Source organism: Arachis hypogaea, chromosome 18, assembly GCF_003086295.3.
Source record: "Arachis hypogaea cultivar Tifrunner chromosome 18, arahy.Tifrunner.gnm2.J5K5, whole genome shotgun sequence".
NCBI lineage: Eukaryota > Viridiplantae > Streptophyta > Magnoliopsida > Fabales > Fabaceae > Arachis > Arachis hypogaea.
The window spans coordinates 82,031,257-82,103,345 of NC_092053.1; the positions used below are offsets into that span (position 1 = coordinate 82,031,257).

The following is a 72,089-nucleotide window of genomic DNA, read 5'->3' on the forward strand; positions in this document are numbered from 1 at the left end:
CTTATCTCATAACAAATTTCCTTCGGCAAGTGTACCGAATTTGTCGTCAAGTAAAAACTCACAATAGAGTGAGGTTGAATCCCACAGTAATTGATTGATCAAGCAACTTTAATTAGAGGAATGTTCTAGTTGAGCGAATCAGAATTTGAGTTGAGAATTTGCAGAAAATTAAATGGCGGGAAAGTAAATAACAGAAAAGTAAATGCTAGAAATAAGAGCTGAATGTAGATGACGGAAATTAAATTGCAGAATCTTAAATGGGAATGGGGAAATTGCTCATAAAAGTAAATGACAGAAAGTAAAGAGAATGGGTAAGATCAGAAATGGGGAGTTCATTGGGCTTAGGAGATGTTGTATTCTCCGGATCAATTTCATTTTCATCTCTTCCTCAATCAATGCACTCATTGATCTCCTTGGCAATCTTAAGTGATTGAATTATAATTTTCTGTAATTCAATCTCTCAAATCTTGATCAATAGCCAATTCCTTGGTCAATTGCTCAGGAGAAGAGATGAAGTATGGTCACTGATTATACCACATGCATTTCCGAAATCAAGTGTTGAGAGGATTATAGTCACATATCCATCCAAACCCAATTTGGTCCAGCATGAGAAAGCATTTCTAGCATGATCTCTTCATTCCTCTTTCAAGGTTCAGAAGAGATCCAAGTATGAATAGCTTCTTTTCCAAGATAACTACCCAATTGGATGAAGATCGAAAGCTTTCAAGTAAAATCAAGATAAAAGATAGAAGAAGAATAATGAAAACTAGTATTGATCCATCAAATTACAACAGAGCTCCCTAACCCAATGAAAGGGGTTTAGTTGTTCATAGCTCTAGAAAATGAAAACAAAGATGGCGAATACATGATGAAACTAGAAGTGCAGAGAAAGTAAAATACAGAGAGTAGTTCTATGCCAAGAGGCTCACTATAATTTCCAACTCTCCAAAATAATTCAAAGCTACTCCTATATATACTACTCTTCTACTCTTCTAGTTGGTTCTTCAAGTCTTGGGTCTGGGCCTTTGGATCTTGAGTTTGAAGTAGTTATCTTCTTCATTGGGCTTGGCTTTACTTGCAGAGAGAAAGTGTGAAGTGGGCAGAGACTTTAGCTCAGGACGTTAGCGGTGTTAACGTTCAGTGAAAATATGGGTTCGAGAAAGTTAGTGACATTCAACTTTTTCACTAACGTTCCTCACCCAAGTAAGAGCCACGTTAACCTCAACGTTAGTGGCACAAACGTTGCCGCTAACGTTGCCTCTTTGTCCTTCGCGCACGTTATTGGGACTCAACTTTCCCAATAACGTTGAGAAGCCTCCCCCTTCCCTACGTTAGAGTCTACGTTAACTTAGTTAACGTGGCTCTTTTAACGTAGGCTTGCCAACTTTCGAGAACGTTAGTGACACTTAACATTGTCACAAACGTTCCAATGTGATACGGGGAAAACTTGTCTCTCAACAAATCTCCCTTCGGCAAGTATACCGAATTGTCATCAAGTAAAACTCACAATAGAGTGAGGTTAAATCCCACAGAGATTAACGGATAAAGCAATCAATGGTTAATTGATTATCCTAGTTAGACGAATCATAATGGAGTGATAAGTAACAAGGAAATGTAAATGGCAGAAAAGTAAAGAAAGCAATAGAGTGTAGAGAAGTAAAATGACAAGAAAAGTAAATGTAAGAACTAAAAATAAAATGAACATTGGGATCAAGAGATATTGCAATCCTCCGGATCAAGTTCATTTTCATCTCTTCCTCAATCAATGCACTCGTTGATCTCCTTGGCAATCTTGATTGAATTACAATTTCTTGCAATTCAATCTCTCAAATCTTGATCAATAGCCAATTCCTTGGTTAATTGCTCATGAGAAGAGATGAAGTGTGGTCACTGATTATACCACATGCATTTCCCAAACCAGGTATTGAGAGGATTATAGTCACATATCCATACAGGCAGATACCATGTTCATCATTGCACTTTCGGGGCAGGTTTTCTCCCTCAAATTTAGTGTCAACCATGTAGTGCCATATATGCTTGGAAAGCTCTGGAATCCTACTTTCCAATGCCACTGGAATCACCTCATTTGGAGTTTTGTGGCTCAAGTTATTCTTGTTTGAAGAAGGCATGGTCAAGCTGCCAGGTGGGACTTTTGCCCACGTTAACTACCACATTAACTAAGTTAACGTGGGAGTTAATGTGGCTCTTTGTGGCTTGTGTTGGCAACGTTAGTGACAATGTTTGGTGTCACTAACGTTGTCGACAACTTCCTCTTCTTCACGTTAACTTCCACGTTAACTAGGTTAACGTGGGAGTTAACGTGGCTTCTTGGGGATATGTGGTTGCTTCCAACGTTAGTGACAATGTTGGGTGACACTAACGTTGTCGACCACTCTTGCCTATTCACGTTAGCTTCCACGTTAACCAAGTTAACGTGGGAGTTAACGTGGCATTGTGCACTTAGGCCAACGTTAGTGACAATGTTGAATGTCACTAACGTTTGCTTCCTTTCCCCCTTTTAACGTTAGAGGCCACATTAACTAAGTTAACGTGGACTCTAACGTGGCCACTTGTGAGCATTGGCCAACGTTAGTGATAATGTTAAGTGTCACTAACATTGGCTCAAATTCCCTTTCTTTAAAGTTAATGCCACTATCTTTTCTCACTAACGTTGGGGCTTTCCTTCCTTCCACGTTAGTGTCCACATTAGTGTAACTAACGTAGCCACTAACGTGGCTTCTTCTCTTATTCTTTTGGCCTGAAATCAATCAAAAAAAGTACATCAAAGTCTTGCTCTTAATCATGGGATCATGCATCATCCAATTTATTATATAATTCATGCAAAATTCTCATGAAATCATGTAAAGTGCACAATGTTTGCTTGAATCAAGATGTAGGTGAATATCTACCCAAAACTACCTTATTTCCTAAGAAAGTGCATGAAACTACCTTAAAAACAGTAAAGAAAAGGTCAGTGAAACTGGCCAAAATGCCCTGGCATCACAACACCAAACTTAAAGCTTGCTTGTCCCTAAGCAAGTACTGGAACAAGAGAATGATGAATGGAATGCCAAGAGAAATGAGTCATTCTTGTGGAAGTCCTGTCCCTGGTTTTATGCTGGTTTCATGCATAGCAACTTAGGTTCATTCCTGGCTTTCAGACCTTTATCATGTCCTAGAATACTCACTGTGATTGCATCCCATGAGACTTTTATTCATTGATCCTTTTGTTGTCATTTCAGGGCTTATTTTTGTTCTTAAGCTAAGTGCTCTGTAAGGGGGCAACTCTTTAAAATAAGCTTTCAGCCAACACTCCCGAACCAGTTGGTTCAAGGTGCTAGGTGTTGAAGCACCCCTAAGGACTTACTTGCTCAAGTCTCTCCCCCATACATACACACCACAGGCATATGGTTTATTTATTTTCTTTTCATGAGACCTTGGTGTCCAGCACCTTTTTGGGTTACTAAATGCTCTGTAGTGAGGGTTACTCTTAATAGTGGACTTTCAGCTGATAATCCCGGGTTAGTTAACCCAAGTTACCAAGTGATAAAGCACCACAAAGAGCTTATTCATCCAAGTAGATCCCTCACACAGGAGCACCACAGACACATGCTTCAAGATTAAAACCATTGGTGCCTAACCTTATTGCTTACTTTTTTTTCTTTTATTCTTCCACTTTCATTATTCTTTCCCTCTTTCTTATAAGGATCTTCTTATTTAGCTAGTCTCATGGGGTGTGTCTCAAGAATAGTATTCATGACAGATAGTTGTCTTCCCACCCTTGTGGTTGAACCAACTTAGCTAACTTATGACCACACCACAAACTCATGAACTCATTCCATAGTATGAACTCTACTCTGGTCTTTTAAAAACACTCATTCTCCTTTCATTTGATTCAAAAGGGACAAGCATACAAATAAGCAAAGTAAGGATGCAATAATGATATTCAGACTAGAAAACACAGCCTTAATCAATAAAAAGTTTAAAAGACAGAATTGACTTGCTTATTTACATGGAACAAGCACACATACATACAAAGAACATAGAAGACAATCATGCAAATTAAAGTGCTGGAAATAAGTAAGAGGAGAAAGGAGCTTTACCACCTTGTATTTTATCTTCATTGTTGTTGCCTTTTCCTCCTATTCTTCCCCTTCCCACACCAGATATAGAATGATTGCTTATACTCAAGCAACAATTAAAACAGTGGTGATGGGGTCCATGATGGATCATGAATGTCTTAGAATGAAGTGTGAGTATGCATGTGTTTCAGCAAGCAAGATTATGGATCACAACAAAAGCACAAGAAGTAAAACAGAGACAATGTGATTGCATTAATAAGTGGTGTTGGCATGGTACTTTGCATGAAAGTTAAGTGGCAACACCAAACTTAGTGTGCCACTGTCAATTTAGAGTGCAATCATATGCCAAATTATTGAAAGTAAACTAAGCAAAGCAAGAAAATGTTACCTACGGTTGGGTTGCCTCCCAACAAGTGCTCTTTTAATGTCATTATCTTGACATGTTGTTCACGACTTTCTTTCTCTTCTTCCAGTTTGTTAAGAGGAATGACCTCAAGAGGAAAGAGGGGCCAGTTAATGCCCCTTGTTTTGAGTGCCTCTCCCCAGCAAGCCTTCTTCTGTTGTTAGCTTGAGTAAACTTGCTTGTTGGGGTAGGGGTGGGATGGCTTTTGGTTGACCTTTTCTTCTTCATGAATATTGTCCTTCTTTTCTTGGTCACCATCCTTTTGTTAGTGTTCATGTTGACTGCCTTTACCACCTTGATTTCAGGACTTGGGTATTGTATGATGGTTGGAGCATCCTCTTCATCAAGAACTTCTTGAATTGGTGGTTCAATGAACTCACCCTCTATGCAACTCTCTGTTTCATTGGAGTGTGGGCTCCCTTGATTGACTTCCTCATTTGTTTTTGACCTTTGAATGAACTCCTCTGTTTCTGGAGAGAGTGAAGTGGTCTCTCTTTGTGCTCTCAGCTCTTCAATAAATTGTTCTTCAGAATAGAGTTGTGCATTCTGTCTCAATTTTTCTTCATGGTCCCTTCTTGCTATTTTCTCCTCTTCATTTGTCTTTATTATTTCTTTAAGGAGGAGCTCTATCCTAACGAGTCTCTCTTCTGCTCTACTTTTTTTGAGCCCTTCCATGAAGAGTTCCATCCTAGCAAGTCTATCCAAAGGTGGTTGGGTAGGTTGTAATGGTTGGGCGGGGTTGGTTTGTGAATGGAATTGGTTATTTTGTGGTTGTGTGTTCTGAAAGTGGTATGATTCTTGTGGGTAGTGGATTGAGTTTTATGGATGGTGAAATGAATTGTATGGATTTTGGATAGACTTTTGGGCTGAAGCATACTCAAATGATGAAGGATTTAGGCATGTGAAACTTGGAGGTGAGGTTGTATAGTTGAGAGGTGATGGCTCTTGATGAATGGGGTATGAATGAGTGAAATCTCTTTGACTTTGCTCTTCCCAGCCACAACTTGAGTAGTAATCAAAGTCATCAAAATATGGACCATTTTGTGACCCTGGGAAGCACCCTATTTCATGTTCTTGATACTTCCACCCACCATGAGCATAGTAAAGTGAATCATTCTGTGGTGGTGGAGAGTTTCCCATGAAATTTGATTGACTAGAATATGATGGATGCTCCTTTCTTTCCTGCAGAAAGCTCTGTCTCAAACAATAATCACCAAAAGAAGTTGGAATCTCCATTGTCACATATGAGGAAATTTCCACTGAGGCAATATCATAAACAGTTAGTTAGCAAAAGAAAATAAAGAAATAAAAGAAAACAAAGACAAAAGAAAAGTGTCTAATCTAGTAAATCAATAAACCGGTAGTTTGTTAATCACAATTAATCCCCGGTAACGGCGCCATAAACTTGATGCGGGGAAAACTTGTCTCTCAACAAATCTCCCTTCGGCAAGTATACCGAATTGTCGTAAAGTAAAACTCACAATAGAGTGAGGTCGAATCCCACAGAGATTAACGGATTAAGCAATCAATGGTTAATTGATTATCCTAGTTAGACGAATCATAATGGAGTGATAAGTAACAAGGAAATGTAAATGGCAGAAAAGTAAAGAAAGCAATAGAGTGCAGAGAAGTAAAATGACAAGAAAAGTAAATGTAAGAACTAAAAATAAAATGAACATTGGGATCAAGAGATATTACAATCCTCCGGATCAAGTTCATTTTCATCTCTTCCTCAATCAATGCACTCATTGATCTCCTTGGCAATCTTAATTGATTGAATTACAATTTCTTGCAATTCAATCTCTCAAATCTTGATCAATAGCCAACTCCTTGGTCAATTGCTCATGAGAAGAGATGAAGTGTGGTCACTGATTATACCACATGCATTTCCCAAACCAGGTATTGAGAGGATTATAGTCACATATCCATCCAAACCCAATTTGGTCCAGCATGAGAAAGCATTTCTAGCTTGATCTCTTCATTCTTCTTTCAAGGTTCAAAAGAGATCCAAGTCCGAATAGCTCCTTTTCCAAGATAACTATCCAATTGGATGAAGATCGAAAGCTTTCAAGTAAAATCAAGAGAAAAGAAAGAAGAAGAAGAATAAGAACTACACTTAATCCATTGAATCACAATAGAGCTCTCTAACCCAATGTAAAGAGTTAGTTGATCATTGCTCTACAAAAATAGAAAAGAAAGAAAGTGCAGAAGAGTAAAGATGAAGATAAAAACTGAAAATAAAACTTCAAATTCATAAATGAAAAGTACAAAGAAAGAAATGGAAAAGTGTGTGAGGGGAGGGAGTCCGAAGACCCCTCTTCAATCCCCCATTCCAGGATTCCCCCTCGTCTAGCCAAAGATGATTTCAATGTAAAAACTAAGGCCTTTATATAGGCTCTCCTAAATTACAAAATGAAAGCAAATTACAATTAAATGAAAATTCCTATTCTAGATGCTTCTTGTGGCCTTGATTGGTTGACAATTGTGGGCTTGTTTGCTTGAGCTTTGAAGTGGGCTTGAGAGAGAAGTTAGTCAAGTTGAGGTCTAAGTGCTAAAGTTAGTGCCAAAGTTAGCCAAACTAACGCTACAAGTGTGGCGTTAGTGTTAAAGTTATTGTGGCTAACGTTGCACTTGCTGCCCAGTTGGTGTTTTTGGGGCTTAAAAGATGCCTCTTGTTTGTGCTCCAATTTCATGCCCACTATGGAGTATTATATATCGTTGGAAAGTTCTGAATATCAGCTTTCTAACGCAACTGGAATCACCTCAACTGGACCTCTGTAACTCAAGTTATGCTCCTTTGAAGTGGACATAGTCGCTGGCATATATGCCAACGTTACTGGAAATGTTGATTGCCAATAACGCCAGCGATTTTCATGTTTCTGAAGCTCAAACTTAGTTTCCAACCCATACTATTATATATTGTTGGAAAGCCCTAGATATCTACTTTCCAATGCCGTTGGAAGTGCATCATTTAGAGCTCTACAACTCAAGTTATACTTCTTGGAAGGTGAAGAGGTCAGTTGGCCAAAATACAGGCTGATACCATGTTCATCATTGCACTTTCGGGGCAGGTTTTCTCCCTCAAATTTAGTGTCAACCATGTAGTGCTATATATGCTTGGAAAGCTCTGGAATCCTACTTTCCAATGCCACTGGAATCACCTCATTTGGAGTTTTGTGGCTCAAGTTATTCTTGTTTGAAGAAGGCATGGTCAAGCTGCCAGGTGGGACTTTTGCCCACGTTAACTACCTCGTTAACTAAGTTAACGTGGGAGTTAACGTGGCTCTTTGTGGCTTGTGTTGGCAACGTTAGTGACAATGTTTGGTGTCACTAACGTTGTCGACAACTTCTTCTTCTTCACGTTAACTAGGTTAACGTGGGAGTTAACGTGGCTTCTTGGGGATATGTGGTTGCTTCCAACGTTAGTGACAATGTTGGGTGTCACTAACGTTGTCGACCACTCTTGCCTCTTCACGTTAGCTTCCACGTTAACCAAGTTAACATGGGAGTTAACGTGGCATTGTGCACTTAGACCAACGTTAGTGACAATGTTGAATGTCACTAACGTTTGCTTCCTTTCCCCCTTTTAACGTTAGAGGCCACGTTAACTAAGTTAACGTGGACTCTAACGTGGCCACTTGTGAGCATTGGCCAACGTTAGTGAAAAATGTTAAGTGTCACTAACGTTGGCTCAAATTCCCTTTCTTCACAGTTAATGCCACTATCTTTTCTCACTAACGTTGGGGCTTTCCTTCCTTCCACGTTAGTGCCCACATTAGTGTAACTAACGTAGCCACTAACGTGGCTTCTTCTCTTATTCTTTTGGCCTGAAATCAATCAAACAAAGTACATCAAAGTCTTGCTCTTAATCATGGGATCATGCATCATCCAATTTATTATATAATTCATGCAAAATTCTCATGAAATCATGTAAAGTGCACAATGTTTGCTTGAATCAAGATTTAAGTGAATATCTACCCAAAACTACCTTATTTCCTAAGAAAGTGCATGAAACTACCTTAAAAACAGTAAAGAAAAGGTCAGTGAAACTGGCCAAAATGCCCTGGCATCACAATGTGCCCCTTAGCTCCCATGTTAGAGTCCACGTTAACTTGGTTAACGTGGCTTCTAACGTGGCTATGCTAGCCATCTCCAACGTTAGTGACAAAGTTGAATGTCACTAATGTTGGCTCATCATCCCTCTCCTCACGTTAGCTTCCACGTTAACTAAGTTAACGTGGGAGTTAACGTGGCTCATTGTGGCTTGTGTTGGCTCCTTCCAACGTTAGTGACAATGTTTGGTGTCACTAACGTTGTCGACAACCTTTCTTCTTCACGTTAACTTCCACGTTAATTAGGTTAAGTGGGAGTTAACGTGGCCTTTGGGGAGAGTGTGTGTTCATCCCAACGTTAGTGACAATGTTTGGTGTCACTAACGTTGTCGATCACCTAGTTTCTTCACGTTATCTTCCACGTTAACTAGGTTAACGTGTGAGTTAACATGGCTTCTTATGACTTGGCCAACGTTAGTGAGAATGTTGAATGACACTAACGTTGGCGTCCCCCTTTTCTTCTTAACGTTAGAGGTAAGTTAACGTGGCAACTAACGTGGCCACTTTTGAGCTTGGTCCAACATTAGTGATAATGTTAAGTGTCACTAATGTTGGCTCCATTTCCTTTCTTCCACGTTAGAGTTCACGTTAGCTTAGTTAACGTGACTCTTAACGTGGGCAATGATGGCTTCGAGAGCGTTATTGGCAATGACTTTTCTCATTAACCTTGCAAGTTACTCCCATTCCACGTTAGTGTTAACGTTAGTGTAACTAACGTAGCTACTAATGTGGTTCTTCTTTGCTTCCTTTGTCCTGAAATCAAGCAATAAAGTGCATCAAAGTTCTAGTCCAAGTCATGGGAGATGCAACATCCAATTTGTCATTAAATTCATGCAAAATCCTCATGAAATCGTGTAAAGTGCACAATGTATGCCTGAATCAAGATGTAAATGAATATCTACCCAAAACTAGCTTATTTCCTAAGGAAATGCATGAAACTACCCTAAAAACAGTAAAGAAAAGGTCAGTGAAACTGGCCAAAATGCCCTGGCATCACAACAACAAACTTAAAGCTTGCTTGTCCCTAAGCAAGTACTGGAACAAGAGAATGATGAATGGAATGCCAAGAGACATGAGTCATTCTTGTGGAAGTCATGTCCCTGGTTTTATGGTGGTTTCATGCATAGCAACTTAGGTTCATTCCTGGCTTTCAGACCTTTATCATGTCCTAGAATACTCACTGTGGTTGCATCCCATGAGACTTTTATTCATTGATCCTTTTGTTGTTATTTCAGGACTTATTTTTGTTCTTAAGCTAAGTGCTCTGTAAGGGGGCAACTCTTTAAAAACAAGCTTTCAGTCAACACTCCCGAACCAGTTGGTTCAAGGTGCTAGGTGTTGAAGCACCCCTAAGGACTTACTTGCTCAAGTCTCTCCCCCATACATACACACCACATGCACATAGTTTATTTATTTTCTTTTCATGAGACCTTGGTGTCCAGCACCTCTTTGGGTTACTAAATGCTCTGTATTGAGGGTTACTCTTGATAGTGGACTTTCAGCTGATAATCCCGAGTTAGTTAACCCAAGTTACCAAGTGATAAGGCACCCCTAAGAGCTTATTCATCCAAGTAGATCCCTCACATAGGAGCACCACAGACACATGCCTCAAGATTAAAACCATAGGTGCCTAGCCTTATTGCTTACTCTTTTTCTTTTATTTTTCAACCTTTATTGTTCTTTCCTTTTTCTTATTAGGATCTTCGTATTTAGCTAGTCTCATGAGGTGTGTCTCAAGCATAGTATTCATGACAGATAGTTGTCCTCCCACCTTATGGTTGAACAACTTAGCTAACTTATGACTATACCATAAACTCATGAACTTATTCTATAGTATGAACTCTACTCTGGTCTCTTAAAAACACTCATTCTCTTTTCATTTGATTCAAAGGGACAGGCATACAAGTAAGTAAGGAGATGATGTAGTAACATAAAGACTAGCAAACATAGACCTATTCAGAAAGAAAACTTTAAAGACAGAATTTAAAAAGTTCAACTAACATGGAAGCATGTTCTATTTCATACAAGATCTTCCTTATTTAAAGCATAGAAAAAGATGGACCAGAGAAGGAACTCCACCACCTTTTACTCTTGTGGATGTCCATGCTCTCCTTCTTGCTTGTCCTCTTGGTGTTTTTCTTGATTGCTTGTGCTCCCACTTCCCTTGCCTTTTCCAAGCAGCTTCTTCCAGAAACCACCATCTTCCATCTTCTTCTTGAGTGTTTCCTTCTGCTGTTTCACCTTCCTCTCTTCTTGTTCTAAAAAATCTTTTTGGACCTCATCATATGTAGGGATGGCATAGTGTAAATGATGCATATTACTAGACATGTAGTTCAACTTGGCTTGAGTGTTTACGTTGAACTCCTCCCTATGTAGTTGCCGTCCTTCATTAAGTACAGTGAACTCATTGAATGCTTATCTTGACGTTCTTGCCTCTCAGTAACTTGGTGGATGACTTGAGTGAGCTGGGAGTATTGTTCCTGTTGCTGCTCCATTTGTTGTTTCTGCCACTCTTTTGCCTCTTGGAGCTTGATGCTGCCATGAATGAAGTTAATGCAAAAAGGGTGTAGTGAAGGGAAGAAATGCAGGATTTAGAGAGTAGGAAGTTGAAGAACTAGTTGCTGGAAAGTGAAGTGCAAGGGATAGGAATTTCGAATGTGGAGATGGTGCGGATTGGATCCACTTATATAGAGAAGTGATGAGTGGATGAAGGGTGTGGATTAATGGAATGGTTTCTTGATGGACGGTTGGGGTTGTGCATGGATAAAGGACAAGGATCACCACTTTATGATGGAGATTGCTCAGTCTTCAAGGGTCTCATTCTTTTCAATATTGCATGTCAACATTTTCCAATGCATTCCCTTTTTAGAACAAGTGTGTAGTCCCTCCTTTGGTGGTGTCCGAGCACTCTTCATTTAGTTGTCCAATCAATCCCCTTCAATGCTCCTCTCCCTTTCCCTATAAAGATAGAATAAGAGAGGTAAGAAATATCATAAAAAAATCAATTTAAATTTTAAGGCTAGAATAATAAAGAGAAGAAAATATTTTGTTTATTCATGAAATCCAACTAACTAACTAACTGTGTATCCTTATATGCACATTGGTGGCACCATGGGGTGACACCAAACTTAGTTTGGAGCACTGTGATGAAAAGTTCTGTTCAAAGCTCCAAGACTAGCATGCTCTCAGTTGCATTCATGCTTTCTTGGCATGCTTTGAACACCAAACTTGTTCTTCACTATATACTGCAATATAAGGATTTCACCAAGTGTTTGTCAAGTTTAGGTTGGAATTTATGAATATTGACTTATTCACTAGTAAAAGCTCATAAAACATGGGTTGCCTCCTATGTAGCGCTTCTTTAGCATCACTAGCTTGACGTTTCTCCTTCATCAGGGACGTTGATAATGCTTCAAGTCCTCCCCTCTTGCCTTGGACTTATATCCATTGGTTGCATCAATGATCTCTACATGTTCCAAGGAGAGAACTCTGTTGATAGTGAAGACCTTAGGTAACTGAGATGGTACAGTGGGGAGATCAGGGGGGATATCTGGGAAGTAAGATGAGATCACTTTATTCCCTAGAGAGAAGTCCTCTGTAGGGATCTTCTTGTTCCTCCACCCTCTTAGTACCTTCTTCTTTGTCCCTTTTGATGTTGCGTTGCTCTTGGTGACTTCTTCTTCTAAGGGAATTTTGTTGTTGTCTTCACATGTCTCTGGTGGTTTAGGTTCCTCCAGCTTTTCCTTGATTTGTGACAACTGCTTATTTCCTTGTTCATCAACCAAGGGCTTTCCCAGATGGGTTGGTTGTGTTTCAGTGCTTGCTTCCTCTGTCAGTATCTCATTATGATCTTTGCTTGATTCTTTGTTTTCTTGGTCTGCTTCTTGTGAGAGTTTGAAGACATTAAAGCTGAGTCGTTCATCATGGATCCTTAATATTAGCTCCCCTTGCTCCACATCTATGACTGCTCTGGCTGTAGCTAGGAATGGTCTTCCCAATATGATTTGGTGAGTGTGACTCTCTTCCATGTCCAAGATGACAAAGTCTGTGGGAAGAAAGTATTTCCCAACCTTTAACAACATATTTTCCACCACCCCTATTGCTTGTTTTTGAGTTTTGTCAGCCAGCCTGATGACAACATCTGTGGGCAATATCTCATTGATCTGCAGCCTCTTTACCAGGGATAAGGGCATTAAGTTGATGCTTGCTCCCAAATTGTAGAGTGCCCTATCAAACATTGTTTCCCCTATGGCACAGGGGACATGAAAACTCCTTGGATCTTTTCTTTTCATAGGCAACTGTGGTTGAATGAGGGCACTGCACTCCTTGTTCATCACTATAGTTTGGCCTCCCTTGAGTGAGCTTTTCCTGGGAAGCAGCACCTTCATATACTTGATGTATGTGGGCATTTGTTGAATAGTCTTGATAAATGGTATGTTGACATGCAGAGATGCAAATAAATCTAGAAACCTTGAGTATATTCTCTTCTCCACAGCACCATTGAGCAGTTGGGGAAAAGGTGCATAGAGTCTCAGCAGCTCCTGTTGTGAGATTTCTGGTTCTTGATGAACTTTTTCCTTCTTCTCTACTGAGGTATCTTCAGGTTGTTCTGACAGCTTGCTTGGCTTGTCCTCAGTCTCCTTATCACTTATAGTGACCATCTTGCAATCTTCCCATCTTACCTTTTTTATTTCACCTCTCGGATTCTTCTCTGTGTCACTTGGGAATCCATCTGTGGGTTTGGGAATTTGCTAGAGAGATACCCCACTTGAGATTCCAACCTCTTGATTGTGTCTCCGTGGTTCTTGAAACGGCTCGCACTTCCTCCTTGAACACCTTGTTGTCTTGAATCTCCTTTCCTATGCCTTCAATAGATTCTCAATCCTTGAGAGTCTGTCATCAAATGATTGTAGATCGTGATTAGAGGTGGAAGGACGAGGTAAGTTATTTTGGTTTTGATGTGGATGTGAAGAGGTGTTGTTATTGGGGTGTTGATATGGTCTAGATGTGAAATGTTGGTGGCTTGCATTGTTGGGATTTGGGCGTCTTTGATCAAGGCTTTGGTCTTGTTGATTTTCCCACCAAAGTTTGGATGATTCCTCCATCCAGGGTTGTAGGTCTTGGAGTATGGATCATGGTTTTGCCTAGGTGAATTTCCAATGTAGTTGACTTGCTCCTGACTTCCCTCTGCTTCTTCATTCACTCCTTCTTGGGTTGTTGATGAAGTGGAGATTGCTGCTACTTGGTTCCTCTCCATCTTCTTGGTGAGGTCAGCCAGCTGCTGGGTAATGAGCTTGTTTTGGGCCAGCGAGCATCTACATTGTTTAGCTTCATCACTCCTCTCGTGTTCCCTCTTTCGGAAGCATAGAAATAGTCATTCTCTGCTATAGTTTCAATGACATCTATGGCCTCCTCAATGGTCTTCTTCTTGTTCAAAGATCCTTCGAATGAATGGTCTACGGCCTTCTTTGACTCATAAGAGAGCCCTTCATAGAAAATGTGCAGCTGCACCCATTCGTTGAACATATCTGGTGGGCACCTCCTTGTTAGGTCCTTAAACCTCTCCCATGCTTCATATAGAGTCTCACCATCTTGTTGCCTGAAAGTTTGGACCTCAGCTCTAGCCTATTGATTTGTTGAGGGGGTAAAATCTTGCTAAGAATTTGTTCACCACATCTTCCCAAGTTGTCAAGCTCTCCTTTGGGAAAGACTCCAGCCACTGGCTGCCTTATCCTTGAGTGAGAATGGAAATAAGAGTAGTCTATAGGCGTCAGGATGAACACCATTAGACTTACTGTGTCACATATTCTCAGGAATGTGGTTAAATGTTGATTGGGGTCCTCTTGGACACACCCTCCGAACGAACAGTTGTTCTGAACAAGGGTGATGAGTTGTGGCTTCAGTTCAAAATTGTTGGCATGGATGGTTGGCTTTTGAATGCTACTTCCACAGTTTCCTGGGTTTGGATTGATGTAAGAGCCTAAAACTCTTCTATCCTCCCCAGCATGATTTGCTCGTCCTCTTCCGCCATGGTTGTGAGCTTCTTCTTCATGATGGTTTTCCATGTTTTCTTCCATGTTTGGTTCAAAGTATTCTCAAAGTGTTCCTCCTCTTCTTCAGCACCAACTACATATTTTTCTCTTGCCTCCCTCCTTAGTCTAAGGAAGGTTCTCTCAGTTCAGAATCAAAGGAAGTTGATGCCCCGCTTCTTCTCCCTGTCATACAACCAACAAGTACAAGCAAAGAGAATAGGTGCAGAAAGTATATCTGTCAGAATTACTGTTAGTGTGAGTGATGCAATATATCAAACAGTTAGTGGGTTAGTGAAATGAATGGTAATAAAAAGAAAGAGTAGGGGAAGGGACGAAATTAACTAAAACAGAAAGTAAATGACTCAAACAGAAAATTAAATCAAACAAAACAAAAATGCTCAATCTAGTTATCTTCCAATTTAATCATTGTTGATGCACAATCAATCCCCGGCAACGGGCCATAAACTTGATGCACGGAAAACTTGTCTCATAACAAATTTCCTTCGGCAAGTGTACCGAATTTGTCGTCAAGTAAAAACTCACAATAGAGTGAGGTCGAATCCCACAGGGATTGATTGATCAAGCAACTTTAATTAGAGAATGTTCTAGTTGAGCGAATCAGAATTTGAGTTGAGAATTTGCAGAAAATTAAATGGCGGGAAAGTAAATAATAGAAAAGTAAATGCTAGAAATAAGAGCTGAATGTAGATGACGGAAATTAAATTGCAGAATCTTAAATGGGAATGGGGAAATTGCTCATAAAAGTAAATGACAGAAAGTAAAGAGAATGGGTAAGATCAGAAATGGGGAGTTCATTGGGCTTAGGAGATGTTGCATTCTCCGGATCAATTTCATTTTATCTCTTCCTCAATCAATGCACTCATTGATCTCCTTGGCAATCTTAAGTGATTGAATTATAATTTCTTGTAATTCAATCTCTCAAATCTTGATCAATAGCCAATTCCTTGGTCAATTGCTCATGAGAAGAGATGAAGTATGGTCACTGATTATACCACATGCATTTCCGAAATCAAGTGTTGAGAGGATTATAGTCACATATCCATCCAAACCCAATTTGGTCCAGCATGAGAAAGCATTTCTAGCATGATCTCTTCATTCCTCTTTCAAGGTTCAGAAGAGATCCAAGTATGAATAGCTTCTTTTCCAAGATAACTACCCAATTGGATGAAGATCGAAACTTTCAAGTAAAATCAAGAGAAAAGATAGAAGAAGAATAATGAAAACTAGTATTGATCCATAAAATTACAACAGAGCTCCCTAACCCAATGAAAGGGGTTTAGTTGTTCATAGCTCTGGAAAATGAAAACAAAGATGGAGAATACATGATGAAACTAGAAGTGCAGAGAAAGTAAAATACAGAGAGTAGTTCTATGCCAAGAGGCTCCCTATAATTTCCAACTCTCCAAAATAATTCAAAGCTACTCCTATATATACTACTCTTCTACTCTTCTAGTTGGTTCTTCAAGTCTTGGGTCTGGGCCTTTGGATCTTGAGTTTGAAGCAGTTATCTTCTTCATTGGGCTTGGCTTTACTGGCAGAGAGAAAGTGTGAAGTGGGCAGAAACTTTAGCTCAAGACGTTAGTGGTGTTAACGTTCAGTGAAAATATGGGTTTGAGAACGTTAGTGACATTCAACTTTTTCACTAACATTCCTCACCCAAGTAAGAGCCACATTAACCTCAACGTTAGTGGCACAAACGTTGCCGCTAACGTTGCCTCTTTGTCCTTCGCGCACGTTATTGGGACTCAACTTTCCCAATAACGTTGAGAAGCCTCCCCTTCCCTACGTTAGAGTCCACGTTAACTTAGTTAACGTGGCTCTTTTAACGTAGGCTTGCCAACCTTCGAGAACGTTAGTGACATTTAACATTGTCACTAACGTTCCAATGTGCCCCTTAGCTCCCACGTTAGAGTCCACGTTAACTAGGTTAACGTGGCTTCTAACGTGGCTGTGCTAGCCATCTCCAACGTTAGTGATAAAGTTGAATGTCACTAACGTTGGCTCATCATCCCTCTCCTCACGTTAGCTTCCACGTTAACTTAGTTAACGTGGCTTATTGTGGCTTGTGTTGTCTCCTTCCAACGTTAGTGACAATGTTTGGTGTCACTAATGTTGTCGACAACCTTTCTTCTTCACGTTAACTTCCACGTTAACTAGGGTGGGAGTTAACGTGCCCTCTTGGGGATAGTGTGTGTTCATCCCAATGTTAGTGACAATGTTTGGTGCCGCTAACATTGTCAATCAGCTAGTTTCTTCACGTTAGCTTCCACGTTAACTAGTTAACGTGGGAGTTAACGTGGCTTCTTGTGACTTGGCCAACGTTAGTGAGAATGTTGAATGACACTAACGTTGGCGTCCCCCTTTTCTTCTTAACGTTAGAGGCCACATTAACTAAGTTAACGGGGCAACTAACGTGGCCACTTATGAGCTTCGTTCAACGTTAGTGATAATGTTAAGTGTCACTAACGTTGGCTCCATTTCCTTTCTTCCACGTTAGAGTTCACGTTAGCTTAGTTAACGTGACTCTTAACATGGGCAATGATGGCTTCGAGAGCGTTATTGGCAATGACTTTTCTCATTAACTTTGCAAGTTACTGCCATTCCACGTTAGTGTTAACGTCAGTGTAACTAACGTAGCTACTAATGTGGTTCTTCTTTGCTTCCTTTGTCCTGAAATCAAGCAATAAAGTGCATCAAAGTTCTAGTCCAAGTCATGGGAGATGCAACATCCAATTTGTCATTAAATTCATACAAAATCCTCATGAAATCATGTAAAGTGCACAATGTATGCTTGAATCGAGATGTAAATGAATATCTACCCAAAACTAGCTTATTTCCTAAGGAAATGCATGAAACTACCCTAAAAACAGTAAATAAAAGGTCAGTAAAACTGGCCAAAATGCCCTGGCATCAGATTCAGAATTCAACAAGAGATTGTAAAGAAAAATTAATCAGAGTAGTAAAAGATGAAATAAGTTGCAGAAAATTAAAACAGAAAGGTAAAATTGCTTGAAGAACAAAACAGAAAGTAAACTTAGCTCAATTGTGAAATCTAAAAGAGAAATTGAAGATCTCAGGAGATCAATGAGACTAGTAAGTAGATCTAGATCTCAATTCCTTCCTTGATCAAATATAAAATAAATTGCATAAGAAATGAAGATGAAAGCAGTAGATGAAAGTTGGATCAAATTCTTCAAATCTCAGAATTATGCAGAAGAAGAACAAAAATGAATTTCATATCAAGAATTGAAAAATAATTTCTTCAATCTCAATCCAAAATTTAAAAACAAAAGAATGAAGTTGTAGAAGCAAAAAAAAAGAAAAACAAAGAGAAAGAGAACTCAGATATCAGTCCCACTTCCCAAATTCAAAATGAATACTCTCATGAAAACTAAAATTGAGCTAAGAGTCTAAAAGAAAGTAAAAAAGAAGGTCCTCCACAAATCAAACTAACTCCTATTTATACACTTTCTATTTTTTTTATCTTCAGACTTTGGAGTGGACTTTTCAATTTGGTGAAGAATTGGATCCAAATTGACTTTTGATTGAAAATGTGAACCAAGGCCACCTCCAGTGGAGCGCTCTGTTAAGTGAGCAAACGTAGCGCTCACTGGCCTTGTCCCAGGCTTCGAACCAGGCTTCAATTGTAGTGCTCCGTTGGTGATTTGAACGCAGCGCTCAATGGCTATGTGTGCCTTCCAATTTTTGTCTCGTGCCAAGCCCATTTCCTTGTGCATGGTAGCGCTCAGTGAGGTAAGGAAACGGAGCACCCCTTGCTTGGATTTGAGGCTCCCACTTTCGAGCCCTGCTGGCTCCATTTGTGCCAACAATTCCTTAGGCACTAGCGCTCAGTTAAAATGAACAACGCAGTGCCCTTTTGCCTTTGAGCATGGTTTCCAAATTTGAATCCTGGCTCTCCCATTTGGAACTAATTTCCTTGTGCCAAGCTTCAATTGTATAGCGCTCAGTTGGTGAAAGTAACGTAGCACTACTTGTTGCTTCCCTTGTGTGCATGGTTCGATTCTTGGTGAATCCATTTTGGCCAACTTCCTTGCCAGGCCTTGTAGCGCGCTTTTCTTTTCTTCATGGGGCGCTCCTTTGTGGACATGGGTTCGAACCATGGCTGCCCCATTTGTGGAAGTCGCACCTTGATTTTCTTTGTGCCAAGCCACGATAAAGTTAAAAGAGTTAACTGAGTGCTCTTGCTGATGCCTTGTTGATGAGTGGATAATTTATACCCTTTTTGGCATTGTTTTTACATAGTTTTTAGTATGTTTTAGTTACTTTTTTATTATATTTTTATTAGTTTTTATGCAAAAATCACATTTCTGGACTTTACTATGAGTTTGTGTATTTTTCTGTAATTGCAGGTATTTTCTGGCTGAAATTGAGGGACCTGAGCAAAAATCTAATTCAGAGGCTGAAAAAGGACTGTAGATGTTGTTGGATTCTGACCCTCCTGCACTCAAAGTGGATTTTCTGGAGCTACAGAAGCCCAATTGGCACGCTCTCAATTGCGTTGGAAAGTATACATCTTGGGTTTTCCAGAAGTAGATAATAGTTCATACTTTGCCTGAGATTTGATGGCCCAAACTGGCATCTAAACGCCCACCTGAGGCCCTTTTTTTGGAGTAAAATGCCAGAACTGGCACCAGAACTGGAGTTAAACGCCCAAACTGGCACCCAAGCTGGCGTTTAACTCCAAGGATGGCCTATGCACGTGTAAAGCTCAATGTTCAGCCCAAGCACACACCAAGTGGGCCCCTGAAGTGGATTTCTGCACTATCTGCACTTAGTTACTTATTTTATGTAATCCCTAGTAACTAGTTTAGTATGAATATCCTTTTTAATATTGTATTCGTATGGTTGGAACCCTCTTTTCACTTTGATGTTACGTTTTAGAGGCCTCTTTTCACTTATGTATTTTCTATGGTGGAGTTTCTATACCCCAAAGATTAAGGTGTGGAGCTCTGCTGTTCTTCATTAATTAATGCAAGTACTATTGTTTCTCTTTCAATTCATGCCTACTTCTTCTCCAAGATATACTCTCGTACTTAATTTAGTTTAGTCAGAATGAAGGGGTGACCCGTGAAAATCACCCAATCTTTGTTACTCGCTTAGCCAATATCCGCGTGCCTGACAACCACAAAGCAGTCTACATGATGTTCAACGTAGTCATTGGACAACAGCCAGAGTATATTCTCTTGGGTATCTAATACACGGACGGAGTCCGTGAGATTAGTATCTTCGTGGTATAGGATAGAACCATTGGCAACCATTCCTGAGATTCGGAAAGTCTAAACCTTGTCTGTGGTATTCCGAGTAGGATCTGGGAAGGGATGACTGAGATGAGCTTCAAACATGCGAATGTTAGGCGCAGTGACAGTGTGCAAAAGGACAAGGTTGATTGATAAATCATTCAAAAACCAATTAATTCTAGCTTAAATATTATGATTTTGTGTCAAATAAATGATGGTTGATTGAATTGACATAACCATGCAAATTCACTCCAAATCACTTACTTATAATGCAAGAAATTGCATAAAACCTAAGGAAACAAGTGAAAAATGCTTGAAAAGCAAGCATAAGATGACTTGTCATCACAACACTAAACTCAAACCTTGCTTGTCCCCAAGCAAGCACTAAACATAAGAAGAAATGAAATGAAACAGAGAAGCATACATATCCTTATTTAGCAGATAATTGAACATGGTTCATGGGGTTTTATGCAGACAAATGTAGCTCAATTATTCATAGCTATCTGATATGACATGTTTCCTTAAAGGTTCTTTAGAATTACTGCTATGCTGCCTTGCTTTTTGATTGATCCCTTGCTTGCTTTTTCTTTCTTTTTTTTGCTTTGGAAAGCTTATTTATTAATGAAAGCTTGGTGGCAAGTGTTGCAGCATCCCTTTTGGCTCAATTTTTGCCCAACACTTCTTCACCACAGACACATGGCTCACAATTTCTTGCTAGGAACATTGATGCCCAGCATCTCTTTGGATTACTAAATGCTTTGTAACTAGATTGCTCTTGATAATGGACTTTCGGTTGGCAATCCCAGATTAGTTAATCCAAGTGGCCAAGTTTTAAAATACTCCTCAGAACCTAATTGTCCAAGCATATCCTAGTACAAAAGCACCACAGGCATATGTCCTAAGGTCCAAGCTATTGGTGTCTAGTCTTATTGTTTGTTTCTTTGCCAATTCTTGGCTTTTCTTTTTCTCTTTCTTCTTATTTTGCTTCATTCTCAAGGGATATTCATTGATGAAAGGCTTTATGGTAGCAACCTAATTCACACTTCAAGGAACATCTTATTATGTAGCTTTTATTATTGAGCTATTCATTAAATCAAACAAGTACCACCATTGAATTCTCATTCTAATTTCTACAACATTGGACAATCACTTTCTTGTTTCAAACATTTTTCTTTTATTTATGCAGAAGGGAAACAAAACAAAATTTCAAGCTAATGAGTTATGACAAGCATAATGCAGGCTAGCATTTTTGGTAAACATGTCCACTTACACCTAATTGAACACTTAAGCAAGACATATAGGAATCTCCAAATTAAAATACTCTAAAGCAACAAGGATTAAGTGTCAATACAACCTGTTGGGAATGTCTCTCAGCTTTTCCTTCTGTCATCATTATTTCTCTCTGTTGTTCCTCCTTTGGTGATGATGCAGACCCCTTTCACAGATTGAATATTTTCCTACATAATCCTTGAAAGTTACTTGTTTCTTAAGCCCTTAGGCAACTGGTTAGTATGCAAGATTTGCTTAGTTCCTTACCAATGTTTCTTATGCAGCCAGCCAACCATATATGAAACCTTGTGCCTTTGCTGAAGGTCACAAAACTAAAACTAGAAAACAAACAATGGCTAAGTAATTTCTCTGATTGCTTGGAGCTAGCAACTGATTATGCAGAAGGTGAAAATTTGTTTTCAATTGAGATTTTGGTGGAACACCAAACTTAGCATTCTTCATTCTCACTTGAATTATTTTTGTGTGCAACACCAAACTTAGCTCCTTGCAATACAGATAAGACTAATCAACCTTTCTATTGAAATAACTATGAAAAGAGATTACCTCAGGTTGGGTTACCTCCCAACAAGCGCGCTTTTATTTTCACTAGCTTGACATCCTTCATTCTTGCTCAGCTCAGGTTCTGAACTTCCTTTTCTTTGTCCCATTGGCCTCCCAAGAATTGCTTTGCCCTGTGACTATTTGCTGTGAAATGGCTCTTTATTGCTTCATCTAGCAATTCAAGACTTCCATAAGGAAAAACCATTGTCACCAAGTAAGGACCAGTCTATTTGGATTTGAGCTTGCCAGGGAAGACTTTGAGCCTGGAGTTATATAAGAGTACTTGCTGTCCTGGTTTGAACTCCTTCCTTGAAATCTTCTTGTCATGCCAACTCTTAGCCTTTTCCTTATATATCTTAGCATTTTCATAAGCTTCTAGCCTAAACTCATCAAACTCATTTAGTTGCAGTAGCCTCTTCTCCCCTGCTACTTGAGAATCAAGGTTGAGGAGTTTAGTGGCCCAGAAAGCTTTATGTTCAAGCTCTACAGGGAGGTGACAAGATTTGCCATATAACAGCTGAAAATGAGACTTTCCAATAGGAGTTTTGAATGCTGTCCTGTATGCCCAGAGTGTGTCTTCTAGCTTTCTAGCCCAATCTTTTCTAGTGACTCCCACAGTCTTCTCTAAAATCCTCTTCAAATCCCTATTTACAAGTTCTACTTGGCCATTGGTCTGTGGGTGATAAGGTGTGGCTACTTTATGCATCACCGCATATTTGTGAAGTAATTTCTCCATCTGTTTATTGCAGAAATGACTGCCACCATCACTGACAAGTCCCTTAGGCACCCCATATCTAGTGAAAATGTGCTTCTTCAGGAATTGAAGGACAATTTGTGCATCACATGTGGTTGTGGCTATTGCTTCCACCCACTTTCAGACATACTCCTCTACTACCAAAATATATTTGAAAGAGTAAGAGAGCGGAAATAGGCCTATGAAATTAATGCCCCAAAGATCAAATAGTTCCACTTCTAGGATGTATTTCTAAGGCATCTCATTCCTTCTTGTCAATCCTCAAGCTCTTTGGCATTCATTACATTGGTGAACAAACTCTCTGGCATCCTTGAAGATGGTTGGCCAATAAAATCTGCTTTGCAGTACTTTGGCAGCTGTTCTCTCCGATCCAAAGTGTCCACCATAGGCTGAACCATGACAGTGCCACAATATATCTCTCATCTCAGTTTCAGGGACACACCTCCTAATCATTCTATCCAGACATCTTTTGAACAAAAATGGTTCATCCTACAAGAACTTCCTAGCTTCATTGAGTAGCTTTTTCACTTTTTGCTTGGAGAGTTCTTGAGGGATCTTTCTTCCCGCCTTGTAATTTGCTATGTCAGCAAACCAAGGTGCTTGTTGAACTTGGAAAATATGTTCATCAGGAAATTTCTCTTTCACTTGCTGTGGTACGTCTTGATTGGTCTTTTGTGGCACTCTTGACAGATGATCTGCCACCTGATTCTCGCTCCCCTTTCTATCTCTTACTTCAATGTCAAATTCTTATAGCAGTAGCACCCATCTGATGAGTCTAGGATTTGCATCCTGTTTAGACATAAGATACTTGAGAGTAGCATGATCAGTATACACTATAACTTTTGAACCAATCAAGTATTGTCTAAACTTATCAAATGCATATACAATGGCTAGTAGCTCTTTCTCAGTGGTGGTATAATTTTTCTATGCTTCATTCAACACCTTGCTAACATAATATATAACATGATGCAATTTGTCTTTCTTTTGCCCCAATACAGCACCAATTGCAAAGTCACTTGCATCACACATAAGTTCAAAAGGTAGTCCTAATCAGGAGGTGTGATGATTAGTGCTGTGCTGAGTTTTCTCTTTAAAGTTTCAAAGGCATGCTTGCAATTGTCATCAAAGATGAAAGGACTATCAATCATTAGCAAATTGCTCAATGGTTTTGCTATTTTTGAAAAATCTTTGATGAATCTCCTGTAAAAACCAGTATGTCCAAGAAAACTCATTACTGCTTTCACATTAACAGGTATAGGAAGCTTTTCAATGATTTCTATTTTAGCTTTATCAACTTCTATACCTTTGCTTGAAACCTTATACCCAAGAACTATCCCTTCAGGAACTATGAAATGGCATATCTCCAAATTCAATACCAGGTTAGTTTCTTGGTATCTTTTCAAAACAAGAGTTAAATGTTGCAAGAAAGTGTTGAATGAATTGCCAAAGACCGAAAAATCATCCATGAAGACTTCTAAAATTTTTTCCACCATGTCAGAGAATATAGAAAGCATACACCTTTGAAAAGTTGCAGGGGCATTGCACAGACCAAAGGGCATCCTTCTGTAAGCAAAAACTCCAAATGGACAGGTGAAGGAAGTCTTTTCTTGATCCTTGCGATCCACCACTATTTGATTGTACCCAGAGTACCCATCCAAGAAGCAATAATAGGCATGGCCAGCCAATCTTTCCAGCATCTGGTCAATGAATGGGAGAGGAAAGTAATCTTTCCTTGTAGCATCATTCAATCTTCTATAATCTATGCACATCCTCCACCCAGTCACTATCCTGGTGGGGATCAACTCATTCTTCTCATTGGTGATGCCTGTCATTCCTCCCTTCTTTGGTACAACTTGAACTAGACTCACCCATGAGCTGTCAGAAATTGGAAAGATTATCCCAGCATTCCATAGCTTCATGACTTCTTTTTGAACCACATCCTTCATGGCTGGGTTGAGTCTTCATTGGGGTTGAACTACAGGCCTTGAATCTTCCTCCAATATAATTTTGTACATACAGATGGTAGGGCTTATGCCCTTGATATCATCAATGGTCCACCCCAAGGCTGTCTTGTGAGCTTTCAACACTTCGATGAGCTTTGTTTCTTCTTCTATGTTCAGAGAGGAATTTATGATTACTGGTAAAGCATCTGTTTTCCCAAGGAATACATACTTGAGATAAGGGGGGAGAGGCTTTAATTCTTGTTTTGGCACCTCCTCTGTCTTGTCTTGTTCCACCTCTTTCTCAATGGAAATTTCAGCTACTTGTTCTTCCATTATCTCTTGATCTCCTTCCCCTTCTTCTTCTTGTTGCTCGTGATAATTGGCTTCCAACATTTCTTCCACCAAACCTTCTATCATATCTACTCTCATGTAGTTCTCTTGCTCAGGGGGATGTTGCATTGATTTGAGAACATTGATGACCATTTGCTCATTGTGCACCCTGAAGGTAATTTCTCCCTTTTCTACATCAATAATAGCTCTTGTTGTGGCTAGAAATGGTCTTCCCAGGATAATTGAGTTGTTTTCTTCCTCTTCTGTGTCCAAAATCACAATGTCTGCAGGGAAGATAAACTCTCCAACCTTCACCAATAGATTTTCCACAACTCCATTGGGTGTCTTGATTGATCTATCGGCCATCACCAGTGACATCCTGGTAGGTTTGCTTTTTACTATGGAAAGCTTTCTCATCATTGAGAGGGGCATCAAGTTAATACTAGCACCTAGATCGCAGAGAGCTTTTTCCAATGTCATCTTGCCTATTGTGCATGAAACCACGAAGCTCCCTGGATCTTTAAGCTTTGGTGGAATACCCCTTTGGATCACAGCACTGCATTCTTCAGTGAGCATAATGGGCTCCTTCTCATGCCAGCTTCTCTTTTTGTTAATGAGCTCCTTCAAGAACTTTGCATACAGAGGCATATGCTCTAATGCCTCAGCAAGTGGGATATTAATCTCCAGCTTCTTGAAGACCTCAAAGAACTTAGGGAATTGTTGATCCTTGAGTTCTTTTTGTAGCCTTTGAGGATATGGCAGAGGAGGTGTGTAAGCCTTCACAACCTTCCTCTGGTCTTGAGATGGTTCCTCCATTACTTGCTTCCCTTTTCTTGACTCTTGTGGTTGCTCATCTTTTTCTTTAAGCTTCTCTTTGTCCTTCTTGTTAAGTATAGCCTCTTCCTTGTTGCTGGCCTCATCATTCACAGTTGGCTTCTTGTCATTCTCCATAGGCTTCTTATTGGCTTCTTTGTCATTCACCAAGATTCTTCCACTTCTTAATTGAATAGCTTTGCATTCTTCTTTCAGATTTGGAATGGTATCACTTGGGAGTGAGCTTGTTGGCTTTTCAATCACTGCTTGGTTAGACAGTTGCCCAATCTGGCTTTCTAAGTTTTTTATTGAGGCTTCATGATTCTTGCTTGTCAGTTCCTGATGTTTCATCATCTTTTCTATTAGTATCTCCAGGTTTGATATTCTTTGAGTATCTTATGGTATTTGTGGCTGGTTGTGGGGTGTTGAAGGAGGATGATAGGTGTTTTGGTTAGTGGCTGGGTTATTGGGTGGATAATAGCTGGAATTTGGGTAGTTATTTCGGGGTTTTCTGTATGGATTGTGGTTAGTGTTTTGCTTGTTACTGTGGTTTGTGTAGGTTGTGTTTTTTGAGTTGTTTTGGGTTGAATTTTCTGCCAGGGCTGCTGGTTTTGATTGTGGTTATCTCCCCATCTTAGGTTTGGATGATTCTTCCAAGAGGGGTTGTGTGTGTCTCCATAGAATCCATTCTGGCTGGATCCTTGGTTGTGCATGTAGTTCACTTGTTCCTGTTGCTGATATTCACCATTTTCCTCATTTTATCCCCACCCAGTTGGTGGTTGATTGGTGACATTCACTGATGCAACTTATAAGCTATCAATCCTCTTGGCCATCTGCTCAAATTGTTGCTGGATTTGCTGCTGCATCACCTTGTTTTGAGCTAGAATAGTGTCCACTCCTTCCAACTCTAGTACTCCCTTTCTTTAAGCTGGTTGGCGTTGCCTTTGATGAGAAAAGAAGTATTGATTGTTTGCCACCATATCTATGAGGTTTTGGGCTTCCTCTGTTGTCTTCATTAGCTGCAATAAGCCTCCTACTGAATGGTCTAGTACTTCCTGAGCTTTTAGAGTCAATCCTTCAGAGAAATTCTGAAGTATGTCCCATTCATTGAACATTTCAAGGGGGCATTTTCTAATCAGGGCCTTGTATCTCTCCCATGCCTCATAGAGGGATTTTGCATCCATCTGTGTGAAGGTTTGCACCTCTGTCTTTAATCTGATAAACCTTTGAGGTGGGTAGAACTTGGCTAGGAACTTATTCACTAGATCCTCCCAACTAGTGATGCTTTGTTGTGGAAAAGCTTCAAGCCATTGAACAGCCTTGTCCCTCAATGAAAATGGGAACAGCAACAATTTGTATATATCTGGATGCACACCATTGGATTTCATTGTGTCACAGATCCTCAAGAAAGTAGGTAAATGCTGATTTGGATCTTCTAATGGACTTTCTCCATAGGAGTAGTTGTTTTGTACTAAGGTGATGAGTTGGGGTTTCAATTCAAAGTTGTTTGCATTGATATTTCGGGTAAGGATGCTACTCCCACAATGCCTTGAATTAGCAAATGTACATGAAGCCAAGACTCTCCTCTGGGGTTGACCATTGTTGTTGGCCACTCCCACCGCTGGATTTGTTGAATTTTTCTCCATTTCTTGGTATTCTTCCTCTGATTCCTCTTCTCCAACAGCTTCCTTTCCTCTTGCTTCTCTTCTTAGTCTTCTGAGATTTCTCTCGTCTTGGTCATAAAAGGTAGGGATCTCTCTCCTTGCTTCTGTCATACAACCAAAACAATAAGAAACACACAAAGCACTCTGTAACTTGAGTGCAGTAAGAGTTAGTAGAGACAAAGTCTCAAATAGTAGTGTGGTTGTTAAAAATAAAGGAAATAAACAAAAAAAAGAAAAAATGCTTCATCAAGACCACCACCTTACTTAATCATTGTCAATCTAGATCAATCCCGGCAACGGCGCCAAAAACTTGATGGGTGGAAAACGATTCCAACACAAAACTCTCCGGCAAGTGTACCGGGTCGCATCAAGTAGTAATTACTCACAAGAGTGAGGTCGATCCCACAGGGATTGATGGATTGAGCAATTTTAGTTAGGTGGTTAATTTAGTTAAGCAAACAGTTGATAATTTGAGTGAATCGTGACCAACAGAAGATAAATTGCATGAAAGTAGAAGGGAGAGAGGAATTTGACATAATCTAAAGGTGCAGAAGAAATAAAAGAGCTGAATCTTAAAGTGAAAGTAATGTAAATGACTAAAGCTTAGATTGCAAGAAATGTAAATAGCTGAAGCTTAGAGTGCAAGAAATGTAAATTGCTTGAATAGTAAAGGGGTGTGGGAGCTGGGATTCAGAATTCAACAAGAGAATGTAAAGAAAAATTAATCAGAGAAGTAGAAGATGAAATAAGTTGCAGAAAATCTAAACAGAAAGGTAAATTTCTTGAAGAACAAAACAGAAAGTAAACTTAGCTCAATTGTCAAATCTAAAAGAGAAATTGAAGATCTCAGGGGATCAATGCGACTAGCAGGTAGATCTAGAACTCAATTCCTTCCTTGATCAAATATAAAATAAATTACATAAGAAATGTAGATGAAAGAAGTAGGTGAAAGTTGGATCAAATTCTTCAAATATCAGAATTATGCAGAAGAAGAACAAAAATGAATTTCAAATCAAGAATTGAAACAGAATTTCTTCAATCTCAATCCAAAATTTAAAAACAGAAGAATAAAGTTGTAGAAGCAAAAAAAAACAAAGAGAAAGAGAACTCAGATCTAAGTCCTAATTCCCAAATTCAAAATGAAAACTCTCATGAAAACTAAATTGAGCTAAGGGTCTAAAAGAAAGTAAAAAAAAAAAGGTCCTCCACAATTCAAACTAACTCCTATTTATACACTTTATATTTTTTTGATCTTCAGACTTTGGAGTGGACTTTTCAATTTGGTGAAGAATTGGATCCAAATTGACTTTTGATTGAAAATGTGAACCAAGGCCACCTCCAGTGGAGCGCTCGGTTAAGTGAGCAAACGTAGCGCTCACTGGCCTTGTCCCAAGCTTCGAACTAGGCTTCAATTGTAGTGCTCCGTTGGTGATTTGAACGCAGCGCTCAATGGCTTTGTGTGCCTTCCAATTTTTCTCCCGTGCCAAGCCCATTTCCTTATGCATGGTAGCGCTCAGTGAGGTAAGGAAACGGAGCACCCCTTGCTTGGATTTGAGGCTCCCACTTTCGAGCCCTGCTGGCTCCATTTGTGCCAACAATTCCTTAGGCACTAGCGCTCAGTTAAAAGGAACAACGCAGCGCCCTTTTACCTTTGAGCATGGTTTCCAATTTCGAATCCTGGCTCTCCCATTTGGAACCAATTTCCTTGTGCCAAGCTCCAATTTTATAGCACTCAGCTGGTGAAAGTAACGTAGTGCTACTTGTTGTTTCCCTTGTGTGCATGGTTCGATTCTTGGTGAATCCATTTTGGCCAACTTCCTTGCCAGGCCTTGTAGCGCGCTTTTCTTTTCTTCATGGGGCACTCCTTTGTGGACATGGTTTCGAACCTTGGCTGCCCCATTTGTGGAAGTCGCACCTTGATTTTCTATGTGCCAAGCCACGATAAAGTTAAAAGAGTTAACTGAGCGCTCTTGCTGATGCCTTTTCAATTTTGTTTCCTTGTAGCGCTCCGTTTGTTCTATCAACGCAGCGCCCTGGCCTTGTGCCTTTGTGCCTTGGTCTTCAATTGCTAGCGTTCACTTATTGAGCACTCCGCTCACTTTTTGAGCGCTATGCTTGCTTCCTTGAGTGAGTGCCACACTTTTCTATCATAGGCCACACTTTTATGGGCACGCTTTCCTTTGTTCTTTCTTTTCTTCACCTACAATCAATCAAACCAACCAAACAAAGCATCAACAAATTCACAAGATTCATAAATCATTCAAAAACCAATTAATTCTAGCTTAAACCTTATGATTTTGTGTCAAATAAATGATGGTTGATTGAATTGACATAACCATGCAAATTTACTCTAAATCACTTACTTATAATGCAAGAAAGTGCATAAAACCTAATGAAACAAGTAAAAAATGCTTGAAAAGCTAGCATAAGATGACTTGTCATCAGAGATGAAAATGATTTGATCCAGAGAATTCAATATCTCCTAAAACCCAATGAATCCCCATCTCTGATATACCTATTCTATTTACTTACTGTCTTTAATTTTATGCCAATTCCCCATTCCCATTTAATTTCATGCAATTTAAGCTTCTCTAATTTATTTTCCAGCCATTTAATTTCTGTTCATTTACTTTCTTGCAATTTAAGTTTCCCGCCAATTTACTTTCTGTAATTCCCAATTTCAATTTTGATTTCGCCCAACTAGCACAATTCTTCAATTAACATTACTCAATCTACCAATCCCTGTGGGATTCGACCTCACTCTACATTGAGTTTATACTTGACGACAATCTGGTGCACTTGCTGGAAGGAAATCTGTTGAGAGGCAAATTTTCGCGCATCAATTTTATGGCACCGTTGCCGGGGATTGGTTTTGTATTGACAATTACTAAATTGAAGGATAACTAGATTGAGCACTTTTCTTTTCGTTAGATTAATTCAATTTTAATTTCAGTTGTCATTTCTATTCTCTGCAATTTGTTTTCTCTTTAACGTCTTCATTCTCTTTACTTCCCATCAAACTAACCTACTAACTATTTGATAAATTGCTCTAACCAAGCTAACTATACTGTGTTTCAGTAGAATCTACACTTGCTATTTCTTGTACTTGCTCATTGTATGAAAGGTAGGAGAAAGGAAATCTCAACCTCATTTGATAGGGAACTGGAAAGAACTTTTTTGAGATTAAAGAGGGAAGCAAGATGAAAAAGAGTTGTTGGTGCATGATGAGCGGATAATTTATACGCTTTTTGGCATTATTTTTAGGTAGTTTTTAGTATAATTTAGTTAGTTTTTACTAAGTTTTTATTAGTTTTTATGCAAAATTCATATTTCTGGACTTTACTGAGTTTGTGTATTTTTCTATGATTTCAGGTATTTTCTGGCTGAAATTGAGGGACCTGAGCAAAAATCTGATTCAGAGGCTGAAAAAGGACTGCAGATGCTGTTGGATTCTGACCTCCCTGCACTCGAAGTGGATTTTCTGGAGCTATAGAATCTCAATTGGTGTGCTCTCAATTGCGTTGGAAAGTAGACATCCAGGGCTTTCCAGAAACATATAATAGTCCATACTTTGCCCAAGTTTTGACGATGCAAACTGGCGTTCAAACGCCAACTTCCTGCCCTATTCTAAAGTTAAATGCCAGAAACAGGTTACAAACCAAAGTTAAACGCCACAAACAGGCTACAACCTAGCGTTTAACTCCAAGAGAAGTCTCTACACGTGTAAATCTCAATTCTCAGCCCAAGCGCACACTAAGTGGGCTCCGGAAGTGGATTTCTGCATCATTTACCCATTTCAGTAAACCCTAGTTACTAGTTTAGTATAAAAACTAATTTTAGTGATTTATTTCACATCTTTTGATCATTTTTGAGACTATCTTTGTATCACTTTTGATCTCTTTATCACGTTTAGGGGGCTGGCCATTCGGCTATGCCTGGACCTTCATCACTTATGTATTTTCAACAGTGGAGTTTCTACACCCCATAGATTAAGGTGTGGAGCTCTGCTGTTCTTCATGAATTAATGCAAAGTACTATTGTTTTTCTATTCAACTCAAGCTTATTCTTATTCTTAGATATTCACTCACACTTCAACCTGTTGAATGTGATGATCCGTGACACTCATCATCATTGTCACCTATGAACGCGTGCCTGACAACCACTTCCGTTCTATCTGCAATAGCTTGAGTGTGTATCTCTTAGCCTCCTGGTTTACGATCAGAGTCTTCGTGGTATAGGCTAGAATTATTGGTGGCCATTCCTGAGATCCAGAAAGTCTAAACCTTGTCTGTGGTATTCCGAGTAGGATCTGAGAAGGGATGACTGTGACGAGCTTCAAACTCGCGAGTGTTGGGCATAGTGACAGACGCAAAAGGATCAATGGATCTTATTCCAACATGATTGAGAACCGACAGATGATTAGTCGTGCGGTGACAGCACATTTGGACCATTTTCACTGAGAGGACGGACAGTAGCCATTGACAACGGTGATCTCCCAACAGAAAGCTTGCCATGTAAAGGAGTATGAATGATTGAATGAAGACAGTAGGAAAGCAGAGATTTAGCGGGAGCAAAACATCTCCATACGCTTATCTGAAATTCTCACCAATGAATTACATAAGTATTTCTATCTTATTTTATATTTTATTTATATTTTAATTATCAAAACCTCATAACCATTTGAATCTTCCTGACTGAGATTTACAAGATGACCATAGCTTGCTTCAAGCCGACAATCTCCGTGGGATCGACCCTTACTCACGTAAGGTTTATTACTTGGACGACCCAGTGCACTTGCTGGTTAGTTGTGCGAAGTTGTGAAAAAGAAGTGAGATTACGATCGTGCGTACCAAGTTGTTGGCGCCGTTTTAGAGATCCCAATTTCGTGCACCAAGTTTTTGCCGCCGTTGCCAGGGATTGTTCGAATTTGGACAACTGACCGTTCATCTTGTTGCTCAGATCAGGTAATTTTTTTTAATTTTAAGATTTTTATTTTTGTTTTCGAAAAATTTTTCAAAAAAAAATAAATAAATTATTCTATGTTCTTCAGAATTTTTAAGAATGAATTCTAGAGTTTCATGAGATATGTTGAATCTTGGCTGGCTGTTAAGCCATGTGTAATCTTTTGGACCGTGGTTTCAACTATCTTTAGAAGAGCTTCTTTGTCTTTCTCAACAAATTAGCTGTTGTATGTAATGATCTGCTAAAGCTTGGCTGGCCATTGGCCATGTCTAGTGTTTTGGACCGGAGCTTTCACTAAAAGCTTGGCTGGCTAGTAAGCCATGTCTAATTCCTGAACTGGAGCTTTAGACTAACATTGCATGATTCCTGGAATTCTCATTAAAAATTTTGAAATCCTTATTTTTCTTTTTCCAAATAATTTTTGAAAAATACAAAAAAAAAGTTAATAAAATCATAAAACAAAAAAAATAATTTTGTGTTTCTTGTTTGAGTCTAGTGCCAAATTGCAAGTTTGGTGTCAATTGCATCTTTTTAACTTTTCAAAAAAAATTTCGAAAAATTCATGCATGTGTTCCTCATGATCTTCAAGTTGTTCTTGATGATCTTCTTTGTTTGATCTTTGCATTTTTATGTTTTGTGTCCTTTCTTGTTTCTCATATGCATTTTTGAGTTATTAGTGTCTAAAGTTTTAAAATTTCTAAGTTTGGTGTCCTGCATGTTTTTTCTTTTCTTAAAAATTTTCAAAAATAAGTTTTGATGTTCATCTTGATCTTCAAAGTATTCTTGGTATTCATCTTGACATTCAAAGTGTTCTTGCATGCATTAGTTGTTTTGATTCATAATTTCTATGTTTTGTTTCAAATTGGTGTTTTTCTCTCTCTTTACTAAAAATCCAAAAATCAAAAATATATCTTTCCTTATTTTACTCATAAATTTTAATTTCAAAATTCTATCTTTTCAAATATTTTTCAAAAATAAAATCTTTTTCATTTATTTTTACATATTTTTGAAATTTTTTTATTGATTTTCAAAATCTTTTTCTTATTTTTATTTCATATTTTCGAAATTAATGCTAACAATTAATGTGATTGATTCAAAAATTTTAAGTTTGTTACTTGCCTATTAAGAAAGGTTCAATCTTTAAATTTTAGAATCATATCTTTTTAGTTTTTTGTTAGTTAAGTAATCAACTTTAATTTCAAAAATCAAATCTTTTTAAATTTCCTTTTCAAATATTTTTCAAATTAAATTTCAAATCATATCTTTTTCAAAAAATCAATTTTCAAAATCTTTTCTAACTTCTTATCCTTTCAAATTTGATTTTCAAATCTTTTTCAATTAACTACTTAACTTTTTGTTTGATTTTAAAAGTTTTCTATTTCAATCATATCTTTTTCAAAACCACCTAACTACTTTTCTCTCTCCAATTTTCGAAAATCACTAACAACTTTTTCAAAAAAAAAATCTCTTTTTATTTAATTAATACATTTTGTTTCAAATTTTAATTTTAATTTTGTTTCTCTTTTTAATTTTTGAATTATAACTGAATTTTTTTTAAATAAAAAAACAAAAATATTTTCCTTTTCTTTTTAATTATTTTCGAAAAAACATTCCTTTCTTTCCTTTCTATTCTTCTCTTCTTCTACTCACATAAAGGAATCTCTATACTGTGACATAGAGGATTCCTCTTCTTTACTGTTCTCTTCTTTTTCATATGAGCAGGAACAGGGATAAAGACATTCTTATTGAAGCTGATCCTGCACCTGAAAGGACTCTTAAGAGGAAACTAAGAGAATCTAAAGCACAACCCTCTGGAGAGGACCTGACAGAAATTTTCGGAAAAGAAGGAGACATGGCCGAACCCAATAACAATGGTAGAGATGCAAGGAAGATGCTTGGTGACTTTATTACACCCTCTTCTAACTTCTATGGAAGAAGCATCTCAATTCTTGCAATTGGAGCAAACAACTTTGAGCTTAAGCCTCAATTAGTTTCTCTAATGCAACAGAATTGCAAGTTTCATGGACTTCCAATAGAAGATCCTCATCAGTTCTTAGCTGAATTCTTGTAAATCTTGACACTGTCAAGACCAATGGAGTTGATCCCGAGGTCTACAAGCTTATGCTTTTCCCTTTTGCTGTAAGAGACAGAGCTAGAACATGGTTGGATTCACAACCTAAGAAAAGCATGAACTCTTGGGAAAAGCTGGTCAGTGCTTTCCTGGCCAAATTCTTTCCACCTCAAAAGATGAGCAAGCTTAGAGTGGAAATCCAAACCTTCAGACAGAAGGAAGGTGAGTCCCTCTATGAAGCTTGGGAAAGATATAAGCAATTAATCAAAAGGTGTCCTACTGACATGCTTCCAGAATAGAGCATCATATGTATATTCTATGATGGTCTGTCTGAGTTGTCAAAAATGTCATTGGACCATTCTGCAGGAGGATCTCTTCATCTAAAAACCCCTGCAGAAGCTCAGGAATTCATTGAAATGGTTGCAAATAACCAGTTCACGTACACCTCTGAGAGGAGTCCTGTGAACAATGGGATGCCTCAGAAGAAGGGAGTTCATGAAATTGATACTCTGAATGCCATATTGGCTCAGAATAAAATATTGACTCAGCAAGTCAATATGATTTCTTAGAGTCTGAATAGATTGCAAGTTGCATCCAACAGTACTAAAGAAGCATCTTCTGAATAAGAAGCTTATAATCCTGAGAACCCTGCAATGGCAGAGGTGAATTATATGGGACAGCCCTATGGAAACACCTTTAATCCTTCATGGAGAAATCATCCAAATTTCTCATGGAAGGACCAACAGAAGCCTGAACAAGGCTTTAACAATAATGGTGGAAGAAATAGGTTTAGCAATAGCAAGCCTTTTCCATCATCTTCTCAGCAATAGACAGAAAATCCTGAACAGAGCCATTTTGGCCTGGCAACCATAGTCTCTGATCTATCCAAGACGACACCAAGTTTCATCAATGAAACAAGGTCCTCCATTAGAAATTTGGAGGTACAGGTGGGTCAGCTGGGTAAGAAGATTACTGAAACTCCTCCTAGTACTCTCCCAAGCAATACAGAAGAAAATCATAAAAGAGAGTGCAAGGCCATAATCATGATCAACATGGCCGAACCTGGAGAGAGTAAGGAGGACGTGAGTCCCAGTGAGAAAAGCCTCATGGGACGTCCTCTGGACAGAAAGGAGTTTCCCTTTGAGGAACCAAAGGAATCTGAGGCTCATACAGAGACCATAGAGATTCCATTGAACTTTCTTCTGCCATTTATGAGCTTTGATGAATATTCTTCCTCTGAAGAGGACGAAAACATCACTGAAGAGCAAGATGCTAAATATCTAGGAGCAATTATGAAGCCGAATGCCAAGTTATTTGGTAATGAGAATTGAGAGGATGAACCCCCTTGTTCACCAAGTAACTGAATGCATTAATGAGGCAGACATTACCTCAGAAGAAACCGGATCCTAGAAAATTCTTCATATCTTGTACCATAGGCACCATGACCTTTGTGAAGGCTCTGTGTGACCTGGGGTCAGGGATAAACCTCATGCAACTCTCTGTAATGGAGAAACTGGGTATCTTTGAGGTACAAGTAGCATAAATCTCACTAGAGATGGCAGATAAATCAATGAAACAGGCTTATGGACTAGTAGAGGACGTGCTAGTAAAGGTTGAAGGCCTTTACATCCCTACTAATTTCATAATCCTAGACACTGGGAAGGATGAGGATGAATCCATCATCCTTGGCAGACCCTTCCTAGCCACAGCAAAAGCTCTTATTGATGTTGACAGAGGAGAGTTGGTCCTTCAGTTAAATGAGGACTACCTTATATTTAAGACTCAAGGTTCTCCTTCTGTAACCATGGAGAGGAAGCATGAAAAGCTTCTCTCAATACAGAGTCAAACAAAACCCCCACATTCAAACTCTAAGTTTTGTGTTTGGAGGCCATAACCAAACTCTAAGTTTGGTGTTGGGAAGCCACAATCAAACTCTAAGTTTGGTGTTAAGAGGCCCCAACCCTACTCTGATTATCTGTGAGGCTCCATGAGAGCTCACTGTCAAGCTATTGACATTAAAGAAGCACTTATTGGGAGGTAACCCAATAATATTTAATTATATCTATTTATTTTTCATTGTTATTTTATGTTTTTTGTAGGTTGATGATCATGTGAAGCCACAAAAACAACTGAAAAATCAAAAACAGAATGAAAAACAGCATTAAAAATAGCACATCCTGGAGGATAAGCTTACTGGCGTTTAAACGCCAGTAAGAAGCATCAGACTGGCATTTAACGCCAGAAAGAAGCATCAAGCTGGCGTTAAATGCCAGAAACAGGCTACAGTTTGGCGTTTAACGCCAGAAACAAGTAGCAGTCTGGCGTTAAACGCTAGGATAGCACTCTAAGGGCGTTTACACGCCTAAATGGAGTAGGGATGATAAGTCCTTGACCCCTCAGGATTTGTGGACCCCACAGGATCCGCCCAACCTCAACTCTCTCTCTCTCTCTTCTTCACACCTTTCATAACACTCTTCCCCAAAAACCCTTCACCAATCACCTCCATATCTCTTCCCCAAATACCCTTCACAATTCAAACCATTTCCCTTCTACACCCAACCCCCTGGCCGAACCACTTCCCTAACTCCATCTCCTCCATTTTCTTCTTCCACTTCCCTCTTTCTTCTTTTGCTCGAGGACGAGTAAACCTTCTAAGTTTGGTGTGGTAAAAGCCTTGCTTTTTGTTTTTCCATAACCATTTATGGCACATAAGGCCAGAGAAACCTCTAGAGAGAGGAAACGGAAGGCAAAAGCTTCAACTTCTAAGTCATAGGAAATAGAGAGATTTATCTTAAAGGTCCATCAAGACCACTTCTATGAAGTTGTGGCAAAGTCATCTGTACCCTATCCAATTCAGCTAGAATTGTCAGAGAGGGTGATATCCTCATTGAAGAGGACAAGTCCATCACTGAGAAAAAGATGGAGCAATCAAGAGAGCCCACTCATGGACCTCAACAAGAGCATGAGGAAATTCCTCATCTGGAAATCCCTGAGATGCCTCAAGGGATGCACTTCCCTCCATAAAACTTTGGAGCAAATCAACACCTCCCTAGGAGAATTGAGTTCCAACATGGGACAACAAAGGGTGGAGCACCAAGAGCATTCCATCCTCCTCCACGAAATTAGAGAAGATCAAAGAGCTATGAGGGAGGAGCAACAAAGGAAAGGAAGAGACATAGAGGGGCTCAAGAGCACCATTGGTTCTTCAAGAGGAGGAAGACGCCACCCTCACTAACGTGGACCCGTTCCTTAATTGCCTTGTCTATTTATTTTTTCTGTTTTCATTCTCTATGCTCTATGTTTCATTCAAGTTTGTGTCTTTATTACATGATCATTAGTGTTTAAGTATCTATGTCTTAAATCTATGAATGTCCTATGAATCTATCACCTTTCTTGAATGAAAAATGTTTTAACCACAAAAGAACAAGAAGTACATGATTTCGAATTAATCCTTGAAATTAGTTTAATTATTTTGATGTGGTGATAATACTTTTTGTTTTCTAAATGAATGCTTGAACAGTGCATATGTCTTTTGAATTTGTTGTTTATGAATGTTAAAACTATTGGCTCTTGAAAGAATAATGAAAAAGGAGAAATGTTATTGATAATCTAAAAATTCATAAAATTGATTCTTGAAGGAAGAAAAAGCAGGGAAAAACAAGGCTTGCAAAAAAAATGGTGAAAATAAAAGAAAAAAAAAGAGAGAAAGAAAAAGAAAAAGAAAAAGCAAGCAGAAAAAGCCAAGTGTAACAACCCTGATTTTCGAGTACGTGAGATCTTTTCTGAAAGTACGGATTTCTACGAAAGATTAGTAGAGGAAGAACCACTTCTATATCATCAAGCATTTCAATCCTCATTGTCATTATGTCATCTTTAAGATAGAACCTTTTCTGAGGCACGCTCGATAACGTAGTCACAAAAAACCCAGTTTTTGAACCGTATCGGTTAAGAGTTTTGATTCTATTTTTCGTAAATAGTCTCAGTTTGACGAATCGGACTCGATTCATGAGAGAAGAGAGATAATAGGATAATATTATCATTATATTAGTATTAGAAGCTTCTTGAATGATATTATAAGGTTACCTGGTCAGTTTTAGTTAAAACCAGAAAATCGGTTTAACCAGGTTCACAGTTTACTGGTGCAGCTTAGCACCGGCACTCTCTGATGACTTTAGCAATGCTAAGGCCTCATTATACATGTTTTATTCTCATATTAAATATGTTACTAGTATCTTTTATGCTAGTAGATCAGAAAATAACTTTTAGAGATGTTTTTACGTATGTTCCGATACACCTAGTTTTAGTAGTTATACACCTGAGATATTTTAATATTATTTTCATCCACCTTCAAGCCAACCAATCAAAACTCACCCTACACCCTCATGACACTCCAAGGCTGTCTCATTTCTTCATTTTGGCCGAAAATAACAAGAGAGAAAAGAGAGAAACTTTCATGAACACTTAATCTTCAAAGCTTGATTTCTTCTGAACTAAAACTCAAATCAAAACTCTGATTTCACCAAAATGATCCTCTCTTCTTTCTCTACATAACCATATAACATATCAAGGCTGGAAATAAGGTGAGATGGCTGTCTCCCTCCCTCTTCGATTCAGTTTTCAAGGAAAACCATGCAAAACATGTGTTTTCTTAATGTTTTTCCTTAGGAATCATGCTTAACTTGACTTGAGGGCCAAGAAACGTGAATTTACAGCAAGTATAAGGTTAAAAATCACTTCCTAACATGCTGAGTGAGATTTGGTTAGTTGAGGGTTTTTGGATTTAAAGTTGTTCTTGATGTGATTTAGGAGGAGAAAGTGCTTAAGGACCACCTGAAAGTCTAACCAAATTAGGAGCAGCAAAACCAGGTAGGGTTTGACGAATTTAATCTTGATTGATTGTGGTTGAGTTGTGTAATTATGATATGGTTTGGTTGTGCTTGAAATTGATTGTTTATATGAGTGATTCTTGTTGAAAATTTGGTGAAATTTTGATGAAATTTGATGAAATTCAAGCTATGAACTTGTGTTCTTGTGGCTGCTGGAAAACGAAACCCTAACCCTTAAATTGGGGTTCAATTTGTGTTAAAATCATGTAGAAAAAATGGGGTTTTAGTGGCTGATAATTTATTATGAATTATGGTAAAAATCGGTTGCTGAAAAGACTGAAAAACGGGTAAAAACAGAGAAAGAATCTGAAGAATTTACGAAGAACATGAAGAACACTTTGAGTGTAGTAAAGAACAATGAAGAACACCTTTTAGATCTTAAAAAGGTCAAGGTTGTAATTATTTTGGTGTTTGAGGGGTTATTTTGTAATTTCTGAAAGTTAGGGTGGTTAAAGTAGAAATATTAAAAATTACGGGTGGTAAAAAGTGAATTTTAAAGGTTAAAAGTTAAAGTGAGATAATTTTCGAAAATTTAATGATAAAATAATAAATAATAATAAAATAATGCGAAAAAGGCAGTTTTCTGTAAAAGCTTTAGAAAGACAACTTTAAGTGCAGAATCTCATAATTACCTTCATAAAACACTTAGGAAGTGGTAAGAACATATTAGTGAGGCAAAGATAAAGGAATGATAAGAAGTTAAAGAAAAGATAAAAATCAAGGAAAAGTCTATAAAGTTCTAATGATAGAAAAACAGACAGAGATTAGTGAACGAACTAGGGCAACATAGTTAGTCCTTCAGTTGCGACTAGGGTTAGGTATAATATGAAAAGTTAAACTATTTCAGTATAGACTTAATGAACCTATACTTGGAGCAGACTAACTATTCATACTGAAATTTACATAAGCTTTAAATACATACGTTAAGCAGAAAAATCAAAGCAGAGTAAAGAAACACAGAGAACAGAGTAACCAGAGAAGAATAAAGGGATACAGAAAAAAGAGTAATCTGATAAAGAGAAATGGTTTGAGTTAAGATGTTGTAAAAGTAAAAGCTGTAGAGTTTGTATAGCATGATTGAACAAAGAAAGAAAGAGGTACTGCATAAGAATGTGAAAGTGGTGATGAATAATGAGAATGTTAATGAATGATGATAATGAGAATGATTATGTAAGAATCTGCTACAGGGAGGCAGTCAGATAGATGGTGGTATGACCACTGAGAACGCTTTCCTGGGATACCTTGCTATAATGCTTTGCTGTAAGACAAAGGTTGCTTACAGAGGTATCGAGATGAGTGTGCTCCTGTAAGACAGAGGTTGCTTACAGTGAGTGTGTTGTTGCTCCTGTAAGACAGAGGTTGCTTACAGTGAGTATGTTGTTGATCCTGTAAGACAGAGGTTGCTTACAGTGAGTCTGTTGGGCGTATATCGGCTAATAAGTGCCGCCCTGCAAGACAAAGGTTGCTTGCAGTGGATATTGCCAACAGGAAAGCCTTATCCAAACAGAGGTTGCTGGGTAACGTCGGAAGCGGGTATGTAACCGACAGATGAGCTCATTGCCTGCACTAGGGCTAGACATGCATCATATTTGGTTGCGCATTTCCTCTATTATGATTGTTGTTTGAATGTATGCCATCTTTGTTTTCATTCTATTCTCCGTGTCTGTGTTTTGTTTTCTTGTATTCTTTTGTTTGTGTTTTGCTTTTTGTTTTCTCTATTTTCTCTATTTATCTGTCTTCTATTTACTACTTCTCAATATTCTATTATTTGTCTGCTAAACAACACGGAATTAATGAACGTAACTAATAACCCCGGCCCTACTAAGAAATCCCCAGTTCTTACCACTTCTCTCTCCCTTCCCCCTTCAGATGGAAGCATGAGTACTATTCCGTAGTTTGTTGATGAATGTTCTGCAAAGAGGATTCCGCTCTAGGTAGTCTTCTGAGTCTATAGTGAACTCCGTTACCTGTTTATATGTATATACTGTGAGACCAGCAAACGTCTGCACCCTGCTTATCTACAAACTTTAACCTAAGTCCTCCGTACGATGTTGCTATTATGTGGCCACTCGATGAAGTACTTGAGAGACGCTCTTTGATGACATATGATTGTACAGAGGATTAGTAGACGACCTTCCACCTTTTGATGATAATTGATGAGCGGATAATTTATACGCTTTTTGGCATTGTTTTTACATAGTTTTTAGTATAATTTAGTTAGTTTTTAGTATATTTTTATTAGTTTTTAATTAAAAATCATATTTCTGGACTTTACTATGAGTTTGCGTGTTTTTCTGTGATTTTAGGTATTTTCTGGTTGAAATTGAGGGACCTGAGCAAAAATCAGATTCAGAGGTTGAAGAAGGACTGTAGATGCTGTTGGATTCTGACCTCCCTGCACTCAAAGTGAATTTTCTGGGGCTACAGAACTCCAAATGGCGCGCCCTCAATTGCATTGGAAAGTAGACATCCAAGGCTTTCCATCAATATATAATAGTCCATACTTTGTCTGAGTTTAGATGATGCAAACTGGTGTTCAACGACAGTTCCATGCTGCATTCTGGAGTTAAACGCCAGAAACAGGTTGCAAAGTGGAGTTAAACGCCAGAAACAGGTTACAAACTGGCGTTCAACTCCAAGAGAAGCCTCTACACGTGTAAAGCTCAATGCTCAGCCCAAGCACACACCAAGTGGGCCCCAGAAGTGGATCTCTGCATCATTTACTCATTTCTGTAAACCCTAGTAACTAGTTTAGTATAAATAGGACTTTTTACTATTGTATTTACATCTTTGGAACATCTTTAGTTTCACCTTTAGATCACGTTTGGGGGCTGGCCATTCAGCCATGCCTGGACCTTATCACTTATGTATTTTCAACGGTAGAGTTTCTACACTCCATAGATTAAGGTGTGGAGCTCTGCTGTTCCTCATGAATTAATACAAAGTACTACTGTTTTTCTATTCAATTCAAGTTTATTCCTTCTCTAAGATATCCATTCGCACCCAAGAACATGATGAATGTGATGATTATGTGACGCCCATCATCATTCTCACCCATGAACGCGTGCCTGACAAACACTTCCGTTCTACATGAAAACAAGCTAGAATGAGTATCTCTTAGATATCTAATACAGAGGACCGAGTCCGAGATATTGAATCTTCGTGGTATAAGTTAGAACCCATGGATGGCCATTCTTGAGATCCGAAAAGTCTAAAACTTGTCTTTGGTATTCCGAGTAGGATCTGCGAAGGGATGGCTGTGACGAGCTTCAAACTCGCGAGTGCTGGGCGTAGTGACAGACGCAAAAGGATAGTAAATCCTATTCCAGTATGATCGAGAACGACAGATGATTAGCCATGCAGTGACAGCGCATTGGATCATTTTCACAGAGAGGATGGGATATAGCCATTGACAACGGTGATGCCCTACATAAAGCTTGCCATGGAAAGGAGTAGGAATGATTGGATGAAGACAGTAGAAAAGCAGAGGTTCAGAGGAACGAAAGCATCTCTATACGCTTATCTGAAATTCTCACCAAAGAATTACATAAGTACCTCTATCTTTATTTTACGTTTTATTTATCTTTTTTATTATCATTTCACCATAACCATTTGAATCCGTCTGACTGAGATTTACAAGGTGACCATAGCTTGCTTCAGGCCGACAATCTCCGTGGGATCGACCCTTACTCACGTAAGGTTTATTACTTGGACGACCCAGTGCACTTGCTGGTTAGTTGTGCGAAGTTGTGATAAATAGTTGAGATTACAATTGTGCGTACCAAGTTGTTGGCGCTATTGATGATCACAATTTCGTGCACCAAGTTTTTGGCACCGTTGCCGGGGATTGTTTGAGTTTGGACAACTGACGGTTCATTTTGTTGCTCAGATTAGGTAATCTTCTTTTTGTTTTATTTTCAAAAATTTTTCAAAAAAAAATCTTTCAAAAAAATTTTTCCTTTATTTTCGAAAAAAATAAAAATAGATCTTTTCAAAAATATATTTTTCTTCAGAATTTTTAAGAATGATTTCTAGTGTTTCAGATGATGCTTTTATCATCACAGGAGCTAGTTGATTCCCATCAATTTGGCTGTTGTATGTAATGTCCTGCTGAAGCTTGTTCTGCCCTGTCTAATCTCTTTAGACTGAAGCTTTAGACTAATATTGCTTGATTCCTGGAATTCTTATTTAAAAATTTTTGAAATCTTTATTTTCTTTTTCAAAATAATTTTCGAAAAAATAAAAAAAAATTAATAAAATCATAAAACCAAAAATATTTTGTGTTTCTTGTTTGAGTCTAGAGTCAAGTTTTAAGTTTGGTGTCAATTGCATCTTTTTAATTTTCTAAAAATTTATTTTTGAAAATTCATGCATTGCATTCTTCATGATCTTCAAGTCGTTCTTGGCTAGTCTTCTTGTTTGATCTTCATATTTTCTTGTTTTGTGTTTTTCCTTGTTTTTCATATGCATTCTTGAATTATTAATGTCTAAAGAATAAAAATTTTTAAGTTTGGTGTCTTGCATGTTTTCTTTTCTTGAAAATTTTTCAAAAATAAGTTCTTCGTGTTCATCTTGACATTCAAAGTGTTCTTGGTGTTCATCTTGACATTCATAGTGTTTTTGCATGCATTTTTGGTTTTGATCTTAATTCTTCATGTTTTGTTTCATTCTTGCTGCTTAATGAAAAAAAAAGAGAGAAAAACATCAAAAAGATATCTTCTCCTTTTTTCTTTCTTTATTTAAAATTCAAAAATCAAAAAAATATCTTTCCCTTTTTCACTCATAAATTTTGAAAATTTGAGTTGACTTTTTCAAATCAAATTTTCAAATTAAAAATTCTATCTTTTTCAATTATTTTTCAAAAATAAAATCTTTTTCAATTTTTCTTTCATATTTTCGAAAATTTCAAATTGATTTTCAAAATCTTTTCCTTATTTTTATTCCATATTTTCGAATTCAATGCTAACAATTAATGTGATTGATTCAAAAATATTAAGTTTGTTACTTGCCTAATAAGAAAGGTTCAATCTTTCAATTTTAAAATCAAATCTTTTTGTTTCTTGTTAGTCAAGTAATCAACTTTAATTTTCAAAATCAAATCTTTTTTAAATTTCTTTTTCAAATCTTTTTCAAAATAAATTTCAATCACATCTTTTTCAAAATCAATTTCAAAATCTTTTCTAACTTCTTATCTTTTCAAATTTGATTTTCAAATCTTTTTCAATTAACCACTTAACTTTTTGATTGATTCTTATTTTTTTCAAAACTACCTAACTAATTCTCTCTCTCTAATTTTGAAAATCCCTTCCCTCTTTTTCAAAATTCCCTTTTTTCTAACTAATTATTTTAATTTTTAATTTAATTTGATTTCAATTTTAATTTTCAAATTTTAACTTTAATTTTAAAATATTTTTATTCTATTTATTTAAATTTTCGAATTCTTCTCTTCCTCACCTCCTTCTATTTATTTATTCATCTACTAACACTTCTCCTCCACCCAAAAATTCGAACCCCATCCCCTTCTCTGTGTTCGAATTTTTCCTCTTCTCCTTCTTACATTCTTCTCTTCTTAAACTTGCGTAAGGAATCTCTATACTGTGACATAGAGGATTCCATATTTTCTTTTGTGTTCTCTTCTTTTTCATATGAGCAGGAACAAGGATAAAAACATTCTTGTTGAAGCCGATCCTGAACCTGAAAGGACTATGAAGAGGAAGCTAAGGGAAGCTAAAGCTCAACTCTCTGGGAAAATCTGACCGAAATTTTTGAAAAGGAAGGAGACATGGCCGAAAATAATAACAATGCAAGGAAGATGCTTGGTGACTTTACTGCACCAAATTCCAATTTACATGGAAGAAGCATCTCAATCCCTGCCATTGGAGCAAACAATTTTGAGCTTAAACCTCAATTAGTTTCTCTGATGCAACAGAACTGCAAGTTTCATGGACTTCCGTCCGAAGATCCTTTTCAGTTCTTAACTGAATTCTTGCAGATCTGTGATACTGTTAAGACTAATGGGGTTGATTCCGAGGTCTACATGCTTATGATTTTCCCGTTTGCTTTAAGAGACAGAGCTAGAGTATGGTTAGACTCTCAACCTAAAGATAGCCTGAACTCTTGGGATAAGCTGGTCACGGCTTTCTTAGCCAAGTTCTTTCCTCCTCAAAAGCTTAGCAAGCTTAGAGTGGATGTTCAAACCTTCAGATAGAAAGAACGTGAATCCCTCTATGAAGCTTGGGAGAGATACAAGGAACTGACCAAAAAGTGTCCTTCTGACATGCTTTCGGAATGGACCATCTTGGATATATTCTATGATGGTCTGTCTGAGCTATCAAAGATGTCACTGGACCATTCTGTAGGTAGATCCATTCATCTAAAGAAAACGCCTACAGAAGCTCAAGAACTCATTGACATGGTTGCAAATAACCAATTCATGTACACTTCTGAAAGGAATCCTATGAATAATGGGACGCCTATGAGGAAGAGAGTTCTTGAAATTGATACTCTGAATGCCATATTGGCTCAGAATAAAATATTGACTCAGCAAGTCAATATGATCTCTCAGAGTCTGAATGGACTAAAGGAATCATCCAACAGTACTAAAGAGGCATCTTCTGAAGAAGAAGCTTATGATCCTAAGAACCCTACAATAGCAGAGGTGAATTACATGGGTGAACCCTATGGAAACACCTATAATCCTCATGGAGAAATCATCCAAATTTCTCATGGAAGGATCAACAAAAGTCTCAACAAGGCTTTAATAATGGTGGAAGAAATACGTTTAGCAATAGCAAACGTTTTCCATCATCCACTCAGCAACAGACAGAGAATTCTGAGCAGAATCCATCTAGCTTAGCAAATATAGTCTCTGATCTATCTAAGGCCACTTTAAGTTTCATGAATGAAACAAGGTCATCCATTAGAAATTTGGAGGCACAAGTGGGCCAGTTGAGTAAAAGAGTCACTGAAACTCCTCCTAGTACTCTCCCAAGCAATACAGAAGAAAATCCAAAAAGAGAGTGCAAGGCCATTGATTTAACCATCATGGCTGAACCTACAAGGGAGGGAGAGGATGTGAATCCCAGTGAGAAAGACCTCCTGGAACGTCCAGTGATCAACAAGGAGTTTCCCTCTGAGGAACCAAAGGAATCTGAGGCTCATCTAGAGACCATAGAGATTCTATTGAACCTCCTTATGCCATTCATGAGATCTGATAAGTATTCTTCTTCTGAAGAGAATGAAGATGTCACTGAAGAGCAAGTTGCCAAGTACTTTGGTGCAATCATGAAGCTGAATGCCAAATTATTTGGTAATGAGACTTGGGAAGATAACCTCCCTTGCTCATCAATGAACTGAGTGATCTGGATCAACTGACATTGCCTCAGAAGAAACAGGATCCTGGAAAGTTCTTAATACCTTGTACCATAGGTACCATGACCTTTGAGAAGGCTTATGTGACCTTGGGTCAGGGATAAACCTCATGCCACTCTCTGTAATGGAGAAACTGGGAATCTTTGAGGTGCAAGCTGCCAGAATCTCATTAGAGATGGCAGACAACTCAAGAAAATAGGCTTATGGACAAGTAGAGGACGTGCTAGTAAAGGTTAAAGGCCTTTACATCCCTGCTGATTTCATAATCCTAGACACTGGAAAGGATGAGGATGAATCTATCATCCTTGGAAGACCCTTCCTAGCTACAACAAGAGCTGTGATTGATGTGGATAGAGGAGAATTGATCCTTCAACTGAATGAGGACAACCTTGTGTTTAAAACTCAAGGATCTCCTTCTATAACCATGGAGAGGAAGCATGAAAAGCTTCTCTCACTGCAGAGTCAACCAAAGCCCCCACAGTCAAACTCTAAGTTTGGTGTTGGGAGGCCACAACCAAACTCTAAGTTTGGTGTTGAACCCCCACATTTAAACTCTAAGTTTGGTGTTGGGAGGTTCTAACCTTGCTCCGATTATCTGTGAGGCTCCATGAGAGCTCACTGTCAAGCTATTGACATTAAAGAAACGCTTGTTGGGAGGCAACCCAATGTTATTTAATCATATCTATTTTATTTTCTTTTTTGTTATTTTGTGTTTTATTAGGTTGATCATCATGTGGAGTCACAAAAACTACTAAAAAATCAAAAACAGAATGAAAAATAGCATTGAAAATAGTACACCCTAGAGGAGAGGCATGCTGGCGTTAAACGCCAGAAACAAGCATCTGTCTGGCATTTAACGCCAGAAACAAGCACCAAGCTGGTGTTTAATGCCAGAACCAAGCATCTACCTGGCGTTTAACGCCAGAAACAGGTAGCAGTCTGGCGTTAAACGCCAGGATTGTACAGCAAGGGCGTTTTACAAGCCTAATTGGAGCAGGGATGTTAAGTCCTTGACCCCACTTGATCTGTGGACTCCACAGGATCCCCATCACTTCTTCTCTCCTCTTCACACCTTTTCATAACTCTCTTCCCCAAAATAACCTCCACCAATCACCTCCATCTCCTCCATCTCTTCTTCTTCTCATCATTTCTTTCTTCTTTTGCTCGAGGACGAGCAAACCTTCTAAGTTTGGTGTGGTAAAAGAATTGCTTTTTTTTCCATAACCATTTATGGCACCTAAGGCCAGAGACACCCTCATTGAAGAGGACAAGCCCATCACTAAGAAAAGGATAGAGCAAATAAGAGTTCATGGACCTCAACATGAGCATGAGGAAATTCCTCACCATGAAATCCCTGAGATGCCTCAGGGGATGCACTTTCCTCCACAGAATTATTGGGAGCAAATCAACACTTCCCTAGGAGAATTAATTTCCAATATGGGACAACTAAGGGTGGAGCACCAAGAGCATTCCATCATCCTCCATGAAATTAGAGAAGATCAAAGAGCTATGAGGGAAGAGCAACAAAGGCAAGGAAGAGACATAGAGGAGCTCAAAAGCACCATTGGTTCTTCCAGAAGAGGAAGACGCCACCCTTACTAAGGTGGACTCATTCCTTAATCTCCTTGTCTATTTATTTTCTGTTTTCGGTTTCCATGCTTCATGTTTAATTATGTTTGTGTCTTTACTATATGACCATTAGTGTCTAAGTGTCTATGCCTTAAAGTTATGAATATGAATCCATCACCTCTCTTGAATGAAAAATGTTTTAAAAACAAAAGAACAAGAAGTACATGGTTTTGAATTCATCCTTGAAACTAGTTTAATTATTTTGATGTGGTGGCAATACTTTTTGTTTTCTGAATGTATGCTTTAACAGTGCATATGTCTTTTGAATTTGATGTTTATGAATGTTAAATATGTTGGCTCTTGAAGAATAAGGAAAAAGGAAAAATGTTATTTGATAATCTGAAAAATCATAAAAATGATTCTTGAAGCAAGAAAAAGCAGTGAATACAAAAGCTTGCAGAAAAAAAATGGCAAAAAAAAAAGAGAAAAGGAAAAAAGCAAGCAGAAAAAGCCAAAAGCTCTATAAACCAAAAGGCAAGAGCAAAAAGCCAATAGCCCTTAAAACCAAAAGGCAAGGGTAATAAAAAGGATCCAAGGCTTGGAGCATCAGTGGATAGGAGGGCCTAAAGGAATAAAATCCTAGCCTAAGCGGCTGAACCAAACTGTCCCTAACCATGTGCTTGTGGCGTGAAGGTGTCAAGTGAAAACTTGAGACTGAGCGGTTAAAGTCAAGGTCCAAAGAAAAAGAAGAGTGTGCTTAAGAACCCTGGACACCTCTAATTGGGGACTTTAGCAAAGCTGAGTTACAATCTGAAAAGGTTCACCCAATTATGTGTCTGTGGCATTTATGTATCCGGTGGTAATACTGGAAAACAAAGTGCTTAGGGCCACGGCCAAGACTCATAAAGTAGCTGTGTTCAAGAATCAACATACTGAACTTGGAGAATCAATAACACTATCTGAACTCTGAGTTCCTATAGATGCCAATCATTCTGAACCTCAATGGATAAAGTGAGATGCCAAAACTATTCAAGAGGCAAAAAGCTACAAGTCCTGCTCATCTGATTAGAGCTAAGATTCATTGATATTTTGGAATTTATAGTATATTCTCTACTATTTATCCTATTTGATTTTCAGTTGCTTCGGGACAAGCAACAATTTAAGTTTGGTGTTATGATGAGCGGATAATTTATACGCTTTTTGGCATTATTTTTACATAGTTTTTAGTAAGATTTAGTTAGTTTTTAGTATATTTTTATTATTTTTAATTAAAAATTACATTTCTAGACTTTACTATGAATTTGTGTGTTTTTCTGTGATTTCAGGTATTTTCTGACCTCCCTACACTCAAAGTAGTTTTTCTGGAGCTACAGAACTCCAAATGGTGCGCTCTCAATTGCGTTGAAAGTAGACATCCAGGGCTTTCCATCAATATATAATAGTCCATACTTTGCCCGAGTTTAGACGACGCAAACTGGCGTTCAAATCCAAGAGAAGCCTCTACACGTGTAAAGCTCAATGCTCAGCCCAAGCACACACCAAGTGGGCCCCAGAAGTGGATCTCTGCATCATTTACTCATTTTTGTAAACCCTAGTAACTAGTTTAGTATAAATAGGACTTTTTACTATTGTATTTACATCTTTAGAACATCTTTAGTTTCATCTTTAGATCACGTTTAGGGGCTGGCCATTCGGCCATGCCTGGACCTCATCACTTATGTACTTTCAACGGTAGAGTTTCTACACTCCATAGATTAAGGTGTGGAGCTCTGCTGTTCCTCATGAATTAATACAAAGTACTACTGTTTTTCTATTCAATTCAAGCTTATTCCTTCTCTAAGATATCCATTCGCACCCAAGAACATGATTAATATGATGATTATATGACACTCATCATCATTCTCACCCATGAATGCGTGCCTGACAAACACTTCCGTTCTACATGCAAACAAGCTAGAATGAGTATCTCTTAGATATCTAATACAGAGGACCGAGTCCGAGATATTAGAATCTTCGTGGTATAAGTTAGAACCCAAGGACGGCCATTCTTGAGATCCGGAAAGTCTAAACCTTGTCTGTGGTATCCGAGTAGGATCTGGGAATGGATGGTTGTGACGAGCTTCAAACTCGCAAGTGCTGGGCGTAGTGACAGACGCAAAAGGATAGTAAATCCTATTCCAGTATGATCGAGAACCGACAGATGATTAGCCATGCAGTGACAGGGCATTGGATCATTTTTACAGAGAGGATGGGATGTAGCCATTGACAACGGTGATGCCCTACATAAAGCTTGCCATGGAAAGGAGTAGGAATGATTGGATGAAGACAGCAGGAAAGTAGAGGTTCAGGAGGAACGAAAGCATCTCTATACGCTTATTTTACGTTTTATTTATCTTTTTTATTATCAATTCACCATAACCATTTGAATCCGCCTGACTGAGATTTACAAGGTGACCATAGCTTGCTTCAGGCGACAATCTCCGTGGGATCGACCCTTACTCACGTAAGGTTTATTACTTGGATGACCCAGTGCACTTGCTGGTTAGTTGTGCAAAGTTGTGATAAATAATTGAGAATCAGTTGATAGGAGGGCCCACAGGAATAAAATCCTGGCCTAAGCGGCTAAACCAAGCTGTCCCTAACCATGTGCTTGTGGCGTGAAGGTGTCAAGTGAAAAGCTTGAGACTGAGCTGTTAAAGTCGTGATCCAAAGCAAAAAGAATGTGCTTAAGAACCCTGGACACCTCTAATTGGGGACTCTAGCAAAGCTGAGTCACAATCTGAAAAGGTTCACCTAGTTATGTGTCTGTGGCATTTATGTATCTGGTGGTAATACTGGAAAACAAAGTGCTTAGGGCCACGGCCAAAACTCATAAAGTAGCTGTGTTCAAGAATCAACATACTGAACTAGGAGAATCAATAACACTATCTAAATTTTGAGTTCCTATAGATGCCAATCATTCTGAACTTCAAAGGATAAAGTGAGATGCCAAAACTGTTCAAAGGCAAAAAAGCTACTAGTCCCGCTCATCTAATTGGAGCTAAGTTTCATTGATATTTTGGAATTTATAGTATATTCTCTTCTTTTTATCCTACTTTATTTTCAATTGCTTGGGGACAAGCAACAATTTAAGTTTGGTGTTGTGATGAGCGGATAATTTATACGCTTTTTGGCATTATTTTTGGTAGTTTTTAGTATAATTTTGTTAGTTTTTACTAAGTTTTTATTAGTTTTTATGCAAAATTACATTTCTGGACTTTACTATGAGTTTGTATATTTTTCTGTGATTTCAGCTATTTTCTGGCTGAAATTGAGGGACCTGAGCAAAAATCTTATTCAGAGGTTGAAGGACTACAGATGCTGTTGGATTCTGACCTCCTGCACTCGAAGTAAATTTTCTGGAGCTACAGAATCCCAATTGGCGCGCTCTCAATTGCGTTGGAAATTAGACATCCAGGGCTTTCCAGCAATATATAATAGTCCATACTTTGCCCAAGTTTTAAGGACGCAAACTGGCGTTCAAACATCAACTTCCTACCATATTCTGAAGTTAAACGCCAGAAACAGGTTACAAACCAGAGTTAAACTCCACAAACAGGCTGTAACCTGGCGTTTAACTCCAAGAGAAGTCTCTACATGTGTAAAGCTCAATGCTCAGCCCAAGCACACACCAAGTGGGCCCCAAAAGTGGATTTTTGCATCATTTACCCATTTTTGTAAACCCTAGTTACTAGTTTAATATAAAAACTACTTTTAGTGATTTATTTCTGTAAACCCTTTTAGTGATTTATTTCATTTACCCATTCGGCCATGCCTGGACCTTCATCACTTATGTATTTTCAACGGTGGAGTTTCTACACCCCATAGATTAAGGTGTGGAGCTCTGATGTTCTTCATGAATTAATGCAAAGTACTATTGTGTTTCTATTCAACTCAAGGTTATTCTTATTCTATGATATTCATTCGCACTTCAACCTGTTGAATGTGATGATCCGTGACACTCATCATCATTCTTACTTATGAACGCGTGCCTGACAACCACTTCCGTTCTATCTGCAATAGCTTGAGTGTGTATCTCTTAGCCTCCTGGTTTACGATCAGAGTCTTCGTGGTATAGGCTAGAATTATTGGCGGCCATTCCTGAGATCCAGAAAGTCTAAACCTTGTCTGTGGTATTCCGAGTAGGACTGGAAAGGGATGACTGTGACGAGCTTCAAACTCGCGTGTGTTGGGCGTAGTGACAGATGCAAAAGGATTAATGGATCCTATTCCAACATGATCAAAAATCGACAGATGATTAGCCATGCGGTGACAGCGCATTTGGACCATTTTCACTAAGAGGACGGACGGTAGCCATTGACAACGGTGATTCCCCAACATAAAGCTTGCCATGGAAAGGAGTATGAATGATTGAATGAAAAGAGTAGGAAAGTAGAGATTCAGAGGGAGCAAAGCATCTCCATACGCTTATCTGAAATTCTCACTAACGAATTACATAAGTATTTCTATCTTTTTTTATATTTTATTTATATTTTAATTATCAAAACCTCATAACCATTTTAATCTGCCTGACTAAGATTTACAAGATGATCATAGCTTGCTTCAAGCCGACAATCTCCGTGGGATCGACCCTTACTCACGTAAGGTTTATTACTTGAAAAAGAAGTGAGATTACGATCGTGCGTACCAAGTTGTTGGCGCCATTTTAGAGATCCCAATTTCGTGCACCAGTGCAGAAGAAGAGGAGGAATAATTTGATATAGCCATGGAGGATGATACGGAAAACCATCGTGAAGGAGAGGTGAATAATCATGCCAGAAGAGGTGGAGCTAATAATTTTGAATTGAAGCCTCAGCTCATAACGCTTGTCCAGAACAATTTCTATTTTGGAGAAAGTGCCCAAGAGGATCCTAATGAGCATCTCACTAAATTCCAAAGGATATGTGACACGGTTAAATCTAATGGTATTCATCCTGACACCTATAGATTGCTACTGTTTCCATTCTCTTAGAGGGACAAAGCATCAAAATGGTTGGAATCATTCCCCAAGAAAAGCTTGACAACCTCGGCATATGTAATGAACAGATTCTTAACAAGGTTCTACCCTCCACAAAGAGTAAACAAGCTAAGAACTGAAGTGCAGACATTCAGACAGAAGCCTGGGAGAGATTCAAAGACTTGACAAAGAAATGCCCCCTTGATATATTTAATGAGTGGGTGCAAATCTGCATCTTTTATGAAGGGCTGAATTGTGAATCAAGGAAGGCTGTAGACCACTCATCTGGAGGTTCCCTAAACAAGAAGAAGACCATTGAAGAGGCCATTGATGTTAAAGAGACAGTGGCTGACAATGAGTAATTTTATGCCTCAAATAGGAGCAACAACAGGGGAGTCTTAGAATTAACCATATGGATGCAATCCTGTCCCAGAACAAGACGATCACCAAGCAATTGGCTGAATTAACCAAGTAAATAGAGAAGACTCAGGCTGCAGCTATCCACTCTCAACCATCACCCCAAGAAGAATTGGAGACAGAAGAAGGAGTTAACTGGGGGGAAGCTAATTACCTTGGAAATTCATCTAGGCAAGCTAATGATCCATACTCTAAAACCTATAACTCTGGTTGGAGGAACCACCCAAACTTTGGGTGGGAGAACCAACAAAGCCAAGGCCAAGACCACAGATCCCATAATCCAAACCAGTATAACAACTCCACTTACCAAAATTCCAGCCAACACCCATACCAGACCACACAAAACACTTATTCACAGCCACCATATCAAAACCATAAAAACCACTCTCAACACCCCAACTTCAACAAACCATCACCACATGATGATGACAGAATGGCCAAAATGGAAGCTATGCTTGCAAACCTTTGCATGGAGTGTGAAGACATGAAAAAATTCAAGGAAGAAGTGAGAGGTAGTATGAAAAGCCGAGGGGAGGTCCTTAAGAATCTCGAATCTCAGGTAAGACATCTTTCACAACAAATTCTAAAGTCTACTGATAGTTTTCCAAGTGACACAGAGAAAAACCCAAGAGGAGAAACCAAGAAAGTAAGGTGGGAAGAATGCAAGTCAATCAATCTAAGCAGTGAAGAAGTTCTGAAGGAAGAATGCTCCAGACACTCAGAGCATGATGAAGGAGAGTCAAGGAAGAATGTAAGGGAGATAGAAGAAATGGCTAGCCCTGAACAGAGGAAGGAACAAAAAGAGAAAGAATCCCTTGAACCTTATGTGCCAAAGGCACCATTTCCTCAGAGACTCAAGGGAGATGAAAAAGAAAAGTCATATTCAAGATTCCTAGATGTGTTTGCATCTCTCAGTGTCAATATCCCCTTTATCAAAACTCTCCAACAGATGCCCACCTACATCAAATGTATGAAAGAGCTGCTGAACAAGAAAGGAACCTTAAAAGGGGGACAAACAGTGACAATGAACAAGGAATGTAGTGCCCTCATCAAGAAGGATGTACTCCTGAAGAAAAAAGATCCAGGGAGCTTTCATATTCTCTGTGCCATAGGAGAGACAAAAATTGACAGAGAATTTTGTGATCTAGGGGCTAGCATAAATGTGATTCCTATATCTCTTTTGAAGAAGTTGCAAATCAATGAGCTGAGATCTATGGATGTAATCATCCAATTGGCAGATAAAACTCAGAAGTAGGCCGAAGGGGTAGTCAAAAATATATTGGTGAAAGTAGAAAACTACTTCCTCTCCACTGACTTTGTTGTTCTGGACATAGAGGAAAGTTACCTCCATCCCATTATTTTGGGGAGACCATTTCTAGCTACTGGTCGAGCATTCATTGATGTAGAACAAGGAGAGTTGATACTGAGAATACATGATGAGCAGCTCACTTTCTAGGCCTCCAAGCCCGTGCATGAATCTGAGCAAGAGAGCAAGAAATTAAAGGAAGAATACAGTGAGAGCTCTCTGAAGGAGAACAACAATGAACCACCAGGCAAGCATCTGGAGCTTTCCTTGATAGATAAACAAGAAGCTCAAGAGATGAAGCAACCGATGGAGTTCAAGGAAGAGCCGAAACCACAAGAATCAGGAAGAGTAGCTAACAAGGATCTCCCTAACACAAGAATCAAGGGAGCACTAATGGAAGAAGAGAAACGAGTTGTGAACAAAATGCCAAGGGAATGGAGAAACAAGAAGGTTTCTACAGAAGGATTCTCCCCTGGAGACAATGTGATATCAATCCACCATCCACAAATTCTACCACATCTTCCAACCATTCCATCTCAGTTATCCGAAGTGTTTATAATCAGAAAGGTCCTTTCCCTGGAGCATTTGGAAATCATCAAGGAATCAAATGGGGACAGTTTCACAGTGAGAGGAGAGGATCACAGGCACTACAATCTGCCCTGACAGTAAGCTGACCGTCAAGCTAGTGACGATAAAAGAGTGCTTGTTGGGAGGCAACCCAACCAAAGCTAATTCTCTTTTCATAGCTTGTCAATAAAAGAGTAAAGATATTTCTCTGCATTGCTAGGAGCTAAGTTTGGTGTTGCACACCAAAGAAATTCAAGGGTGAGTGTGTAAATCTAAGTTTGGTGTTCCACCATGGTTTTTATTAAAGAACACATTACACCCTCAGCATAGCTAGTTATCAGCTCCAAACAATCAGAGAAAATTACTCAAAAATTGTTGTTTCCTAGTTTCTAGTCTGTTATCTAGTTCATAGTGGTTTTATGGTTCATAGTTTACTTTATTAATAAAAAGTACTTGATGCTTCATGCATGTATTTACTCGGCTTCATGTAGAAGTAGGCAAGGAACTAAGTTTGGTATTCCACACTAACTTAAGTTCAGAAAATCACAAGCATACATGCATGCTAACCATCTCTCAAGTGCTTGGGGAACAAGCAGCTTTCAGTAGCTTTTGCAGGGATTCAATCAACCCTTGGAAGAACTATGCAATATCATCAAAGAACACTAAAGCCATAGATGATGATAGCAGAGAGAAGCAACTAGAAGGCACCACCAAGAGGTTGTATTGTTACTTAATTCCATCCGCTTTGAAATGCTCTGAATTGGAAGTTTGAATGTGCCCATGTTAATGGTCAACTTGTAGTTGTTTTGCAGTTATGTTAATATTGTAATAAGTATGCTAGCCTAAGTGTGTGTGCTTCTACTTTCACTTGTTAAATGCTTGTCTTGTCCCCCAAGTCTTTTCAATTAAATAAAAGAAATGTTTGAACAAGAAGTGGAACAGTTCCTTTTTAGCAAGAAGTGAAATAACAGTAAGTAGTGGTATATATGTTTGATTGTGTAGTAGCTCACTTATAATGAATAAAAGGATAGATTGTTCCCCTTTAGTGTAGATTATCTTGTTGTCTATGAATCTTAGCAAATAAGAACCCTTAGATGAAAGAAAAACAAATAAAAAGAAAGAGAAGAAAAGCCAAAAGTGGCAACAAAAACAGAAGAAACAAAGAATAAGGCTAGACACCAATAGCTTGGACCTTAGGATATATGCATGTGGTGTCTCTGTACTAGGATCTGCTTGGATGACTATGTTCTGTGGAGTACTTTAACACATGGTAACTTGGGTTAACTAACCCGAGATTATCAACCGAAAGTCCATTATCAAGAGCAACCTAGTTACAAGGCATTTAGTGATCCAAAGAGGTGCTATGCATCAATGTCTTAAGAAGAATTGTGAGCCAAGTGTCTGTAGTGAATATGTGTTGAGTACAAATGAGCTAAAGAAGCTACTGCTACACATGACACTAAGCTACAAGTAAGAAACAAGTTTACAGAAAAAAAATAAAGCAAAGTAATTACTAAGGATGAGTGAATAATAAGAGGTCATAGCAGTGTGTTAATGGATGCTTAAAGGAGACAGTCTATGCCTAAAGATCAATAAGAAGTTAGCTACTGCATTGTCTGCATAAAACCTCATGAGCTACTAATAATGCCTTGCTGATATGAACATCACCTTCTGTTTCATTCTTTCTTCTCAATAATTCAGTACTTGCTTAGGGACAAGCAAGATTTAACTTTGGTGTTGTGATGCCAGGGCATCTTAGGCTAGTTTTACTAGCCATTTTCTTTGTTTTTAATAGGTTTTATGCACTTTCTTGAGCTATAAGTAAGCAATTTGGGTAGAAATTCATGCATACCTAGATTCATCCAACTATGATTAATTTGATGCAATTTCATGAGAATTATGTTATAATTATTTGTGTGCTAAGAATGATCAGAATTCTTATGACTTTAGCAAGGCTTTGATGCATGTATTGATTGATGATAGGTGAAAGAAAGCATAAAAGAAGGTTGAAGAAGGAGCTTGGAAAAGAAAAAGAGGAAGCAACGTTGGTGGCCAAGTTGGACCACCAACATTGCCTCCAACGTTGGAAGAGAAATAGAGCAAACCTCTATATGAGTCACTGATGCCCACGTTGGAGGGAGCGTTGGACATCCAACGTTAGCCCCAACGTGGTGATAAAAAGTTCAATCATGGAGCTAAATGAATTTTGAGTGACGCGTATGTGTCTTCGACGAGTACGCGTAAAAGAGCAAAATTTATGTATCCACGCGCAAGCGTGAGTGAGGTGCACGCGTGGAATGGCAAAATTGACCATCCACGCGTACGCGTGGGTCACGTGTACATGTCATTACACGAGCGTTGGAGTCCAACGTTGCCTCAAACGCTAGCCTCCAACGACCGTGATAAAGAGCCCAGGATTTGGATTTGAAAAACGTGAAACAACGCGAACACGTCAGTGACGCGTATGCGTCGATAGAAAAAAAGGCAACTCACGCGTAAGCGTGGTGTACGCGCACGCGTGAGAAAGCAAAATTATAGCCATCACATACACGCATTGGGCACTGATAAATCCCGATTTTGTGGTTTATCTTGTGCTTATTTTAGGGGATTTTATCAACATTTCTCGCACTTATTCACAAGAAATGCATGGTTTCATGTTCACTTCCCAATATTGCTCCATGATGGAAAACATGCTTATTTTGCCTTAAAATTGCCATATTTTAATCCTCTTCTATTGTCATTCGATGCCGTGATGTATTTGTTGAGTAATTTCAGGAATTATAGGATAGGAATGACTTAGAAGAGCGGGAGAAAGCATGTACAAAAAGGGAGGAACATGAGGAATTGAGATCTTGGGAAAAGCAGCATCAGCGCGCTCACGCACTCCATGCGCACACGTGGGTGGGATTGGCTGGAAGCAGCGCGCAAGGATGGACGCCTCCGCGCGGATCAGGAAATTTCTATCGACGCGCACGGCGCGCACGCGTGGATCGCAAAAGCAATCGGCGTGCACGCACGCATGGCGCGCACGCGTGGAAAGCTGCACGTGACCTCGTTAAAGAAAATCGTGCCTGCGATTTCTGAGGCTCATTAGGCCCAATTTCAAGCTGTTTCTGCATGGAAAAAGACCCAAGGATGCTAGGAGAAGGAGGGAGATCACTCATTTGACACTAGGACATAATTTTTAGCTAGTTTTTGGTTTTTTTATTGTTCTAGAGGGAGAAACCCTTGTTCCTCTCTAGATCTAGTTTTAATTTGATTGTCCTTTGTTGATTTGTGACTTGGATCTTGTTAATTACTAGTTTTAATTGTTCAATTTGAATTCCTTGTTACAATTTTGCTTATATCTTGTGATAGTTTATGAATTCTTGTCAATTATCATTTTATACCCATTTCATGAATGTTATGAATCTTGACTTGTTAATGTTACATTGATGATTTATATGTTTAGCTTTGTTGTTTGGATGATCATATGTTGATAATTGTTAGTGGGTATTTGTGGATTTCAATTTAATTGCCATTTTGAACATGTCTTTTGTTAATGCTTATCAAGTGTTTGATGAATTGTTTACTTTGATTATGGAGTAGTCTTTTTCACTCTTGGCCTAGGTCAAGGGAATTGGGTAAACTTGAGTCATTGGGTCTAATAGATTTGATGATTTGGGAGCCCTAGGTGGTCAATTTGATACTCATTGATGCCAACCCACTACTAATCTAATTAGTAGGTAGGTTGGGACTTATAGGTTGACGTGACCAGGGCCATTTGACGTACTTCAAGTCTAAGGGTAGATATCACGTACTTAAGACTTTTAGAGTAGACTTAATGAGCTTGGTTCCTTATAATTGTCAAGATATAGTTGTTAGACAAGGATGGTGACCCCAATTCCCAAGCCTAGCCAAGAGTTGCTTTTATTATTCATATTTGAAAATCAACTTTCTCAACCAATTGCTTTAGTTGTAGTTCCTTGTTTGGGTTATAATAGAATTAAGTGGAATGTTGTTTATTCATTGAAGTTTCTCATGTTTTTCTTCGTCAATTGAACTAGTTGACGCATTTTAAGATTACTTCCTTATTAAGATTCCCATTTATTTTCATGCTTATAACTTACAACCCCGAATTTCTAACTAATGTCGAAGCACATGTTTGCCCATTCCTTGTGAGACGACCCGAGGTTTGAATACTTCAGTTATTTCTATTGGGGTTCAACTTGTGACAACCAAATCCCTCTTCTAAATTTGACTCCCGTGGATTGTTGTTAGTAGAGCTATACTTGCAATGCGGTTTTATTAAAGAGAATCTTTACCAATACACCCTTGGGACCGTGTCAAATTTTTGGCGCCGTTGCGGGGAATGGTTGTAACGTATGCCTTGATATTGGTTATGTGAATATGTGAATATTGTAGATATTTTACTTCTTTCGATACTTAGCTATAGTTTGGATTTCTTTTACATTTGTGCTATGACTTTCAAGTTTGATGACTCGGTCTCAACCGAATTCTAGCTTAGCCAATTTTGATCCCGAGATCGAAAGAACTTTGTTACACACTCGGCAAGCTAGACGGCGGTTGGACTATACACCTAGTACTTCGGCCTCTCTTGAGGAAAACACCGAATCACTAGGCGTTACCGAGAGTGACTTGGAGTCTGTTACTTCCTATTCTTCTGTTGGCATTACTAATACATCTTTGCATCCTATAGGTGAGCCACACATGGCGGAGCCACGCCAGATCACTTTGCATGAGCAAGGAGCTCTGGATATCATACTTCAACCGTTGCAAGCAAGGTATCCTAACCTTGATCCGAACTTTGAGTTGAAGAGTAGCTTGATAAATTTACTTCCTAAGTATCATGGGTTGCCGGGTCAAGACCCCATCCGACATTTGAAGGATTTTCAAGTTGCTTGTTCTATGGCTCGAAGGCATGGAGCCGATGAGGTAGCTATCATGGTTTTTGCCTTCCCTTTCTCTCTTGAAGCGCAAGCAAAAATATGGTTTATTCGCTACCGGATGAGATTGTGACTAATTTGGATTTCTTGAGGAGAGAGTTTCTTGATAAGTTCTTCCCACCGGAGAAGACCGACTACATCCGGAAGGAGATTTTGGGCATAATGCAAAGAGACCAAGAGAGTTTGTATGAGTATTGGTCTCGGTCAAGAGGCTATTGGAGTCATGTCCACACCACGGAATGACCACTCACTTGCTCATTAGCTACTTCACCGGAGGTCTTTGTGCGGAAGATAGAAGATTGCTCACCGCTTCTAGTGGCGGTTCCATTTCGAAAAATAAGACGGAGGAGAAGCTTGGAATTTGATAAAGGACATTGCCGAATCTACACAACACACAAGAGTGAGGAGTAATCCCCTTAAGGGTATGGTAGAACCATCCCCTTCCGAATCAAGTCTAACCAAGGCACTTGGGGATATGACCATCATCCTTACACAAATCCAAAAGGATCAAAAGGAATACTACTCCATCCAAGCCGTTCAAGCCCCACCTCCAGTTGCTCAACTTGAAGGCCCTCCTAGAATTTGTGGTTTGTGCTCTAGCACCACATATTACACCAACCAATGCCATCAAATTCAAGAGGAACATGCTCTTGTGGTAGCCAATGTGAGTTACAACAACCGTCCACCCTACCCTTCTCAAGGTCAAAACAATTACCATCAAGGTGGTAATCAACATCAAGGGTGGAGAGATAATGCACAAGGAAGCAATCAAAATCAAAGGTAGAACAACTCTTCTTCTCATCACAACAACAACCAATCTTCATCCCAATACCACCACAACAACACCAACTACCAAGCCAACCAAAGCCACTCCAACCAAAACCAAAACAACTACACCAAGTACCAAGCACCACACCATAGACAACAAAATCAAAACCAAACTCCTCCATCTTCCAACAACCAAGTTGATGAGCTTAGAGCCGCTATGGAAAAATGAAATGAGAGCAACAAGGCTCAATTTGAGGCCTTGAATGTTCAATTGGCCAACCTCACCAACATGCTTTCAAAGATGAACATGTCAAACTAACCACCAAACCCCAATAACACCAACCAACCCTCAAGTTCTTCTAACCTTCCATCCCAACCCTAACCAAACCCAAAGGGCGGTATCAACGCCATCACTCTAAGGTCGGGGACTACGTTAGAGGAGATACCTCCAAGGGTCATGGGAGAAATTCATGAGGAAGAGGTAGTCGTTGAAGCCCCAGATGAAGAAGAGGTGGTAGACAAAAGGCATGAGGAAGAAGGAGTAAACCTCAAGGAACCAAGAGGAAAGCCATAGTGGATGAGTCAATTCCTATTCCATTTCCTTCCATGGTGAAGAAAGCAAAGAAGACACTGGAATTTGATTTGAACATGCTTCAAGTGTTCAAAAAGGTTGAGGTAACTATACCACTCCTTGATGCTATTCAACAAATTCCAAAGTATACAAAATTTTTGAAAGACTTGTGTACACACAAGGATAGGATAGGAGAATTGGAGACATTATCCTTGGGTAGTTCAATTTCTTCCTTGATGGAACCTATTCCAAGAAAATGTGGTGACGCTGGACCGTGCTTAGTGTCTTATTATATTGGTGGATACACTTTTAATGATTGTATGTGTGACTTGGGGGGCCTGTGTTAGTATCATGCCGCTTTCTATCTACGTGCGGTTGAATTTAGCTCCATTGAAGAAGTCGGCGGCGAGGTTTGCCTTGGCCGATAAAAGTGTGATCACAGTGATGGGGATAGCGGAAGATGTACTTGTGGCAATTAAGGATTTGGTTTTTTCGGTCGATTTTTACATCCTTGAAATGCCTCCAACAGAAAATAGAAGCTCATCCTCCGTTCTACTTGGTAGACCCTTCCTCAAAACCTCCAAATTCAAGTTAGATGCCTTCACCGGTGTATATTCCTTTGGGGTTGGAGACAAGACTATCAAGTTCAATTTAGAGGAAGCCATGAAACATCCTTCCAAAGAACATTCCAAGCTCCGATGTGATGTAATTGATGAAGTGGTAGCGGAAGTGCAAGAAGAAGATCATGACAAGTTGTGCTACCCCGTTGTTGAGGAGTCGGATGACCAAGAGAATGAACAAGAGGAAGTGGTCAAGAATGAGTCCCATGAGCTTGATGAAAAGGAACGTCATCTTGAGATAAAAAGTGAACTGAAGCCCCTTCCATCTCATCTGAAGTATGCTTTCTTAGAGGATAACCAAAGGTTTCCGGTCATTATTGCTAGTGAGCTATCAAGTGAAGAAGAGGGAAAGCTCCTAGATGTTCTAAGAAAGTACAAAGCAATAGGATGGAGCCTAGCGGATATTGTGGGAATTGACCCCCACAAGTGCATGCATAGGATCTTTCTCCAAGATGGAGCCAAGCCGGTTAGGCAACCGCAATGGAGGCTCAACCCAACCATCCTTGATGTAGTGAAGAAAGAGGTCACCCGATTACTGGATGCGGATATCATAAACCCAATTTCCGATAGTGAGTGGGTGAGCCTGGTTCAAGTTGTTCCCAAAAAGTCGGGCATCACAACGGTCAAGAAGGACGACGGTGAATTGGTCACTAAAAGAGTCCAAAATGCGTGATGAGTATGTATTGACTACAGAAGATTGAACGCCACCACACGAAAAGACCATTACCCCTTACCCTTCATCGATCAGATGCTAGACCGCTTGGCAGGTAAATCTCACTACTGTTTTCTTGATAGATTTACTGGCTACTTCCAAATACATATTGCTCCTGAAGATTAGGAGAAGACCACGTTTACTTGTCCATTTGGCACCTTTGCCTATAAAAGGATGCCATTTGGACTATGTAACGCACCCACTACTTTTCAGCAGTGCATGACGAGTGTCTTCTCCGATCTAATAGAGAATTGCCTGGAAGTTTTTATGGACGACTTCAGCGTTTATGGTATCTCATTCGATTGTTGTTTAGAGAGCTTGGCCAAGGTCCTAGCTAGATGTGTTGACACTAACCTTGACTTGAATTTTGAAAAATGTCACTTTATGGTACGACAAGGCATAGTGTTAGGACATGTAGTATCTCAGGAAGGCATTTCTGTGGACCCGGCCAAGGTCGATGTTATTACCACTTTGCCTCACCCCTCATCCGTGAGGGAGGTCCGCTCGTTTTTGGGACATGTAGGATTTTACAGGCGCTTTATCAAGGACTTCAGTAAGATTGCTTTACCATTGTCGCGCCTACTCCAAAAAGATGTGGATTTTGAGTTTGACAGTGAATGTGTAAATGCTTTTGAAGAGCTAAGGAGAGTTCTTACCACGGCACCAATTGTGCGAGGCCCCAACTGGACATTGCCATTTGTTATTCTAGAGGGAGAAACCCTTGTTCCTCTCTAGATCTAGTTTTAATTTGATTGTCCTTTGTTGATTTGTGACTTGGATCTTGTTAATTACTAGTTTTAATTGTTCAATTTGAATTCATTGTTACAATTTTGCTTATATCTTGTGATAGTTTATGAATTCTTGTCAATTATTATTTTATACCCATTTCATGAATGTTATGAATCTTGACTTGTTAATGTTACATTGATGATTTATATGTTTAGCTTTCTTGTTTGGATGATCATATGTTGATAATTGTTAGTGGGTATTTGTGGATTTCAATTTAATTGCCATTTTGAACATGTCTTTTGTTAATGCTTACCAAGTGTTTGATGAATTGTTTACTTTGATTATGGAGTAGTCTTTTTCACTCTTGGCCTAGGTCAAGGGAATTGGATAAACTTGAGTCATTGGGTCTAATGGATTTGATGATTTGGGAGCCCTATGAGGTCAATTTGATACTCATTGACGCCAACCTACTACTAATCTAATTAGTAGGTGGGTTGGGACTTGTAGGCTGATGTGATCAGGGCCATTTGACGTACTTAGAGTAGACTTAATGAGCTTGGTTCCTTATAATTGTCAAGATATAGTTGTTAGACAAGGATGGTGACCCCAATTCCCAAGCCTAGCCAAGAGTTGCTTTTATTATTCATATTTGAAAATCAACTTTCTCAACCAATTGCTTTAGTTGTAGTTCCTTGTTTGGGTTATAATAGAATTAAGTGGAATGTTGTTTATTCATTGAAGTTGCTCATGTTTTCTTAGTCAATTGAACTAGTTGACGCATTTTAAGATTACTTGCTTGTTAAGATTCCCATTTATTTTCATGCTTATAACTCAACCCCGGATTTCTAAATAATGTCGAAGCACATGTTTGCCCATTCCTTGTGAGACGACCCGAGGTTTGAATACTTCGGTTATTTCTATTGGGGTTGAACTTGTGACAACCAAATCCCTCTTCTAAATTTGACCCCCGAGGATTGTTGTTGGTAGAGCTATACTTGCAACTCAGTTTTATTAAAGAGAATCTTTACCAATACACCCTTGGGACCGTGTCAGGCACGCGTACGCGTGAATCAGCAAAATCACAGACTTCACGCTTAAGCGTGAAGCACACGTATGCATGGATAAGCAAAACGCTGGCCCTCCAACGTTGAGTCAAACGCCAATGACAGCAAAGTATCGGCTTTTTTTGGTTTTCTTCTGAAAGGCGTTTGAGTCAACGTTGGCCATCGAACGTTGACTCCAACGTGAAGCATCAGAACTCACAATTCAAACCAATCTCTTCTCAACAGCAAGGAAACCAATTGGAGCCAATTCAACCCAATTCCACCAAGGCCAAAAGCCCAATTCAGAGATTGAAGATCAATGGAAGAGAGTGTATAAATAGCTTAGAATTTAAGTTAGGACGGATCTTTTTTGACATTTTCGGACTTTCACTTTTTACTGCACATTTACTTTCTGTTAATTTTCTTTCTGTTAATTTAAGTTAGGAAGAGAGTGTATAAATACTTTGATCTATGAATTTATGTGGTATTGTTAGTGACCGAACTTCAACTCTTCCCATGAGCAATTAAATCAAGATATTGGGCAATTTTTCATGCTTAGAGAGATTGGTGAGCCAAGACATTGGGATCCAATCATCTAAGATTGCCAAGCAATGTCAATGAATGCATTAATTGAGGAAGAGATGAAAATGATTTGATCCAGAGAATTCAATATCTCCTAAAACCCAATGAATCCCCATCTCTGATCTACCCATTCTATTTACTTACTGTCTTTAATTTCATCCTAATTCCCCATTCCCATTTAATTTCATGCAATTTGAGCCTCTGTAATTTATTTTCCAGCCATTTAATTTTTGTTCATTTACTTTCTTGCAATTTAAGTTTCCTGCCAATTTACTTTCTGCAATTCCCAATTTCAATTTCGATTTCGCCCAACTAGCACAATTCTTCAATTAACATTGCTCAATCTACCAATCCCTGTGGGATTCGACCTAACTCTACAGTGAGTTTTTACTTGACGACAATCTGGTGCAATTGCCGGAAGAAAATTTGTTGAGAGGCAAATTTTTGTGCATCATTTGCGCAAAGGGACAAAAATGCTCATCCACGAGTGTGCATGCTTCACACGTGCGCGTGGATGCAAATATTTCATTTTCCAGTTTTGAAACCATGTAGGGGACGTTGGCCTCACGTTCACCTCCAACGTTCCCTCCAATGCTGGCATATTCACGCGTGCGCGTACTCCACGCGTACGCATACTGTGTATTTTTCCCCATCCACGCATACGCGTCAATGACGCCTGCACGTCGATTCCAATTTTCATTTCCAAATTATGGGCTTTTTATCGCGGACGTTGGTGGCTGGCGTTTAAGGCAACGTTGGACCTCCAACGTTCGTTGTGATGCACACGCGTGACCCACGCGTATGCGTGGATGGTCAATTTCGCTATTCCACGCCTGCGCGTGACTCACGCTTGCGCGTGGATATTGAAATTTTGCTCTTTCAGCTCAAAAAATTATTCAGCTCCACAATTGAACATTTTATCACCACGTTGGGGTTAACGTTGGATGTCCAACGCTCCCTCCAACGTGAACACTAGCTCATTGTGCAGAAAATTGTTTTGTTCACTTCCAACGCTTGAGGTAACGTTGGTGGTCCAACTTGGCCACCAACGTTGCTTCCTCTTCATCTTTTCCAGGCTCATTCTGAACCTTCTTCGATGCTTTCTTTCACCTATCATCAACCAATACATGCATCAAAGCCTTGCTAAAGTCATGAGAATTTTTATCATTCATAGCATACAAGTAATTATAGCATAAATCATCATGAAATTGCATCAAATTAATCATGGTTGAATGAATCTAGGTATACATGAATTTCTACCCAATTTGCTTACTTATAGCTCAAGAAAGTACATAAAACCTATTAAAAATAAAGAAAACGCTAGTGAAACTAGCCTAAGATGCCCTGGCATCACAACACTAAACTTAAATCCTGCTTGTCCCTAAGCAAGTACTTAATTATTAAGAAGAAAGAATGAAACAGAAAGTGATGTTCATGTCAGCAAGTAATTATTAATAGCTCACCGAGTTTTATGCAGACAATGCAGCAGTTCACTTTTTATTGATCTTTAGGCATAGGCTGTCTCCTTTAAGCATCAATTAACACACTGCTATGACCTCTTATTATTCTCTCATCCTTGGTAATTGCTTTTCTTTATTTCCTTTTTCTGTAAACTTTAGCTCAGTGTCATGTGTTGTAGTGGTTTCTTAGCTAATTTGTACTCAACACATATTCACTACAGACACTTAGCTCACAATTCTTCTTAAGACATTAATGCCCAGCACCTCTTTGGGTCACTAAATGCCTTGTAGCTAGGTTGCTCTTGATAATGGACTTTTGGTTGATAATCCCGGGTTAGTTAACCTAAGTTACCAAGTGTTAAAGCACTCCATAGAACCTAATCATCCAAGCAGATCCTAGTACAAACACACTACAGGCATATGTCCTAAGGTCCAAGCTATTGGTGTCTAGCCTTATTCTTTTGCTTTCTTTTGTTTTTGGTTGCCACTTTTGGCCTTTCTTTTCTTTCTTTTTACTTGTTTTTCTTTCCTCCAAGGACTTTTATTTGCTAAGATTTATAGACAGCAAGCTAATTTACACTAAAAAGGGAACAATCTATCCTTTTATTCATTATAAGTGAGCTACTACACAATTAAATATATATACCACCACTTACTGTTATTTCACTTCTTGCTAAAAAGGAACTATTCTACTTCTTGTTCAAACATTTCTTTTATTTAGTTTGAAAAGGCACAGGGGACAGAACAAGCATTTATCAAGTGAAAGTGAAAGCACACACATCTAAGCTAGCATACTTATTGCAACATTAAACATGACAGAGTGCAAAACAACTTAAACTAAAGTTACTATTAACTAAAAAGAGACATGTTCTTTCTTTATTGAATAAAATAGCCAAGGAGCAAGTCCACCTTTCATTTTTTATCTTGTTTGTCTTTCTTCTTCTTCTCGCTTGCTAGCTTACTAGTTTCTCCCTTGCCTTTGCCCTTTAGCTTTTGCCAGAATCCAGCTTTCTTCATTGTCTCTTCCACTCTGTTTTCAAGGCATATTGCTTTGTCTATTTCTGTGTCACTCCTTTCCTTAAAGTATTGATCATAAATTGGAAATACTTGGTCCATACTATGTAGATGTTCCCTGGTGTAGTTGAGCTTGATTTGGCCATTTATGTTATAATCAGCTTGAACTCCATATCTTGCATCCTGAAGGGTCGTGAACTCCTTAAAAACTCTCATGTTATCAACTTGAAGTTGGGCCAGCCGGTTGAAAGATTCTTGAAATTGTGAAGCTTGTTTCCTTTGCATAACTAAGGACCTTGACTCATAATCTCTCTGTTGACTCATCATTCTCAACTGAAAATCCTCTTGTCTTTGTTGAGATCTCATGTACTGTGAATGGAATTCTTCTTTCTTCTCTTGAACTCTCATGTACTGTTCTGATAACCTTTCAATTGCTTCTTGCAACAGCCCCATGTCCATGTTGTTTTGTGGTTGGAATTGTTGCTCCTCTTCTTGTTCTTCCTATTATTCTTCTTCCTCCCATGGTTCTTCTCTCCTTCTCCTCCTTTGTGATCTTCGACTTTGTTGTGCCTCTATAATATTCATCATCCTTTCAAGAGTCATAGGAATGCCTGGATGCAGCCATGTTGGGTTTGCATCCTCCAGTGGCACTCTAGCCTTCATGCATAACCGCATTATAGTGCTGGGATAGTATAGCCAGGATTCAGCAAAATTTTTCTCTGAGATCTTTTTAATGTCATTTGCAATGATCTCATGAACCTTTACCTCTCCTCCCACTATTACAAAGTATAGCATGACAGCCCTTTGCTTGTTAACTTCAGAGGTGTTCACCATGCCCAGAATTGATCTCTTTATAAGTTCATACCAACACTTTGCTTCAGGAGTGAGATCTCCCCTTTTTAGGTACTTGTGCCTTCCTTCATTGTCTCTCTCCCAGTCAGTAATGATCACACAAATATCACTGGAGATTTCATCATAATCTGTGTTCCCGATTATTCTTTGGTGGTATCCTGGCTCGTCAAAATATGCTGGCCTTAGTCCTAAGACCTTCATAATGGTCTTCGGGCTAAAGTCTACTTCCACACCCCGTACAAAACTCTTGTATGTTGGTGCTTCATACATATCCACCCTTATAGAGTTTGCATAGAACTTCCTTATGATATTTGCATTAATCCTGGTGATTGGTGAGGTCAGCTCTTCCCACTTCCCCTTTCTGATCTTGGCTTTTATTTCTGGACATCCCTCCTCAGGCAACAGGAAAGGGATTTCTGGATATATCTTTCTGTCATTCATCCACCCAAGTTTCATTTGGTGGAACCATGATCTGAACTTCCATTGATCATAGTCATTTTTAGCTTCCTCAGTAACAGGTTCCTTTCCTCTCCTTCTTTTGGAACTTAAAGAAGATGCCATGCTTTCTTTGATGGTTAGCCGAGTAGGGGTTAAAGGTTTATAAAGAGGGAAGGTTGGTATGATGCACCCTCGGGGGAAAAGTGTTTGAAGTTAAGGTAGTGTTATGGAAGCAAGTAAACAAGGGTGCTTTGTTGCACAAAGAACACGGCTATTGGGCTTTGGTTTTAGAGAACACAAGAGCTTAATATCTGGAGTACAAGAAGTTTGAAACTTTAGTTCACATGCATGGCTCAAGGGAGGCCATTTATAGTAAGCTTTAATGAAGAACGGATGGCAAGGATTTTTTGGGACAAGTGATTAATGAATGGTGTGCATGCAAGGTTGAATGAAGACAAAATTTGCCTCTTCATTAAGCATGTCTCTTCGGTCTTCCAAGTGCTTCTTCCAAGGATGTGCAGAATCACCTTCCAAGCCATGTGATCTACTTTTGTCTTCATGATAGCTTTACCCTTCCTTATCTTGTCCCTTTCATTAAATAGTTTTCCACTCACCTAACCATCATAACAAGACAAAAGAAGTAAGTACTAACAAGTGGCGGCAAGAGAACAAGCAATATTTAGAACTAAGAATTTGGTGATACCATATATGTTCTCCTTCAGGGAGCTCTCAATGTACTCTTCCTTTAATTCCTTGCTCTCTTGCTCAGATTCATGCATGGGCTTGAAGACCTAGAAAGTGAGCTGCTCATCATGTATTCTTAGTAGCAACTCTCCTTGTTCTACATCAATAAGAGCACGGCCAGTAGCTATAAATGGTCTCCCCAGAATAATGGGATGAAGGTAACTTTCCTCCATGTCCATAAGAACAAAGTTAGTGGGGAGGAAGTAGTTTACTACTTTTACCAATACCTTTTCGACTATTCCTTCGGTATGCTTCTGAGTTTTATCTGCTAATTGGATGATTACATCCATGGATCTCAGCTCATTGATTTGCAACTTTCTCATAAGAGATAAAGGCATCACATTTATGCTAGCTCCTAAGTCACATAATCCTCTGTCAATTTTTGTCTCTCCTATGGCACATGGAATATGAAAGCTCCCTGGATCTTGTTTCTTCATGAGTACGTCTTCCTTGATGAGGGCACTACATTCCTTGTTCATTGTCACTGTTTGTCCCCCTTTTAAGGTTCCTTTCTTGGTCAATGGGTCTTTCATGCACTTGATGTATGTTGGCATCTGTTGGAGAATTTTGATGAAGAGGATGTTGACATTGAGGGATGCAAACATGTCTAGGAATCTTGAACATAACCTGTCTTTCTTACTTCCCTTGAGTCTCTGGGGAAATGGTACTTGTGGCACAAAAGGCTTGAGGGATTCTTTCTCTTTTTGTTCCTTCCTCTGTTCAAGGCTAGACATTTCTTGTATCTTCCTTACATTCTTCCTTGACTCTCCTTCATCATGCTCTGAGTGTCTGGAGCATTCTTCATTCAGACCTTCTTCACTTCTTAGATTGATTGACTTACATTCTTCCCACCTTATTTTTTTGGTCTCTCTTCTTGGGTTCTTTTCAGTACCAATTGGGAAGCTGTCACCGCTTGGGAAATTGCTGTGAAAGATGTCCTACCTGAGATTCGAGATTCTTAAGAACCTCCTCTTGGCTTTTTATACTACCTCTTACTTCTTCCCTGAATTTCTTCATGTCTTCACACTCCTTGCTAAGGTATGCGAACATGGCTTCCATTTTGGCCATTCTGTCATCATCATGTGGTAATGGTTGGTTGGAATTTAGGTGTTGAGAGTGGTTATTGTGGCTTTGGTATAGTGGCTGTGAGTAAGTGTTTTGATTTTGTTGGTTTCTCTACCCAAAGCTGGCCTAGATGAATTTCCAAGGTAATTAGCTTCCTCCCAGTTAACTCCTTCTTCTGTGTCCAACTCTTCCTGAGGTGATGGTTGAGTGTGGATAGCTGTAGCCTGATTCTTCTCTATTTATTTAGTCAATTCAGCCAGTTGCTTGGTGATCATCTTGTCTGGGCCAAGATTGCATTCATATGATTTAATTCCAAGACTCCCCTGTTGTTGCTCCTATATGAGGCATAAAAGTACTCATTGTTAGCCACCATCTCTATAACATCAACGGCTTCTTCAATGGTCTTCTTCTTATTTAGGAAACCTCCAGATGAGTGGTCTACAGCCTTCTTTGATTCATGACTCATCCCTTCATAGAAGATATAGATTTTCACCCACTCATTAAACATATCAGGGGGCATTTCCTTTTCAAATCCTTGAATCTCTCCTAGGCTCCATATAGAGTCTCACCATCCCGTTGTCTGAAAGTTTGTACTTCAGTTTGCAGCATGTTTACTTTTTGTGGAGGGTAGAACCTTGTTAAGAATTTATTTATTACATCCTCCCAGGTGGTCAAGCTTTCCTTGGGAAATAATTCTAGCCATTTTGATTCTTTGTCCCTCAAAGAAAATGGAAACAATAGCAATCTATAGGTGTCAAGATGACCACCATTAAATTTAACTGTGTCACATATCCTTTGGAATTTAGTGAGATGCTCATTAGGATCCTCGTGTGCACTTCCTCCAAAAGAAAAATTGTTTTAGACAAGAGTTATGAGCTGAGGCTTGATGCACGGAAAACTTGTCTCACAACAAATCTCCCTTCGGCAAGTGTACCGAATTTGTCGTCAAGTAAAAACTCACAATAGAGTGAGGTCGAATCCCACAGGGATTGATTGATCAAGCAACTTTAATTAGAAGAATGTTCTAGTTGAGCGAATCCAGAATTTGGGTTGAGAGTTACAAAAAATAAAATGGTTGGAATGTAAATAACAGAAAAGTAAATGCTAGATTAAAGAACTGGAAGCAAATGACTGAAAATAAATTGCAGAATTGTAAAT

General features: G+C 38.9%; 1 protein-coding gene and 3 non-coding genes across 4 annotated transcripts; 1 reads left to right on the forward strand and 3 right to left on the reverse strand.

Moving 5' to 3' along the window:
• Positions 1-14,118: 14,118 nt before the first annotated feature.
• LOC112774226 (small nucleolar RNA R71) lies at positions 14,119-14,224 on the forward strand. Its single transcript, XR_003188724.1, has one exon. It is a non-coding gene; the product is annotated as a small nucleolar RNA R71 (small nucleolar RNA).
• A 10,229-nt stretch (positions 14,225-24,453) lies between these two features.
• LOC112770127 (uncharacterized) lies at positions 24,454-25,716 on the reverse strand. Its single transcript, XM_025814542.1, has 2 exons — positions 25,323-25,716; positions 24,454-25,250 (listed from the first exon to the last, which is right to left on the reverse strand). The coding sequence occupies exons 1-2, from the start codon at positions 25,714-25,716 to the stop codon at positions 24,454-24,456; spliced, it is 1,191 nt and encodes a 396-aa protein (XP_025670327.1).
• Positions 25,717-34,457: 8,741 nt separating this feature from the next.
• LOC112773768 (small nucleolar RNA R71) lies at positions 34,458-34,565 on the reverse strand. Its single transcript, XR_003188299.1, has one exon. It is a non-coding gene; the product is annotated as a small nucleolar RNA R71 (small nucleolar RNA).
• Positions 34,566-45,336: 10,771 nt separating this feature from the next.
• LOC112773876 (small nucleolar RNA R71) lies at positions 45,337-45,444 on the reverse strand. Its single transcript, XR_003188400.1, has one exon. It is a non-coding gene; the product is annotated as a small nucleolar RNA R71 (small nucleolar RNA).
• Positions 45,445-72,089: the final 26,645 nt, after the last annotated feature.

What these genes read in the sequence shown, in the direction of transcription:
- LOC112770127 (XM_025814542.1), bottom strand. Translation starts at nt 25,716, where the DNA reads ATGGAGAATGACAAGAAGCCAACTGTGAATGATGAGGCCAGCAACAAG. An exon ending in TATGCTCACTGAAGAATGCA is followed by an intron (nt 25,251 to 25,322) that starts GTGCTGTGATCC and finishes CATGCACAATAG; the next exon opens with GCAAGATGACATTGGAAAAA.